This window comes from Camellia sinensis, chromosome 5 (genome assembly GCF_055761805.1).
Source record: "Camellia sinensis isolate YWXY chromosome 5, ASM5576180v1, whole genome shotgun sequence".
NCBI lineage: Eukaryota > Viridiplantae > Streptophyta > Magnoliopsida > Ericales > Theaceae > Camellia > Camellia sinensis.
In genome coordinates, this window is record NC_138965.1 from 206,105,635 (window position 1) to 206,177,723 (window position 72,089).

General features: G+C 33.5%; 3 protein-coding genes and 1 long non-coding RNA gene across 5 annotated transcripts in view; all 4 read left to right on the forward strand.

The window, feature by feature from the left end:
* The window catches only part of LOC114286677 (putative serine/threonine-protein kinase PBL3), a 7,441-nt gene extending 7,193 nt beyond the window's left edge, over positions 1–248 (forward strand). The window contains exon 6 of the mRNA XM_028229872.2: positions 1–248. This exon is cut by the window's left edge and continues 380 nt beyond it. Coding sequence (XP_028085673.2) covers positions 1–75 — 75 coding nt within the window. The 3' untranslated portion in view covers positions 76–248.
* Positions 249–25,428: 25,180 nt separating this feature from the next.
* Positions 25,429–26,437, forward strand: LOC114286740 (uncharacterized). The gene is made up of 2 exons (XM_028229967.2): positions 25,429–25,990; positions 26,133–26,437. Exons 1-2 carry the CDS (start codon positions 25,429–25,431, stop codon positions 26,435–26,437), a joined length of 867 nt encoding a protein of 288 aa, XP_028085768.2.
* A 639-nt stretch (positions 26,438–27,076) lies between these two features.
* LOC114286742 (uncharacterized) lies at positions 27,077–28,435 on the forward strand. The gene is made up of 2 exons (XM_028229968.2): positions 27,077–27,506; positions 27,666–28,435. The coding sequence occupies exons 1-2, from the start codon at positions 27,077–27,079 to the stop codon at positions 28,433–28,435; spliced, it is 1,200 nt and encodes a 399-aa protein (XP_028085769.2).
* A 1,453-nt stretch (positions 28,436–29,888) lies between these two features.
* LOC145791162 (uncharacterized) lies at positions 29,889–49,797 on the forward strand. 2 transcript variants are annotated; one of them, XR_014330931.1, is made up of 4 exons: positions 29,909–30,208; positions 48,943–49,038; positions 49,155–49,420; positions 49,534–49,790. It is a non-coding gene; the product is annotated as an uncharacterized LOC145791162 (long non-coding RNA). The 2 variants fall into 2 exon arrangements; XR_014330930.1 differs by lacking the exon at positions 48,943–49,038 and having other exon boundaries at positions 29,889–30,208; positions 49,534–49,797.
* The last annotated feature ends 22,292 nt before the right edge of the window (positions 49,798–72,089 follow it).

Below are 72,089 nucleotides of genomic sequence, written 5' to 3' on the forward strand. Positions count from 1 at the left end.
CACCGGTCGCCGATGAATCCGACACCATTAGCATCCCCATTGCCGCCCTATCGGCAGTCACCACCTGTACGTTGAGCATATGTGCATGCCGTGTTTCTGGGTATTTTAGTGTAAATCTTTTTTCTTCGGCTTATACATTTTGTTGTTTATATAAAATGTTGTAGCGGAATGTTTTGTGATGGAATATTGGATTATGTAAAACATTTATTTCACCACCTTGTTTTTAAATGTATCAATGTAGCTCTTATGTATTTTTTGGGTGGTGCAAAATGTTTTTGTTTTTCAGTTTCATCTGTGCCTGAAATTGTTTGCTTCTTCTCATTTTGTTTTTGTTTTTTGTTTTTTTTAATTTTAATTTTAATTTTTTTCATCAAAACGGAAACATTAGTAAAATTCTTATATTTTCATTGAGACACACCGTAACACATTGAAATATATGAAACAGTCAGTTGTTTTAACACCTATAAATTTAAATACAAAATTAAAAATGAAAAAGAAAATAAAGAAAAAATAATTTTATTTATATATCTCTCATTTTTTCTTTTAAAATCTCTATTTAAACATGATCAAAACTCAGCTGAATGGAATTTTTTATTTTTTTATTTCTTGGTTGCTTCGTTCATAAGAAGAGTCTCGTTCTTTTTTAGAATGAAACGTGTACCATGTGTATTTGGAGAAACAACAGATAGAATTCATCTCTTGCATTAGATGGAGTATGAAACTTAAAATGTGCTCTTAAAGCCTCTCCTTGTTAATATATAAAATTTTGGTTAAGATGGAAAATGTGTTTTAGAAATATATAGAAAGTTTAAAATTTTAACAAATTAGTAATAAGTATTTTAAAATATGTGCGAAGTGTTTAGAGACCTATTACTTATATAAGAAATTTCACCGACAATCACACCATCAACAATTGGGTCATATGTTTTGGGCTTTATCTCAAGTTTGATCCCTAACTCATGTCTATGATCTCATGACTTGTATGCATTTTCTAATCATGTCAATTTAACCATTTCAGTGAGTAATTCAAAATTATGTATTATTTAGATAAATAACAAAGTTTGTTCGAATTTAGTTGGTGAAGTGGTAGTTCGATTACTCAAATAAAGACATTTAATGTTGAACGCCTGACGTGATTTTAAAAAATTCAAAATGGTAGGCAAACAATAGAGATATTTGAGAAAAACTAAAATTGGTGGTAGATTGCAGTTGTTTTCTTGTTATTCATACATGGATCGTAATAGTTGTGTTGAGTTTGTGATGACTTCATGAAAGAAAGAATTAATTTAAATGATTACGGCAATAAAATAGGTATAAAATATATCATATTGATCGAAATATTGCTACTGTGTTGTACTATGTCAATCTAGCAAGTTCAAAGTTCAAGACTTCAACGGAATCTGGATGTTATTGTAAGCGATAAGAATAATTAAATAACATAATAAAGAATAAAAGAAAAAATTAACGAAAAAAATAAATCATTTCATCTAATGGAAAGAGTTAGTCTCAAAATCACAATTAGAACCCATATGTTAAAATGTCTATTATTAGATTGTTTATTATAAAATGTTTATTATGTTTTCTTGTGAAAAACACTTGTTAGATTGTTTATTACAAAATGTTAAAATACTTTTACTTTATTTTATTTCAAATTTATGTAAAAAATATCACAATTTTAATGGTTATATTTATGTTACTGAACCAACACTTCTCTTGGATTTGATTCATATTCTTATGGTTTATTTTCTAAATAGAATTAATTCTGTGATAAACAAATTAAATATTAGAAAAATTATTCGTAGATCCTGTTTGAAATATGTGTACACTATTTAATCCAATAACTTTTTGAGTGGACCCAAAAGTTCTACACGTTTTCCTCTCTTTGTCTCTCTCTCTGTGTTTTCTCTCATTCTTACGTTTCCTTCTCTCTTTTTTTCTGTATTTTCCTCTCATTCTTTTTGTCATGTCTGACGACCGGTGATCACACATTTCTTATTCTCTTTCTAATATATAGCCACCGGTAACCGACGACTACCATTGATTAGAGTTCACCGGCAATCACTAACCACTGACATCAACTCGTTACTTCATCCTCACAGACGGCGAAGAAGATGACAAATCTGATGTAGATCTACATGAGATCCGACTAGGTCTAAACAAAAAATAGTTGCTGGAGTACAATATTTTTTCTATATCTATTCTTTCTTTCAATTTCTTAATTTTTCTATCTTTTCTTTGTTACACACGTCTATTTTTCTATTTTAATGGAGAAAAATTTCAAGTTCTGAATAAGTTGTTTTTAAATTTTAGTTACAGGCGGTGAAAATTGTAAAATTTTACAATTTTAACTTTTTTGATGCTGAAATGAATCATGCTTTAAAACTACAGAATTTTACAGTTTCATAACATTCTTTAGAAATGTAAAATTTTGGAGTTTCATAACATGTTTTCCAGCTTAATAGAATAATGCTTTGAAATTGTAACATTTTATAGTTTCAAAACTTACTTTTCAGTTTGATCAATATTACATATTATTTGCTTAAACCCTACCAAAATTAAAAATAATATATACTTTTTCCCATTGTTGTTGGTTGTTGTTATGTTTTTTTAACTATAATTTCTCTATTTATTCTTTTTTTTTTTCCAACAATATTTTGAATATTTCAGTGAGTCTCCGATGATATTCTTAACATTTTCCAGGGACGTTCAGAACACTCCGGCGAACTTCCACCGATGCTCAAAACACTCCGGCGAACTTTTGGTAATGCTCTAGCGACTTCCCGGTGATGTTGAATATTCCGGTGAGTTTTCGGCGATTCTGACGGAAATCGTTGGATGTAGCAGCATTTTTAAAATTATAAAAATAATTAAAAAAAAAGAGTTTTTACAATTAAAAATATATAAGACTAATTGGTGCAAGTATTTTGTTTTGAAATTAAATAAATTTTAAATTTTATGTATGAGACTTATTGGTAAGTGTCCCTTAAATATTTATTACACAAAGAAAGTTTGGTATCGTGGCCCATTTATTATTCATGACAAAATGTGTTGTTGTGTCGGGCCTGATCCAATTTCTATTTGTGTCGTGTCGTGCTGGCCCAATTTAGCTACATCTAGGCACAACCCAACCCATGGGAACGACAATGTCCATGTCTCGTGTTGTGCTTTTTATTTAGTTTTAAAAATTGGGGACAAAAGTAAAACAGCAATTTTTAAGTGTGCAGGCGCATATCATATATTTATTATCTTATAAAATTATGTAGGATTTTACAAATATACGTAAATTAATTCATAAAAATTAAAAAAAAAATCACAACTTATGTATATTTGTAAGAACTTACATGATTTTATGAAATAATTTATATATATTTATGAGAACTTACACAAGTACTTATTACACAACCAAACTCTTTCCAAAACAAAAAAAATGATAGAAAGAAAACTATTACAAAACCATAATAAGTTTAAAAGACAACAATCATTTTGTCAATTAATAAAATTTAAAATACGGAGGAATGATATATAAATACATATTTTCACTAATAAACCCAATTTTTTCCTGATAAAAAATAATATTAATTTTTTAATTTTTTTTTTTCGTTTGTGGGGTTATCTAACCCTAGATCTGTGGGGAAAATAATAATAATAATAATAATAATAATAATAATAATAATAATCAAAAGGCAAACTAATTTAAATGTTCATGCTTTACATAAAAGTCCCAAAGATAAAACTTTACTAATCCAAAGCAGTAGTACTAATGAATCAAACATTAATATTCCTCACATGATTGAATGGAAAGATATTAATTTACCTGATCAATGGGTTACTATCAATGAAAATTACAAACAAAATCAACAACAATCCTCAATCCAAGATATTAAACATATCCAGCAAAATAATGATGGTTCAGTTAACATTAAATTTAATCGAAGTCAGTCTTCCAGACATAGTACATCTAGTGTCCCTTCTGAAATAGCAACTGAAGATGAAATATTTAATACTCCTTTATTTAGGAAAAATAGTCAAATCCATCTTGGTCCAATCAACCAAACTTCCCAAAATAAATTAAAAGGAATTGATAATTCTACAACTTCTCAAATAAGTAAACCTGTTTATACTACTACCTCACATTTCCCTGAAGAAGAAATAGCTTCAAATAACTCTCCAACTCAAACTGATTTCGAAGAATTAATACCACTTGTGAATCCCCAGTTAATGACAATTAAAAAAGATTTTCAACCTGATTTAGATAAACTACTTATTGACTTTAGATCCAAAGAAAACAGGACTAAAAGACATGCCTATCGTGCTAAATATAATTCGGCTCAACAATCCCGAATAACTAGAGAATGGTATGATTTTATGGTTCAATATGGTTTTGAATTATCTTTCTTTGATTATATGGATCAATATTATAAAAAGATTAATACAATCACAAAACATAAATGGAAAACTTCTCCCAATACTTCTGTTAGTTCTAATCATCCTCCATTAGAAAATATAATTATTGATCACCAAGGTTCTGAAGTTCCAGCCTCGCCTTTTAAACTACCTGGCACTGATCCTGAAATCAAAAAAGTTATTGAACAAAATAATTATACTAATCAATGTCTAAAAACAATTGGTAAACAATTAGATAAATTAGAAACTAATCTCGAAGAACAATCTACAAAACCTACTAAACCCTTAGATCAACCGTTACTTAATCTCCCTAATCATCGTTCGAAACGAACCAGCCTAGTTACTAATGACCAATCTACTGTCAAAGCTATTGAACAATTATTTACTAAATTAACTCCCAATGATACTTCTACATCTAAAGATAAAGGTCTTACTGTTTTGAATCAACAACCTATTACTAATACTGTATCTGATCAATCTGAAACTGACACTACTGATAATGAAATAAATCAATTAGCTCAACAATTTCAATCTTCTCATCTGAATAAAATCCACTATCCCAAAGTTAATCCTCACAATACTAAAAACTGGTATTCTAAACCAACTCCTGTCGACCTCCAATTTGAAGAGACAAATATTAGTAATCAATTTTCCGTTTCTGCCAAAAAATTATACGAATGGAATATTGATGGTCTTAGTGAAGATCAAATCCTTCAAAAATTAAATCATTTATCCATGGTCGCCAATAGTTATCTTAGTAATTATACTCAATATTCTCAACCTGAAATTGTTTCCTTACTCACCTCTGGTTTTACTGGTATGCTCAAATCTTGGTGGGAAAAATACCTTACTGAAGAACAACGTGATACAATCATCTATGCTAATCAAACTGATGAAAATGGTCTCCCTATTTTTGATGAATCTATAGGATGTTGTCACCCTGATGGTATTAATCAACTCATATACACAATAGTTCGACATTTTATTGGTACACCTACAAATATATATTCTCGCATACATGATCAACTTAGTAATCTTAACTGTCCAACCTTAAGTGATTTTCGATGGTATAAAGATGTATTTACCTCTAGAGTTATGTTAAGAGACGACTGTACTAAACCATTTTGGAAAGAAAAATTTATTAATGGATTACCTAGCTTATTTGCTCACAAAATTAGAGATGTTCTTAGCCAACCTACTGGTATTATTGAATATGATAATCTAACATATGGTGATATCATTAGCACTATTCAAAAAGAAGGTTTAAAAATGTGTATTGACCTCAAACTTACTCAAAAAGCTAATAAAGATAAACATAAAGCCAAGTACGAATTAGGAAATTTCTGCGAACAATATGGTTTACCTCCTATTGCACCCTCTCGTAGGAAATCACACAAATACTCCAAACATAAATCATCCTATAAACATCCCAATAAATATAAATATAAATATAAGAAGAACTATACACCTTCCAAATCCAATGATAAATTCTATACTAAACCCAAAAAGAAATATTATAAACCCAAAACCCATCCAAAATCTAAATCAAGTAAAGATGTTACTTGTTATAATTGTGGACAAAAAGGACATTATTCAAATAAGTGTAAAGACAAACAAAAATTAAAAGATAGAGTTAATCAACTCCAAATTGATGATACCTCCAAAAATCAATTATATGAAATCTTTCAATTAAATCACTCCCTTCGTAGTTCCTCTTCTGATCATCCAGATACTTCATCCAATTCTTCATCACCTAGTGATGATTCCGATAATGATATTAAAATAGGTTGTAATGATGTTTGTTGTAAACCGATTAAACAAATTACTGTTCTTACCAAAACTACTCAAGAAGAATCTGCTCTAATCGACCTAATTAGTAAATTAGACGATCCCAAGTTAAAACAAAAATATACTGATAAATTAAAATCCTTATTAATCCAATCAGATTCCAAACCTAAGTTTGATAAACCTATAATCAGTCATCCCTTACCAAAAAGGCAAAAAGGCGGATTACGAAATCAAAAGACGATAACTGGATTGCACATTATATAAATTAAAAGATTAAAATTAAAATTCAAACATTAAAATTAAAACATCAAAATTACGAAATCAAAAGACGATAACTGGATTGCACATTATATAAATTAAAAGATTAAAATTAAAATTCAAACATTAAAATTAAAACATCAAAACATTGAAACATTGATTAACTTACAATTGTAGTAGCAACTGCAAGGATCTTTAATTGGGTACAACGGGGAAGCTTGTAAGGCTCTCAAAACACTCTGGTTTTCTTACAACAAAGATGGAGCAGAAAATTGAAGAATGCCTGAATGCTTACAATTGATTACAATATAAAGGAATAAAAGTAAATCAGTGAGCATGTGACTGATGAAAGCGGCTGGCCGAGCATGTGAAAAGTAGATGCTGTCGGTTGCTTTCGGTGGAGTGATTGCACAACTGAGCAGCTTTTAACAAAAGTTGATTGGGTGAATAGTGACGGTGAACAGTAAAAGTGAACAGTAACTTTTACTATTCATCACTTTCGGTGAAACATGTGAATAATGGAATCAATATAAATACAAATTGACAGCTTTTCTCAAAAAAAGTATTGATTGAAGCTAATTTGTATCTATATGGAATCCAATGTTGATCAGACAAATGGATCTTGAGCATCTTGGAACTCTGGTCCGGAATACTGATTAGTGGATTCTTCAGAGGAATGGATCTGATCTGAACCATCTTCGGAGCTAGTGGATTGGGCTTTAGCTTGATTCAAAAGTTGATGGGCTAACTGGATCATGTCTTCTTTGGATGATTGGGTTTTACCTTTGGACTTGCTTTTGAGCTGAACAGGAGGTGGAATGGGCTTCGCCTTGACTTTGGACTTCGATTTGGGCTTTGATTGGGCTGGTTGAGCAGCAACAGCTTTGGACTTTGATTTGGGCTTAGAGCCACTAGATGAGGGGATTCCAAGATTGACTGGAGGAAGACTAGGCTGACTTCCTTGAGTAACTACAGCAGTTGGGTTCTGCTGGGCTTTAGCAAGAGCAGGAGTTGGAGCACATTGATCAGGTGGGAATTCTTCTTGAACAATTTCAAGAATTCTGGGAACATTGAACTTAACCCACCATTTAACTGTGTGTTGGCGGATGATGATATTATCATCAATCCCATAATGCCATTTGAATATCCATGGAATTTTGTATTTAGCAATAAATATGAGTAATAAGGGAAATTGCCGTTGGTGAACAGAAAATGGGTAAACAGAGGCAAAATAATGAATTATGTGACTGAGATCATCAGGGAGGATATCTGAAATGGCGCCATAGTGAGTCCACCATCGCAGAAACCAGGTTGGTAATTCAGATTTGAATTTCTGATCAAAGGAGATGAACCAAGAATGACTAAAAGTTTCATTTTGGTACAAGAAAATCTTGAACCAGGCATCAACGTAATCATGGTAATTATATTGAATAGAATGGCCAGGTAAATCACGAAGCTGATTAGGATTGCCCCATTCAGCCATGGAAACAATGTTGTGAATATAGAGTGAATGGTATAAGACCTTATAGGCATAGGTGCGGTCTTGAATTGGTTTGATCAAAATGGAATGGTGATTGATTAGAATATCCTTGTAGTAGGCTAGGGTTTTTTCTGGATGGGAAAGGGTGAAATGGCATCCAGAGCCAAAATGGAATCGAGCAATGTCATTAATGGTTTGATTTCGTGGGTGACTGGGTTCTTTATAGAACAGGTTAGTAACATGTGAATTGGTATATTCAGACCTAGATGATTTAACAGGGTTAACTGGGAATGGAGTAACTGAAACTGATTGGCTAGATACAAAAGGATCAGAGGCCAATGCAGATGAATAATCAGGACGATGAATAGTACCAAGGGTTTGGTGACGGTTAATGAGGTCGAGTGAATAAGAGGGAGTAACTGACTCCAAAGGAGGAGGGACAATAAGTTGATTTGGTTTATTGGAAGAGGAGGCCAAAGCCTTGGAAGGAGGCCTTGGACGAGACATCTGTGAAATAATAAACAGTGATTAGCAACCAGAAAGGAGATCAAGATAATCTTGGTGATGATGTAAACAATTGTAGTTGTGAGCAAGTAAATTGCGGCGAGCTTGAATCTGTTGGTAATTGATGTATTGGGCTCTTTTGGTAGTGGGTCTAGCTAATTTGAGGCGGTGAATACGATGGGTAAGCTGTTTAATTAAGGTTTTGAAATAGGTAATGCGGGATTTATGGTAAGCGATAAATGGTGCAGTCATCCCTTACCCCCCTGTAAAAATTCCCGGGTGAGAAAATCAGGAAGAGAATTTTGACAACCAGGTATGTAGGTAATATCAAAATCAAAAATACTTAAAATAGCTTGCCAACGAGCAAAAATTTGTTTACTAGCAAGATTTTGAACATCTTTTTCAAGAACATATTTAGCAGATTTGCAATCAACACGAAGTAGGAATTTTTTATTTAAAATATCATCTTGAAATTTTTGAATACATAAAACGGTAGATAAAATTTCTTTTTTAATAGTACTATAATTGAATTGTGCTTTATTCCAGATACCAGAATGATAACGAACAATTTGTTCAGATGATTGAGGAGTAAGTTGCTGAAGGAGAATGCCACCATAACCAATATCGGAGGCATCAGTTTGAATAATTTTGAATGAATTTTCAGTGGGAATACCAAGACAAGGAAGAGACTTGACATATTGTTTGACCTGTTTAACAATAGAAGTATGAACAGAAGACCAATGAGGAGGATTATCCTTTAATCTATCAAATAGAGGTTGACAAGTTTTCCTAAGGTCTTTATAAAATTCAGCAATATAATTGAGGGAACCTAAGAACCTTTGTAATTGAGTTTTATCAAGGATTTCATCAGGGAATTTAGAGGCGAACTCAATGGATCGACTAATGGGTAAAATAGTATTATGATGAATATCATATCCTAAGAACCTGACTTTTGTTTGAAATAATTTAATTTTAGGGGCAGAAATAACAAGACCATGACTTTTAATGGTATAAAAGAAGGCAGTTAAATGTTTCCAGTGTTCACTAAGGGATTTTGAAAAGATTAATATGTCATCAATGTAAACAATAGAAAAATGACTAAAAGGGTTGAATATATCATTCATGATATGTTGAAATTCACTAGGAGCATTTTTTAAACCAAATGGCATGACATTCCATTCATATTGACCAAAAGGTGTGTTGAATGCAGTTTTATATCTATCTTTAGGATGAATTTGTATTTGCCAAAAACCACTTTTTAAATCGAACTTACTAAAAATAACAGCTTGACTAAGTCGTTTAATTAAATCTTTTTTATTAGGAATAGGATACCTAATCCATTCCAAAACAGAATTTAATGGTTTGTAATTAATAACAAGCCGAGGGACACCTCGTTCTAATTCAGCATTTTTATTAACATAGAAAGCAGGACAGGACCAAGGTGATTTACTTGGGCTAATTATGCGATTTCTTAATAATTCATTAATTTCTTTTTTCCACATTTCAAGTAATTCATGGTTCATTTGAATAGGTCGAGATTTAGTAGGAATTTGTGATTCATTAAAATTCTTAATATAGGGTAAAGTAACGACATGTTTTTTCCTATGCCAAAATGCAGTAGGTAAAGTGGAGCAAACAGTTGATTCAAGTTTTAATTGAAAATCATTGATTTGAGAAACAAGAACTGGATTAGTTAATTGTTGGTCAATGCGTTTGTGATTTATTTCTTCTTTAAGAAATTTTAAATGCCGAGTTAGGCGGTTAATTTGTTGAGAAATAGAACAATCTTTTAATTGGTTTAAGTGTAAAAGTTCAGGAGGAGATAAAAATTTAAACGTAACAGGTTGTCCTAAAACATGTGTAGTTATGCCTGTACTAGATGTAGTAAAAGGGTATAATAAATAGATAAATGGGGAGCCTAAGATAATTTTATCAGTCATGTTGGTGACTAAAACAAAAGAGGTTTTGAAACATACATTATCTTGGCAAATATGTACTTTAGGTAATTTATATTTGATATGCATTTTAGTACCATTAGCAGAAGTTAATTTTTCTTGACATTTTTCATAATATGTAGTAGGAAGTAATCCTTCTTGTATGCAATTTAAATCAGCACCAGTATCGATTAAAGCAATTAATTCTAATTCAAAGTCATTTACAATTATTTTGATTTTAGAATACCATTTCTGAATATAAAGTTTATTAATTAAACTTAACCTTTTTTCTTCAGGATTATTGGATTGAGATCGGTTATCAAATATTAAGTTATCCGGATTAGGATCAGATTCATGTGGGGACTCATGTTCATTAGTTTGGAAATTATCTAAACTTTTATCAAGTTTTAGGGCAATAATTTCATCTTCGAGTGTTTTATCTTTATGCTGTAATTCTTTGAGTTAATAATAATAATAATAATAATAATAATAATAATAATAATAATCAATCAGCCTATTGATTGTATTCAATACCACTTCAATATGAGCCTACTTGATAACACATTGTACAGACCCCAATTTAAGCCTCCTGCAAGAGCCTACACACCAAGAAAATTGGTCACCAAAAAAAAAAAAAAAAAGTGAAGTTAGAATGTAACTGAAAAAAATGAAAAAAAACATAATCTAATTTAAAAAAAAAAAAAAAAAAACTTAAACAAGATATCAAAAATATAAGTTTGTAAGCCCTAAATACTTACATTGTCAAAATCGGTAAATAAATATTATAATTGATAGAAAAAACGGAGAGATTAATATGATCATCCCCACTATTTCACTATATTTTTACGATTAATATAACAATATCAAATGAACTCAGGAGTTCTCTCAAACACTTTAGTAGGAATTCATTCACCTCTTTTGAGGGAAAAAAGAGCCCCAATGAAGTGTTCAGGGGAGCTCTAGGGGACTTCTGATGTTCACTCGGTATCGCTCGCTTTGGCAGCTTGGTTATGAAATGCCTATATGCCCTACGATTTGTAGTGCGTAGATATGCAAGAGCCTACGCACCAAGAAAATTGGTCACCAAAAAAAAGAAAAAAAAAAAAAGAAGATAGAATGTAACTGAAAAAAACGAAAAAGCACATAATCTAATTTAAAAAAGAAAAGAAAAAACTTAATCAAGATATAAAAAATATAAGTTTGTAAGCCCTAAATACTTACGTTGTCAAAATCGGTAAACAAATATTATAATTAATAGAAAAAGCAGAAAGATTAATATGATCATTACAACTACCTCACCATATTTTTACGATTAATAACAGTATCAAATGAGACCAAGAGTTCCCCCAAACACTTCAGTAGGAATTCATTCACCTCTTTTGAGGAAAAAAAGAGCCCCAATGAAGTGTTGAGGGGAGCTCTAGGGGACATGTGATGTTCACTCTGTATCGCTTGCATTGGCAGCTTGGTTATGAAATGCCTACATGCCCTACTATTTGTAGTGAGTAGATCTCTTTGCATTTAGTCCTAAATGTGCACCAAGTCCATTAGAAAGACGTAGAATCCAAACATATAAAGCCGTGAATACTGAATCTAGTCGCAAATGTGAGTTGGATGAAAGGCTGTGAGTCATGGTCTGTTGAGGGGCCATCTACCCTCCTATCTTCATTTCTCTATCGTCTCTATTCCCTTTCATTTTCAGCTTCTTGACCTGATAGAAACGAAGATACTTTTGGCTAGAAAAAAAAAAAAAAAATCTAATCTTTTTAAATATATAATCAATCACAAATTTAAAAGAGGCTTCCTATGGTATGTAAAAGACTAAAAGTTATTATTGCAAATGCCATACGTAGAGATGTCTCACGAAAAATTTCAACGCTAAATGTCAAATTTCTTGTAGTGATTCATGAAGTAAATTGGCTAATATATCAACTTATTAAGCTGGGTTTTAGCTACATTAAAGTCTTCAGTTAAGCTAATACACACTCCATATGAAGATTCTGTGTTGTCATTGCAATTCATGAAAAAAGTTAAAAAGGATAGGTCTTGTAGAGATGAGAGAGACCACAGAATCTGACTTATGGCCACTCATCTCAATATTATTCTCTACCCTTCACTTGATACGCAATTCCGACCAGGTTCAGGCCTCAACATTTACTTCGCTAACATTCATCTCTTCATTGGAGTGAACAAAGTTGGAAACTTCACTATAAATTGCTGGTGAGATGTGCATTATGTTACCATGGAAGCAGAAGAAGGTGAAGGAAGGTCAGTTGTCCCCTAGAGTTCCCCGGAACACTTCATTGGGACTTTTTTAATATATCCTCAACTGAGGGTATGGTTGTTAACATCCGTTACATATCCGGATATTGTTATTTAAAATTATGCATGATCCTACTGAAGTGTTTGGGGAAACTCTGGTTGCCACCTGACACCATTTAGCAAGAGTAAGCTAGTGAGAATGAGATTTCAACTATAATAGAAGGGCTATTTTTTAACTGAAGGTAAGAAGTTAACTTTTTTTTTTATCATAATACTATAGCATGGATTAAAACTAGGTTTCCAGTTTCATTTGATGAGACATTGATTGAACGATTAAGTAAGGGTTGTAATTTTCTTAGATTGGTGCTTTCTTTTTGTGATTTTTTTTTTTTTGATTTCAATTTGACTATGATAGATAAAATTAGGTTTAAATATAGGATTTATGGTTTTAAATATTGGTTGATAATTACTGTATTGGCTGATACGTATTGAGTTTTTTTTTCTTTCTAACAATAACACAACCCGATATACCAATTGAAATTAACATTGTATTGGCTGATATGTATTGAATTTTTTTCCTTCTAACACTAACACAACCTAATAAACCGATTGAAATTAACATTACGTGTATATCGAATGGTTTATCACAATCGATACAGCTGGTTTAACTGTTGTAAAACTTTTTTTACAGCTAAAAATTTTACTACACCCTATTTCTATTTCTATTATGTATAGCATGATATTCTTGATACCATTATGTTGCGACTGATATCAATACGCCTCCTAATACCCTTATTTAAAACTTTAAATTTTTAATATATTTGATTTCACACTCCAAACAAGTCATTCGAAATCAGTTTATTCTCTACGGTTCGTGGCCCTAAGAGTTTTGGGAGTGAAAGGAGTCGAACTTGAAACCTTGAAGGGAGCAAATCCTCGAGCCCTAGGTCTCATCTAACAGGCCAAACCCTTATGATTTATTTTTTATAATCTGTAATCAATCTTATTTTCGATAGGGACATAAGATTCAATTCTCTTTTGCACTTTCAAAAAATAAAATTATTTTGAGTTATTCTGGTTAGAACACAAATTTTCCTTTTAATTTTCACTCTGTGACAACCCAAACTCAATTTTACGGTATGTACTACATTTAAATATGGACATTATAAGAAATAAAACTGTTTTCATTAGAAGAATTTATCATGTATACTCTTGAAAAAGGTATCTCATAAATTTTTTTTGGTCATTTTGTGATGATTAGTTATGCCATTATGTTATGAACCGTGTCATAAATATGTTAGAAATTATTTGTGGTGAGAAATGTTTATTTTTATTTTTATTTTTTTGTCAATCGATAGAAGATTAATTACAAATTTGAGAATAATTACATCAAAACTGTCCAACAAGACATATCTACAAGTCCAACCCAACAACCACTACAAATTATCCACCAAATCCACTAAGCCTAACAGTCACTCAATACAACCTTTAGAAGAGGGGGAAAAAAATGTATCAAACTCCTCTAGTTGAACCAACAACCTCATACCATAATATCTAAGCCAAAAGTCCTGATTTGTAGCAAGAAAAGTTACAAACCATTTTGATGTAAAAAATTACCGACATGTTATAGTGTTTATTAGACAGAACGTTGTGGTCGTATTAAACAACACTAAACGAAGTGAACGAAATCAAAAAGAATGAAATCTCCGTGGGATGCTAGGAAAGCTTGTATAGTTCGTATCATTTTTAAACAATGGTAGCAAACGACATAACTGTATTGAGAATATTGAGTGATACAGATTGTCATGAATTTTTTAAAATCATCAATTTTAAAATGAGAAATGTTAGAAATGCATAGTTTTAGATCTACAATGATATGATAAGAGAGTTGAGTCTTATATTATTGGATAGGTAACAAATCAAAAGTGGACACATATTATACTACATTATTGTAGATTAAATTATGAAAAAATTTTAGAGTCTCAAACATTTTCTCCTAACAAATTTCATGGTTTGTGTCATAATAAATTTAAGAATAAAATAAAGAAAAAAAAAATGTAAGGGCGTTTTGGTTATCTTAAATACATAAATTGTAGTATTTCAAAATTGTCTCATTTACACTATCTTTTTTTTTTGGTCTCATTTTCGAATTAGATAACTATAGCTGTTTGGTTGTAAAATTTTGAATTTTAAAAAAATTTATTTTATTTCATTTTTTACATTTTCCACCCTATATTGTAAGTATTTCCATTTTCAAAAGTATTATTTTGTGTCAAACATAAAATTCAAAAAATTCCATCATTTGTTTCCCATCTTATCATTCCTTATGGTTGCGTATTTGGTTCCTAAATTTGAAAAGAGAAGAAAAAATGTAGGTGAAATATGAATGAAAAATTGAATTCAGTTGGAAATCAAAAATAAATTGCAAATCAGTGATAAAACTTATCAACTTTAATAATTGAAGTGATAAGTTTTTTTTTCATGATTTTGCAATTTTTTTATGGTATTTCCACTGATTTGCAATTTCTCTAAATGTGAATGTAATATAATTATATTTCACTCACTTTTTTTTTTCTTTCTAAATTTATCCCTAAATCAATGAACAAAACACATGTTAAAGTTATTTTTAAATATAAATATGATTCCCAATGATAATACTCAAATAGAAATATATTCTAAATCTGTAATTTAAAAATGCTTTGTTTAAATTGTGTGCACGGCCAAACATTTTACAAAATGGGACAAAGGGATTACAAAATTTGGTTCCTCATAATTTATTATTATTATTACTTAGAAAACATAATTACTATCTTAATCCAAAATTAGATATTTGAAATTTATTCAATTTAATACTTGCACAAAATTTGAATGTCGCAACAAAAGCCCTAGAGTGAAACTTCAGCCAATGAACAAAGTGAGAGATCCAGAATTGAAGGCCTTTTTGATTGCATCAAGTGCAGTATTGAACAAGCCAAAGAACTTGTATTCAACCTGAGTCTATATCAAATTGCAGCCCCATTTCTGTGTATTTGTCCATAGTTTGGGAGTTGTGTATGTTTAATCGATGTTAACGAGTACAACAGTTGTAGTCTCTAAGCCCTTTTTATTCATCCACATAATTCAATTTAGTTGTAATTTGCCAGCAATGTTCCTATTAACATTTTTTTTGCCTTTTTTACTTTTATTTTTATTTTTATTAATCTAAACTAGAATGTACTAAAGATTTTAAAATGCGAGCTTAAATTTAAACTAATTTCACTAAAGAAAAAAAAAACCCAATTTGTTTGGACTATATTTTTGGGTATTTTTTTAGTAAACTTTTGAATTGTTGATATTTTTTTATTTTATTTTCTAGTCTACAATCTAGATGTATCTAAACAGTAAAAAAATTGACAAAATATTTATAAGACAAAAAACAAAAAACTGAAAATATACCAACTTTTAAGGTTCTTTAAAGTTGAAAAAAATTATATTGAATTTGCGGTATTTTTGTCAATTAATAAGAAATAATTTACAAATTCATCCCTAATCTGCCGATTAGAAGTATGCAGAGGCAAATACCAATTGGTGGTTGGATTTGTCAATTTGAAACCTCACAAAATAGGTAGACTGAAGTATGACAATTATCAAGTCTTGCAATCTAACTAAGGCCATTTTATTTTTTTTTCTATTCCTTTTTTTTTTTTTTAATCACACCTCAATTTCTTGTGTTGGACTTATTGTAAATTAATTTTCATACAAGATATCGGACTTTACAAAAAAATCATATTGCCTAATATAAAATGATGGATATGTAACCATTGATCATACATTTTTAGGCTTTTCCAACCCAAACTAATGATACCTCAAGTTTGATCTACGTCATGTCTATGGCCACTTGAATTGCATGTGTAGTTTACATTTTCTAACCGCCTCAACATCAACTTTTGTGTTTCCAACTTCATCATCTCTTTCTATTTAATCATTTCAAACTTGCGATTCAAAATTGAGTATCATTTAGATGAATGACAAAGACCTCCAATGGCCCCTCCATTAATTGTGTAGATTTTTTTTTGTATTTTTTATCAGTGAAAAAAAGAGATTTAATAGAAGAAACAGTAGTACAATGACTAAATGGATCAACAAAAGCAAATAGGATAAACAACCCAATTGCACTGAACATCAATCCCTTGCTCAATTCTGAAAAATTATTAAATATTCTTGAAATACCATCAAAACATTAGTTTCTAAATTCCATCAAAACATTCAAAACCATTAGTGCATAGTTGAGATATTTGAGGAAACCAAAAGTTGATTGAAGATTGCTATTGTTTTCTGTCGTCTCTAGAACAGATCTTCCACCATCTTTTTTTGAACAAGTATCTTTAAAAAAATTAAAAATGTATATTTAAAAATATTAATTAATATTTTATATTTTGTTGAAAATGGGATTTGAATCCACGCTCTTTCCAATCAACCCTGCTCTTTATATATTTGAAGGTGGAATGATATATGGACATGTAACGAGGGCGATTGTTAGTTGTCAAAAAAAAAAAAAAAAAAAAAAATAGATATTTGATAATTCCAATCATATTTGGAAATGTATTTTTTAATAAATTTTTTAATCAGACACTACAACAAAAACACATTTTAGTGACACCATACTAGTGGCATCTTTTTAGAAAATGTCACAAAAATAATAGTTGGTGACACGTTTTAGAAAAATGCCATAGAACCACAAACATATAAGGCTCTAGTGACATTTCAATAAAGAAATGTCACATCAATTTTATGACATTTTATAAAATAATGACACAAGAAATTGTTTTAGGGACATTTATCAACAGATGCCACTAAACTTTAGTGGCAATGACATTTTTCAAAAAATGTCACTAAACTAAGTATGTGCAAGTTACTTTTTATGGAATTTTGTGAAATGCCACTAAGTAAAAAACTTTCCAAGTTATCTAACACTATATTTGGGAACCTAGGAGAGAAAAGAAAAGAAAGGATTACTTAAGTTATAAGGCCCTGTTTGTTTTCAGAGGTAGAATGGAGGGGATTGATAGTGAGGGGATTAAGTAAAATTGTATTTGTTTTGATGATAGTTGTTAGTATAGAAATTGTTAAATTATTTTTATATAAAATAAATACAAAATAATAAAAAAAATACAAAAATACAAAAATATTAAACATTAATGTTTTAAAAAAAAATGCCCAACATGTAAAAATTTAAAAAAAAATAAAATAAAAAAAAATTTTCAAAAAAAAATAAAAATAAAATAATGATTTTTACTTAACAAAAAATACAAAAAATTAAACATTAATGTTCAAAAAAAAAATGCCCGACATGTAAAAAAATAAAATAAAAAAAAAAATTTCTAGTCCACCGGACTATTTTTTTAATACCAAGTTCTAGAGGCCCATCCGAATCCCATCTGCAAGGCCTATCTTAAGCCCCTCGGTTTATCAGTCCCTTCCTCAACTCTGTAAACAAACAGCACATTAAATGTGACCAACAGCTATCCTAATCCCAATCCCCCTCTCATAACCCAAAACAAACAGGGCCTAAGAGAAAAAAAAAGAAAAGAAATGATTGTGATTTCTCTCATTTTTGTTTGGATAAGGAACAAATAAAAGAAAAGAAATAATTGCGATTTCTCTTATTCTTGTTTGGTTAGATTTCATTAAGAGAAAAGAAAAGAAATTATTTTATGTTATATTACCAAAGTAACCTTTTTATATTTTCAATCATTTTATTTCTTTTATTTTTATAGGGACAAAATTGGTATTATAAAAATAGTGGTTTCTTTTCTCTCCCAATCTCTCCACTTTTGGGAAGATTGAAAATGAGACTTATAAGAGAAATAAGTTTCTCTTCATTTCTCTCAATTTTTTCCCATTTCTCTCCACTTAGGTTATCCAAACAAGAAAGAGAAATACATTTCTTTCCTTTTCTTTTTTTTTTTTCTCTCCAAATCACTCAATCCAAACATAGCGTAAAGGCATTTTTTTTGTTTTTAAAAAAAATGCCAATATACTTCCAAAATTTTTAAAATGCACAAAATAAATATAAACAAATAAATTGAACTCAATAAAACATGTTTTTCAATTGTACTTAGCCACATGTATAAAATTGATCAACGACTTTATATGAATTAACTAAATAAATAAAATTTCAAACAGCTCTTCTATATGATGATAAAGTTACTAATTTGAGACAAAATAAAAAACTTAGTGTCAAAATTGATTTAATTGAAATTATAGGAATTAAAATGACATAAAATAACACAATAGCCAAAAATAGAGGACTAATAGTGTAATTTTCGCCAATTGTTAGCATTTTTTTATGAAAAAATACATATGTCATTCTTTTAGAGGCAAAATTATAGATTTGCTCAATTCAGTAAGTTAATCTCAACCAATTCAGTAATCATTTTTCGTCAAAAACACTAACGGTATTGTCGATTAGACTAAATTGACACAAAATTTAAAATTTAAAGTCAAAATTAATCTAATTAAGAGTGTAAGTACCAAAATTGATATTTATTTATTTTGACACTAAAATGTGAACAAACTTATTTAAAAATAAATTAATTAATTAATTTTTGGTACACCAATTCAACACTTCATTACCAATTCTCCATATCTATACTATTATTAAAAGGGAACATGAACTTTGGTGTCTTGAAGCCATTCCTAAAAAGCTTTTCTCAATTTTCCCTAAAATGATCTTAACTTCTTACACTTACATCAATTTTAATTAGGGTTAAAATGATAAATTTAAACACTAATTCCACCTCCCACTTCCCACTCTCCACACATCTGAAGCAGTTACAACATGTTCCTTCAATTGGATTTTGCATCTTCCTTGGTATTCTTCACAATTTCAAATAGTAACCTGGCTTTTCCCAACTCTTTCTTGCAATCGACGATTCAAAAACTAGGGATGATAACCAATCTTGATTTGATTTGATTTTTGCGAACATGTTGATTCGTTATATTTTCGACTCAAAGGTATCTTCTATATCTATCTTTTATTAGTTTTCCTTTGAATCTTCTTTATTTATTCGAAGTTTGAGAGAGAAGGTAAGAATTAAGGCTTTTGCTCTTTTTTCCTTTTTCTTTCAAATTCATGGTTCAGAACAGTTTAAAGTGTTCAATTTTTAGTGTTTAGTAGATACATAGATATATATATATATATATGCATGATCATTCGGTGCTGGTAAAAAAAACAAAATTATTCGGTGGCTTATAATAAGTTAAAAGAATTTTGGGTTTTGGTCAGTTTATATGAATGATCAGTATAAAAATAAAAAATAAAAATCATTCGGTGGCATGTAATAAGTTAAGAATTTTGGGTTTTGGTCAGTTTATTTGTTTTAAATGATTTTGTTCTTATTTCAATTCTATGTTGAAGGAAAAGGTTATTATTGTTTGGCAGATTTAAATTTTCAATCTTGAAACAACATAGGGTCATTTTAGCTGGACTTAATGTTTGCAATTTCTTTGGGTTTAGTCAAATTGTTTGGATTTGTATAGATATCATCTTTTGTGCCATTTTCTTTATTTGTGACTATTCTTAAAAAAAACCTTTGTTTTTTCATATGGTTGTTTTCAACTGTACGAGAAAAGAAGCACCACCACCTCTTTTAAATTTTCTAATTTTAATTAATTATGTTTTTTGTGGTTTTATCTATGATTTTTTGATCTGTGAATAACTGTCAACTATATATCCTAAATAATGTATGTGAATTTGTGTTGTCCGGGTTGAGTTTATGTTGTGTTTCTTTGATTTTTGGTTCTCTTTTACAGTACGTCATGGTGCCAAATTATTCAAAGAAGCTTGCATAAATATGAATTAAGAACCTAAAAATTAATTTAATGAAAATACAAAAAACATTGCTTTCCCCCCCCCCCAAAAAAAAAATACTCACACACAAAATTAAGAACACTGAATTTATTTATTTATTTTTCAAAACACACACACAATGAAACTTTTTAATGAAGAAAAAAAATACATAATAGTGTTCTCACAAAAGTAAACAAACAAACAAATCAAATTATAAAAAAGCTGAATTTATACACAAAAAGAAACAATAGCTTAAAAAGTGAAAGAGGAAAAAAATCCAAAACTATTTAAGTCTCTAAAAAATTGCACATAGGTGTCAAACTGTTTAATTAAAAACCTAAAAATTAATTTAATGAAAATACAGAAAATACCAATTTTTTTTTTTTCAAAAATAGACACACACAAAATTATGAGCACTGATTTTTTTTTCTCCAAAAACACACACAATGAAAGTTTTTAATGAAGAAAAAAAATACATAATAGTGTTCTGAATCAATATATTTTTTTCTCCACAGAACCTAATTACATAATGAAACTTTTTATCGAAGAAAATAAAAATATAATTAACAATACTACACTTACATTGTAGGATAAGCAATAGATATATATTTCGGATAAAGAGAATCATAAGATTGCAATGTTCTTGAATAGTATTTCTCCTAACAAAAAAGAAATAAATCATTGAACAAATAAAAGGGAAGATTTTATAGTAAATAGAGATAGAGGTGAAGATGAAAGAATTTTGGTAACATGATACCGGAGATTTTATGCAAGTCGTTATCAATTTAGATTTATGACAATATGGAGCATATTCTCCGGTCTCATGTTACCAAGAGGGGTCAAATATGGTTTCAGAGAGGGGTCTCAATTTTGATATCAACATTTGTGTTTGTGTGTTTACAATTTATGTTTTCAAAAAATTAGGTTGTTTGATTGCTTAATTTTGTGTGTGTGTTTTTCTTAAAAACAATTCAATGTTGATAAAAATTGTTTTATTTCAAAAAAATTAAAAACAAATAAGTCTTTTTTTTGGGGGGGGTTTATTATTTATTTTTTACTGCAAGTGCTCCAAGAATATGGGTTCCTGTTTTGTTATTTTGTGTGTACCATTATTACTTACACTTTTTATTTTCTTCATTAAAAAGTAAAAGAAAAAAAAGTATGTTAATCGATTTGTTGGAGAGAAAAATTGACTATTATTTTCCTTCATTTATATTTTTGGCAGGTAGCTTTATAACTTTGTGTTGTTCAGAATAAACTTTTCGGATTATTCTCTATCGACACCTAATTGCTTTGACGGTAAGTGTTCTATTGCTTCAGTTTGTAATGCTTCAAATATATAACTTCTTTTTCTATGCTTGAAAAAATCAAATATGTAATTTTTCTTATTTTTATATATATGCTTGAAATTTTTTTTTTGGGGTTTATTATTTATTTTTTACTGCAAGTGTTCTAAGAATATGGGTTCCTTTTTTGTTATTTTGTGTGTACCATTATTACTTACACTTTTATTTTCTTCATTAAAAAGCAAAAGAAAAAAATTATGTTAATAGATTTCTTGGAGAAAAAAACTGACTATTATTTTCCTTCGTTTATATTTTTGGCAGGTTGCTTTATAACTTTGTGTTGTTCAGAATAAATTTTTCGAATTTTTCTCTATCGACACCTATTTGCTTTGACTGTAAGTATTCTATACGAATGTTGAGTTTGTAATGCTTGAAACTTGAATAATTCTAAAAAAATTCTATTGCATGAGTTTGTAATGCTTCAAATATATAATTTCTTTTTCTATGCTTCAAAAAATCAAATATGTAATTTTTTTATTCAGTCTTTATTTTTATTTTTATTTATATGTAATTTTTTTTATATTTATTTATATGAATTTTTGTTGTATAATTTTTTAGTTAAAATTCATGAAAGTTTGGCCAAATCTCACAAAATTTGGAAAAATCCATGGGTGGCCAAAATTCAAAGAAAGTTGTAGGTGTCTAATCTTTTTTATTGTAACTTTTCTAAAAAACCCTTTGTTTATATGTTTGTTTTGAAGTGTATTTTTTTGATAAGAAAGAATTCAGTGGTCCCAAAATTTAATATGATTTTTTTATATTTATTATGTAATGAGTTTGTGATTGTCAGAACAAATAACTTTTACAGTCGTGTTTTATTAATACTTATCTTCTACTTCTCTTTTGATTGTAAGTATTTTTAATTCTATTTTTAATTTTTTTTATATTTAATCGAATGTTTGAAAAATTTATATTCAGTTTGTTTTTAAATCATATCTCAAGTTGCACGTGCTTTGGCTCATCATTACTAGGTAATCTCTTTCACTTGCAATTTTATTTAATTCTCCACAAAATGAGATTAGTACTTAAAATAATATGCATTATAAAAATATAAAATCAAACATATGAAAACACTCACATAAAAATATAGACCTTATTATATTGTGAGTATACGAGTCGCATTGTGAATATACTATAACTGCCTCTTACATAATTTTATATAATGTAGGCACATTTTAAAGATAGCCAGATTTCATCTACGTAAGTGTTAGTTTGCTAACAATCTTAGGAAGAATGAATCACGATTACCCTGACACATCAAATTTGAGACATGTACAACAACAAAATCATGAACGACGTCGTTTATACCTACAACAGAGGAGGCAACGCTCAGCTTCGGAACCAAATGCTCAAACTGAACAACCACAAAGAGAATTCGAATAGCTACGCCTTCAAAACTTAAGCACTAAACAACCCTCAGCAAGATTGGAGCAACGTCGTCTTGCTCAGCACAGGCGAAGATTGTTTATTCGCGAAGAAAGTGCGACCTCTAATGTGCAACAAAGAGAAATTCAAAGGGAAAGTTGGCGTAATTATGCTAGACAAAGGAGGGCTGCTTTGACTATTGAACAACGCGAACAACAACTTGCAAGGCGACGAACAAATTATTGACAAAGAAGGCAAATATCTGAAAATCTCAAACAAACTTCTCATCCAAATCAAGTACATAATATGACGAATGCACAAACAAGTAGTAAGTTTTCAAATGTTATAAACAATATTTTTTTTGGTAAGCTTTTACACTTTTGACATTAATATTCATTTAATTTATTATTTATAATTTTAACTGCTAGGATGCATGTTAAACTTTTTCGATGCAATCCCAAGAAGAAATAGAACAGGATGGCGTAGGCCGCGAGCAACAGTTTTGCCAACCATTCACGAAGAAGGTAATTTGGTTGCGACTAATGTTTTTAGATGGGAAAGTAGAATGACTGCACTCGCACGTATCGACTTACCCCGATTTGCACCTATTCATTCGACATATGAGCATGGAAGCACAAGTGGCAACAGACAAGATCTTCGCGAAGTTCAAATGGAAGGTACAAATAATTTATTTAGTTTAAGTACTTTTACAAAATAAACAACCTTTACAATAAATGTAAAAAAATGATCATGCAAATATGATATGCAGTACAATTACATTTAATATTGAACATGAAACTCAAACACTTTCAAATAAATACTATTGTGTTAATAATAAACCCATACATCATACATGTATTGTTATAGGAAATATCCCTCATGTCGACCACAATCAGGATGCTTTGAGTGATGAAGATATTCGAGATAATCGATCATTTATCCATAGGAGATATCATAATTGTGCAAGAAATTTTCATGAAAGTGAAAGGTTCCAAAGAATGCAGTTCCCTGCTCTAACTACATGTAGACATTGCAACGCAAGATTGTTCCACTGTGAAACATCTACCATGTGTTGTAATAATAGAACAATTATTTTGCCACCAGTAACAGCTCCAAATGAGATGATTGATATTTTCTCTGACCAAATAGTGGAAGGTCATCATTTCAGACAAAATATTTGAGCCTACAATCATGTTTTCTCATTCACTTCAATGGGTGTTCATGTTGATGAAAACTTAGCAACAAGAACTCGAGGTGTGTACACGTTTCGTGCGCAAGGAGCCATATATCATAAGATTGGGAGTCTCTTACCAAATTCTAGCGACAGACCGAGATATTTGCAACTGTATGTTTATGACATTGACCACGAGAATGAGAATCGAATGTTTGAAAATGAAGAATTGCACTTGGATTTGCTTGACAAGATAAAGAATATTTTAAATACTCATAATCCATTTGTACACACATTTCGCCAATTGGCTCAGCGTCCAGACATACATGAATGCAGACTTCAAATCAAAGAGCAACCACGTAATAGGCCCTAATACAAACTTCCTACTGCTCCTGAAGTTGCTGCAGTTTTAGTAGGTGGCGAAGAAGCTGGAAATTTAAAACCAAGAGATATCATTGTCCAATCAACCAGTGGTCACCTCCTAAATATTTCTGATATTGTTGGATACTATGATCCATTACATTATCCTCTGTTGTTACCCTACGGTTCATATGGATTTGATGCAAATACCAGAAGTAATAATGGCAGAAAAGTAACATGTTGTGATTTCTATTCTTATATGCTACAGGTAACGATGTATAAATAATATTAAAAAATTACTTCGTCAAAGTTATTCAATCTATAATTATTTCGTATAAAATCTTTACTTTCAATTATTTATAAGTATTGAAATACTATAAATTCAGATTCGCCCTGGTGATCTGTCTCTTTTTCTTCGAGGAGGTCGTCTCTTACAACAATATGTTGTAGATAATTACGTGAAGATTGAGTCCAACAAATTAAGATGGATACGTACTCATCAGAATCACATTCGAGCAGATTTTTATCAAGGTCTTCTAGATGCAGTACATGTTGGTGAAAATTATGGAGGTACAAATTGTCACGTACGATATTACAATTACATGTACGCATGTTTGTTTACATTCATACATACAATTTCTTTTTTCCTTTTGTTAAATATTTGTTTAGGTAATGTTGGTCGTAGAACAATATTGCCATCGTCATTTGTTGGTAGCCCATGAGACATGTATCAGCGATATCAAGATGCAATGGCTTTGGTCCAAAAGTATGGAAAACCTGATCTTTTCCTTACGATGACCTGCAATCCAAATTGGCCTGAAATTAAAGCTGAGTTGCTACCTGGACAGTCACCACATGATCGTCCTGATTTGCTAACAAGAATATTTCATTCAAAATTTGATGAGATGAAGACCGACATTCTTACAAAACATGTACTCGGGAAGGTTCTGGCATACCCATATGTTATTGAGTACCAAAAAAGAGGCTTACCACATGCCCACATTGTCATTATTTTGGATGAAAATGATAAGTTACGCACTCTTGATTATTATGATAACATTCTCAGAGTTGAAATTCCAGACAAGAGATTAGAGCCTAGATTATACAATGGAGTTCTGAAACACATGATACATGGCCCATGTGGAATGTACAATGAACGGTCCCCGTGTATGACAAATGGTCGGTGCAAAAGACGTTTCCCAAAGCCATTTTCTTCAATTACTACACTTGGAAACGATTCATATCCTGTTTATCGAAGAAGAAAAGGGGAGTCAGTTCCTTCAGAGAGTAATCCAAGCGTCTTGGTGGATAATAGTTGGGTCATTCCATACAACCCATTGTTGCTTTTGAAATATGATTGTCATATCAATCTTGAAATTTGTAGTAGTGTTTACAAGTGTGATGTATTTATACAAATATGTTTATAAAGGGTCTGACCGTGTTGCACTAGAAGTTCGTCAAGGTCCTAATTATGACGAAGTACAACAGTTCATAGATGGACGATGGGTTTGTGCTCCAAAAGCATTGTGGAAAATATTCAAATTCCCAATGACCAAAATGACTCCTAGCGTAGAACGCCTCCAAATACAGTTACCAAATAAGCAGCAAGTGAGGTTTTATACGTTCCAAGACATCACAAATGTTTTAGGCGATGAGTATTATTCCAGAACAATGCTTACCCAATTCTTTCAATTAAATGTTGATGATGAAACTGCAAATCGATACTTATATTGAGAGATACCGCAACACTATAGATAGTGCAATAGCGCAAAGATTTGGCAGTCGAGATTGAACCATCAAAGAGTAATTGGTAGAATTTACACAGTTTTGCCATCAGAAGGGGAGAGATTTTACTTGAGAATTTTACTCAATCATATTCGAGGACCAAAATCATTTGATCATTCGTTAATGGTAAATGGAATTGCGTACCCGACTTTTAAACAGGCAACTGAACATCACGGTTTGTTAGAGCATGATGATAGCATACAACAATGCTTGTTAGAAGCTGTAACCATGCACATGCCATCAGCTTTAAGGAGATTGTTCGTTACAATTTTGGTTTATTGTATGCCAACAGGGGTGCGAAGTTTGTGGGGTGAAATTTATCCTTACTTGATTGAAGATTACATATCTTCAAACAGTATGAATAATATGTATATCCTTAACAAAACTTTGCAAGATATAAACCGTCTCCTGCTATAGCATAATAAGAACATATCAGAATACGATTTACCTGAGATGACAATGAATTTGGATGATAATTCAACAGTTTCAAAGATCATACAAGATGAGTTTTCCATTGTAACTCCTCGAGAAGACTGGAATTCTATTGCCACATTAAATAGTGATCAACACTGAGCATTCAATTCAATCATGAAGGCTGTGGAATGCAATACTGGTGCAATCTTCTTTGTGGATGGCCCAAGAGGAACTGGAAAGACATATTTATATCGTGCACTATTGGCCTCAGTGAGAAGTCAAGGGAGAATTGCCATTGCAACAGCAACTTCTGGAATTGCAGCTGCACTTTTACCTGGTGAAAGGACAACCCATTCAAGATTCAAGATCCCCTTAAACCTAGAGGTTTCGTTCGTGTGTTCCATTACTAAACAATCAGATTTGGCAGAACTGATTAGACGTGCAGTAGTCATCATTTGGGATGAAGCTACAATGACAAATCGTTATGCTTTTGAAGCCTTGAATCGAACACTCATAGACATCATTGGTGTTGATTATCCATTTGGTGGCAAAATTATGGTGTTTGGTGGTGATTTTCGACAAGTACTTCCAATTGTTCCTAAAGGTACAAAAGCTGAAACTATTGCTTCATCGATAGTCAAATCACCTCTTTGGAGTCACATTCAAATACTTTGTTTAAAGCAAAACATGCGCTCTATAAATGACCAACAGTTTGGTGAATTTATTTTATTTATTGGAAATGGTGTATAACCTACCATTATAGATGAAATGATCAAAGTACCAACATCGATGGCAATACCATGGAATGGTGAAGAATCAATAGTTCAACTATTAGAAGAAATTTATCCTGATATCATAAACCATTCTTTTGACGCCGAGTATATGGTTAGTACGGACATAATAACTCCTCGCAATGAAGATGTCGACAAGCTCAATGAGAAAATCATTCAGAGATTTCCAGGAGAATCAAGAGTGTACCACTCATTTGATAAAGTTGAAAATGATACCCAAAATTTGTATCAACAAGAGTTTTTAAATTCTATTTCACCAGGAGGAATGCCCCCACATGCATTGCATTTGAAAGTTGGAGCCCCAATTATGCTTTTGAGGAATCTTAACCCTTCTTCTGGTTTGTGCAATGGCACAAGGCTACTGTGTCGAGCTTTGAACGATAATTTCATAGATTCAGAGATTTTAACAAGACATTTCAAAGGCATGAGAGTTTTCCTACATCGCATTCCATTAAAGGCTCCGGAAAACTTAAAACTTCCATTTGAAATGGCTCGCACACAATTTCCAGTTCGCCTTAGTTTTGCTTTGACAATAAATAAATCACAAGGTCAAACAATTGCACATGTGGGAATTTACCTTCCGGATCAGGTATTTAGTCATGGACAACTATATGTTGCTTTATCTCGAGGGATGTCAGATCAAACAACGAAAGTCATGGTTAAAAAGGGTTCAGTTAATAATGAAGAAGGAGTGTACACCCGCAATGTAGTCTACAAAGACGTTTTGTTACCAAATTATTGATACATGAGGTATATACTAAATATGTTCTTATTCAACTTATATTATGTCATTTCTTAAAATCTACAATTAATATACTTATAATATATCTTCATATAATTATTGATTATAGGAATACTTGAAAAAATAAAGCTACTTCAGCTTTGGGAGAATTATCAAGAGGAAGCAAATATGGTTGCATATAAGAAAGTTAAAAATTAGGCATTGGCTTCACTTATGTTCAAAAAATAACGTTTCTAAAATTTTTGCTATTTAATCTGACAATATTCGCATATATTTTGAGTTTGACAATAGTTTTTAAATTAATGTAGGTCAAACAGTTCTCCATATACAGTCTTGGATGAAAGGTCTTTATTAAAGTTGATAAAAAACAATTGGGAAAATTAATTGTGCGAGAGCTTTTGAGGCAACGACAACATCGGTATGATAATGTGTTTGTGGCATTTTATATGAATAATTTCAATATGTTACATTTGCTAATAGTTATTGTAATCTTTTTATAGAAATCCTATCATATCTGATAGAGCAAGTATATGCAGCAAAGACAATATGGACATGTATGTGGTAAAGATCAAGTCTTATGAACTTTACTACTACGCTCCATATATTCATATTTGTGAATTTACAAATTAATTTTAGATTTTATAAATTTGTCAAACAATCAACTTACAAGGAAGTGAGATATTTTTCCTCAATTTTATAGGCAACGAATGATACAAAAATTGAAAGCTTACAAATAAATGTGCAACATTGTTACAAGGTAATCTACTTATAGGTTTGTATGTATAACTAAAGTTACGTACTTCATTTTCGGTCAATTCCATCTTATTTTTTGTAGTTTAATGTTGTCATAGATCTATGGCAAAAATTGCATCAAAACAATTTGAAGAGATCATTGAACGTGACATTTGATATGAACGATGTCAATCTATGTCGATATGTAAGTTTTTAATTTTTAGATTTTGTTTACAAAAAATTAACACAATAATTACCTTTTGTGCCTTTATACATAATAAGCCAATTATAAAACCAAACTTATGTATAATTATGCCTCATAACGTAAAATATAATTTTAATTAATGTATACTATTAGCAATCTTATGATAAATATATCTTATATATATATATATATATATTTGCAGGATTTGCAGGATCTCCGGTCTTATGTTATCAAATTTAGATTTTATATGAATTTTTATTGTATAGTTTTTTTAGTTAAGATTAATAAATATTTCAATTTTTAAAACACGTGTACATATTGTAATGTGCATATGTTTTATTTATCAAATACGTTAATATCAAATGTTACATTGCACATAATTATTCATATGGTTTATATGTATATTATTAGAAAAAATAATATCAAAATCATATTATAATTTTAAACGAGTTTGCACACGCATCGCGTGTGCCCGGCCGCTAGTATATATATATGTATATATATTTGATAAAAATAGGGGAACTAAGACTTACAGGAAAGCAAAGGAAAAAAATCACTAAACTACACCAAATGAATTAGAGTAGCTGTGGGACAAAATTGATTTTGGTGAAGCAATCCAATACACGAATCCAACAAATTTGAGTTCGATAACCCAATCCACAAGTCGAACAAATCTGAAATTGGTGAAGCAAAATCAGTTTTGGCGGGATAAAGAGGTGGGAGCAAAATAATGAAGCAAGGGTTTTTCATTATGCATCTTTCACGTCACTCTTATCTAACATCTACATCACAAATTTGTAGTTTTTTCATCTTCTACAATCTACTGAGTTTATTAGGTATTCTTTCTCTCTTTCTCATTCTCACACACAGAATACCTCTATTTTTCTCTCTCATTTATGATCTTCGTATAAAACTTGATACAATATGAAAATCTAATCTTTTAACCCATGAATGTATTAATTTTCATCTTTTAATATCAAGGGTTAATTGTGATTTACTTTATTGTATTTATGTTGTGATTTTGTATAATGACATGCTAGTGTTTGTTTAAATGTCTCAGTGAGATCTTGCAATTATTTTTCTCTCTATTTTTTTTTTCTATTGTAAGGATGATGAATAAGAAAAAAAAATTAAAAAAAATTCCTTTTATTAGATTTTGTTTTGATTTTATATTAGATATTTGTTCAATGTTCATGTGGCTGTGGATTTTCTATTAGATATTTGATTTTATACTAGATGCACATTGTATCAAGAAGTATGCATTTGGAACCAAACTAAGAAAAAAAAGAATAAGCCAAACATACATGTCTATTTCAGATTACAGAGTAAATTGCCCATGGCACTAGGATGGAGTTTCTCAAGAATACAATTTATTAACATTCTAGCTAGGAAGCATATTCTGGTTTCTTTTTTTCCTTTAGAAAGAAACAAAGAATAGCACAGAGGTGAGAATGTGACATCTACAATCTAGGAAGCATAGATATGGATACGACACGATACGGATACGGCGATACGACAAAACCTAAAATAATAGGATATCGGTACGGTTAGGATACGTTTGTGAAAAATATATTTTTTAAAATTATTAATAGTGAGTTACACATAAGCTAAAGAACGTTGAGAAATCACAATGTAATTTTATAATGCAAAATACTAACTTTTAAGAATTTTGTATTAATTTAAGTTAGTAGCTTGTTTACTTTTTAAATTTTTAATGGGGGATTTGGTGATAGCCCCCTCACTATCTAATTTGTCTTTCAAAAGGACAAGAATTATATAAGTACTTTCAAAACCTCCTAATATTTTAAAACTTGTTTCTTTTACTATATTACCCTCATATCTGTCAGTTCTCCTATTAAGCCATCTTCACTGTGTATTTTAGAGTAAAATTTTACTCTGTATAAAAGTAAAATTTTACTCTGAATAAGAGTAAAATGTTACACTCTGAAACTAAAAGTAAAATTTTACTTTGTATAAAAGTAAAATTTCACTCTGAAAAACTAGTAAAATGTTAGACTCTACACAAAAGTAAAATTTTACTCTAAAACGAGAAAACTGTGAGACTCTGAAGCTAAAAGTAAAATTTTACTCTATATAAAAGTAAAATTTTACTCTGAAAAACTAGTAAAATGTTAGACTCTACACAAAAGTAAAATTTTACTCTTTATAAAAGCAAAATTTTATTCTGAAAAACGAGTAAACTGTGAGACTCTGAAGCTAAAAGTAAAATTTTACTCTATATAAAAGTAAAATTTTACTCTGAAAAACTAGTAAACTGTTAGACTCTATACAAAAGTAAAATTTTACTCTGTATAAAAGTAAAATTTTACTCTGTATAAAAGTAAAATTTTACTCGGGTTCTGTCAAATGAAAAAAACAGAGCAATAGAACTAGAGTAAAATTTTACTTTGGTTCTGTCAAATGAAAAAAACAGAGCAATAGAGCCAAAGTAAAATTTTACTCTGGTTTTGTCAAATGAAATTAGATCAAAAACAACAAAAAAAAAAACAAACAAAAATAAAAACAAAACAAATTAATAAACAAATCAACATATCTAATTGAGAAGAAAAACTTCTAAAACTCGATCAACAATCACAAATCTTAATGAAAAGAATACATGTGTTCAACAACACTCATACACACAAATATATATATATATATATTCAAAACTCAAATCTGTGTTTAAAAAAATATGTATAACCAAACAACTCCACCAAACATGCCTTTGTCGCCTCCTAGAAGGGAGAGAGGCAGGAACTGGAGCTTTCAAATCTGTGTTTCAGCGATCAATTCATTGCTCTTCGGAGTAACAACGATCAATTCAGAGACGATCTGTTTCTTCTTGTAGACGATCTCCTTCGATTCCGGTACCGGAGGACAATTTTTCGGCCCGTAGTTGATTTTGTTCCCGATGTTCTTGATGAGTTCATCGTAGAGATCGGTTTCGGCATTGTTGATCGCTGGAGTTTCGCCTGATAACTGACCGGACTTGGCTAGGAGAGTGATGACGATGACGTTGCTGATTATGAAGATGAAGAGAGGACTAAGCCACTGCCGACGACGGCTTGTCGACGATCTTTTGCTGGAGCTTGGAAGACGCGACTATGGTGATTATGATACAGTTGATGATGAAGCTGATTATATATGCAGACTTTATAATAGTTGAATTAGTTGAGGGTATAATAGTCATATAAAATATTTAAATAATAAATTTTGTCCTTTATGCAAGACTTTATAATTATAAAGGGGTTTAGAAAGTATAATTTTTTTCTTAGTCCTTTTAACAATGAAAGGAAGGTAAAGGGGGTTTATAGCTAAATTTTCCATTTTTAATAGGTCTTGCAAATATTTCATTTCAATATCAAGTTTAATATATTTATATTATAATAATAGAACAATTCATAATTTGTCCCTACACTTTTTCTTTTGACACTAGTTGAAAATATTGTATTTAAGTTTACTTGCTTATTTATTTATTGATATTTAATTTTACCATTGTTATATTCTTTTGTTAATTCTTACTTTCTATGTAGTTGTAGGGGATATACATGAGATAATTAGGATACATCAATTTGATAAATTCTATTATTTAACTCACTATGCTCTTCTTATCGAAGAACTTAATGAAGTATTAGAAAAATATTCTTATATTTATACTTGCAATTATATTATATTATATTACTATGCAAGAAATGCTACAATTCTAATTTCATAAAACAAGTAAACATGACTTGGAGCATCTGATACTTCAAAATTAAGTATCCGATACTCCAAAATTGATAAAAAAATAATTAAGAAGTATCCGATACTTTTAATAAGTATCTGATACGTATCCGCGAGTATCCAAGGAGTATCGGTATTCGATACGGATACGATACATATACGTCACTCTATTTGAAGTATCCGTGCTTCATAGTCTACAATCATTTATCATTACCTTTCAAGCCCTGTACCAAACAGAATTCATTCATGTATTTCACTATTTTCCCATTGCTGACTCCATATAAATAGGATTAGGATTAGGATTAGGCCTAGTTCTTGTTGCCAATTGATCAATGTTTTATTAGTATTATTCACTTTACAGCTTAACACAAGATTGCTTGTCTGCACTATAATGCAAAGCCTAACATAGACACTTTCTAAATGAATAAAATTGCAGAATGGGAAAAGACTTCAAATAATCAAAATATATGTTTTAGGAGCTCAAAAAGTGTACATGGAACACACTTAAGAAATTGCATACATTATCAATCATAGGAGAGGCCTTTTTAAGACATGTAGCACTAAGAAGGCGTAGATCGAAAGGAAAGACTTTTCTAGCACCATCCAGCCATTTGCCTTAAAGACACAACTGTTTTGTTTAATTTTTGAACTGTTATATATTTATGCACTGGTCTGTTGTAGTCTCACAGAAGTAGATAAAACAGCCTCAAAACATCTGCATTATTTGGATCCACAAGTGATTGCATATTTAATGTCACGACCCGCTCCCTGTACCCAAGGGTTAAACATCGTGATGGCCAGTAACCGAGATTACCTCCGGCCAATTCTTAAACAAATTAATAAACGCAAGCGGAAGAAAAAATTAAACAAGGGTACCAAAATAATCACTGGAGCTTCTATTTTTATTACAAAATTTATTGACCAAAAAGGTCGATATTTACATAGAAAAATATCAACAAAAGTGTTGTGTGTGTCTATTCCGCAGTCCCGCGTCTAAGACTTTCCAAAAACTATTTTTGAATTGCATTATCTCCTGAAAATTGGTAAACAACTATAAGCACATGACAAAGTGAGAAATATTATACTAAGAGTATAAGGGACACGAAATAACCATGGATAGTTAGTTAGGCCAAAACATTTGAGATAGCTTAGTCGGAACAAATAATCCTTTAAGTACCAAAATTGAGATTATGTAAACAAATCATTTAAGTGGCAGAAACTGAAATACATATTTTATGTAAATATATCACCATAACCATGGTACAGAACAGAGGTACGGATTCAAGAGGTGGCTCGTACGGATTCTAGAGGTGGCTCCCACAATAGTGTAGCACTTAGCTCCGCATAGCACTTTGGTCCGCACAGAACAGAGGTACGGATTCAAGAGGTGGCTCGTACAGATTCTAGAGGTTGCTCCCACAATAGCGTAGCACTTAGCTCCGCACAGAACAGAGGTCAATGGATCAGAGGGCCACAAAGTAACCAAACAGAGACCAATGGTTATTTAAGTCCCCCATGGCATGGGACTCCCGTGATGGTACTTACAAAACATAATTGTATATAAGGTCATAGTCAAATATTCTTTAAAATATAAACAAACATATCCATGGGTTTCCTTTTAAGCAAATAGGGTTCAGAAGATAAACAACGTAACTGAAACCTTTATAAAACATAACTTTTATTAAAAACATAACTTGTATAAAATAGATTTTGGTAAGTTAAAACATACGTAAAATACATTTTGGTGACTCAAAGTATAATATAACTCACTTTAACTTTAATATCTTAACTTTAATACCTTACTTTTCCTTTCCACTATCAAAGACCCTTTTAATTTCCACAATTCCTTATTTTCTTTCCTCTTTCTTTCTTTCTTTCCAGGCACCTCCTCCTTATATAGGGAGGTGAAACCATCTCCTGGCCAACACGTGGCCAGGCCGAATCCCTCTCCAGATTCAATCACAGATACGATAATTAATTATATAGATTCGTTTTTATCCTTAATAGATATTTAAGATAATTACCATTTGATCTAATATTTTAATACAATTATATAAATAATTTAATTTCTAATTAAATTATACTTTATCGTATACCAACAGAAAATTAATTATTTATTTTAATACCACACCTATTATTATTATTATTATTATTATTATTATTATTATTATTATTATTATTATTATTATTATTATTATTATTATGACTCCTGAACTTTTAAATAATTATATTATTTTACAAAATTACGCATAATAATATATAATAAATTATATATTTTTCGAGCTGAGATTAAATAATATTAGTATAAATTCTACAGAATAATTAAAAATCTGGGTTGTTACAATTAATATAGGAGTAAACATCACTCGCCTACTAAGAATGAGCCCAAAATTAATATGGAAGGAAACCTATGCTTTTAAGGTTTATATGTGACAACAAAAAGGTAGGGTTTTAGGGTTGATTAAATAAGGAAAAAGAAAAAAATTTGGGGCTGATCAGTTTCAGTTAAGGAATTCGGTAGGATAGGTTTAGGCTTAGAGAATTGAATGCAAACAAATCTGATTGGACTATTAAAGTGTAGAAAATTCAACAAAGGAATGACATGGAGAAGATAGTTTTAGGAGTCACTCGTAGAGTCCATAGGCATCACATCTAGGTTTGACTGCATCACACATTCTCAAAAGAAGCGTATTTGCTGGAAATAATTCTACCAAAACTATTCTATATAATATTCAATTAAATGCACTACATGAGTTTATACAAATTCATTTACCAATTAGAAATTTCTAAATAATAATAAATAAATAAAACTACTAAACTTTTGGCTTCTAAAACCTACATGAAACTAAATAAGACCCACAAATAAAATTGAATTACATAACTTGACCCATATGACAACCTTTGCGTGACCCCAGCAATTAACCAAAATTCCTTTAAATTATAAAATTAAACAAATCATATACAAAAATTGAACACATAAGACTACTAAGGTTAGAGGCATGATTATACTTGGTTTCTGAGAGGGTGATTTTGAGTGAAAATTGGGCTGAGCTATGAGACGGACTTTATGGCCCAAAGTGTGACGGACTGAGTAAAAAGGGTCGAAAAGTTACTCAGGCCCAAGGGAGATAAAGTTACCCCGGCCAAAAGAGATGAAGTTACTTCGGCTCGTGAATTGTTAAGCTACTTCGGTCCAGGAGCAACTTGAAGTTAGATCGGTCTTGAAGGTACATCATTCTTGAATTTATACCGGCTTTAGAGGTATACCGGTTTTGGAGTTATACCGGTCGAAGTCGTTGGTTCGGTCCAAGCACACCATGAGTTGAACAAACCGAGATAAGGAAATATAAGCGGAAGGGCCGAACTAAGGATAGTTCGGCTTACTTTGTGGCTCAGCATAGCCAGGTTTATCTCGGTCGGATGGTAGTTCGACCATGGTGAAAACCATCCCACTTGGTTTAAGCAGTGGGGGGGTGTAAAAGGATAAGCATTATGCTTTAGGAATATGAATCCTAGGAGGACTCTGCATGGAGGAATAAAAGTCCTACTAGGATTGGGCCACTCAAAACCTATAAAAGCTCACAAGCATCACCTTAGAGGAGGTAACATAACACAACATACAATTTTGCTTCCTGAATACATTGAGCTTTGTCTATTTGTCAAGTTTTCTGACTTAGGCATCGGAGAGGTTTTCGGCACACACCCGCCGGCTAGCTCACGTTGTGTTTTCAGGTGACAAAGCGACGTCGTACGGAGAAGCGTGGACTTAGTCAACAGGATTATACGAGGAGAATTATTTCTTCCCCGTACAATTGGCGCCGTCTGTGGGAAAGACAGACAGAACGAAACCTCTTGACTAAGCTTCTCCTTTTCTCATTCAATGGCACACATTGAAGAATTGCCGCAGTCCGCCGTCGACGGACTAACTCCAGAAGGGGGCGCAAGGCGTGAAGGATTACCTTCTGTCCCTCCCATGGCGGACTTGGAGCCCCAACGACATACCTCCAGGAGGGATGCTAGGGGAAGGCGGAATAACAGCCCCCATCGCTCTCATTCACAAAGTCCAGACAGGCAAAGACGGAGGATTGACCCTCAAGCTCTGGAAGACCGCGTGAAAGAACAAGACGAATTGATAAGAAAGATGGCGGCGGACATGGAGGCCTTGAAACGCCAGATGTAGAAAAAGAAGTGGCGACAGGAGAGGGGCGCAAAAACAAGATGCCCCCTCGCCACTCAGAAAATCGTAGTAGGAATACTACACCCTCACAAGGAGAAAACAGAAGCCTCAGGACAGGCGACACTCAATCCTGGTCTTCCAGAACTCGTCACTCCAGGTCTGAGAGGACGAGATCTGAAAGGTCATACGCTGAAGGAAGCACATATTGGCCCTCACATTCGCACCAAACCAGATCTAAACAGACGGAATTACCCAGATCATCCGACTTACGAACCGTGCTCGAAGAGAAAGCACGATGCAAGGAGGATGCCAGGGCAAGGGATCCACATAGAATTTCAGCCTTGCAGCGGTTGGCTCCTCGGACGCATGGAAGCGTCGAGGTTGGAATGCCAATACCGCGCCCTGCCTATGAACCGACGGACAAGACATTAGCAAGACTGCAGACTTCACCGTTTGTTCCAGCAATCGAAAACGCGCCCCTACCATCAGGCTTCCTTCAGCCGAAATTCACCACATATGAAGGGAAGACGGACCTGTACTCACACTTGAGCCACTTCCGCCAAGTCATGGCTGTATACAGACGAAACGAGGCCTTAATGTGCATACTCTTCCCATCAAGTCTTGGCGACCTAGGCTTGACTTGGTTTGAGAAGCTCCCAGAAGGCAGCATAGCCTCTTGGGCACAATTAGCAGAAGCCTTTGTGACAAGGTTCCGAAAAAACACTAAAACCCCGGTGGAGATCGATCAGCTACTCTCCATCGACATGGGTGATAAAGAGACCCTAAGATCCTACAACAGTCGCTACTGGGAGACATTCAATCAGATTGGGGACTGCCCCCACCAATCTCGCCATTGCACAGTATAAAAGAGGCTTTCCAGTTGGGAACAGACTGAGGGACTCGATCACCATGACGCCACCCCTCACTATGGAAGCCCTGGTGGAAAGAGTGCATCAGCACATCAGGGTAGAAGAGGATGGCGCACGAGCCAAAGAAAAATCTAGTGCGACCGCAGTACCAGAAAAGAAGACCTCAGCAAAGGTCAATACAGTAGATCGACAGAGCAAAAACGGACGTGGCAGACGAGATAACGGAGAAGACCCTGATAAAAGATGGTTGAGAATCCGTACTGCCATAACCACGGTGTTCAAGAAACTGATATATCGGATTCTGAGCGAAATAAGAGATGAGCCTTTCATCAAGTGGCCAGCCAAGCTGGGAGAAGCTCAGAAAGACTATGACGACAGATCACGGTGCACCTTCCACAAAGAAAAGGGGCACCGAACTGAGAATTGCACGCCACTGAGACAGCACTTGGAAGAACTGGTGGCAGCAGGCCACTTGGACAAATACATTGAAGGAGGGACACAGCCAGCCCCCCAGGATCATAATAACCCCAATGGGATGCCGATCGACGCCCCACCACAAGGCATCATCAATGTAATACATGGAATCTTTGAACCTGAGCGTGTATGCGAGCTCAAGGGATCAATCAAAAAGGCAGAGCACTTTAGAGAAGTACAAAGTGCCCAACCTGCCATTAAGAAGGGAAAGACAGAGACAAAAAACGTCATGTCCTTTTCGGACAAAGACTTAGATCGAATATATTGCCCCCACAATGATGCCTTGGTCGTCACTCTCCGAGTCAAGGATTTTGACGTCAAGCGCATTCTGATTGACCAGGGTAGTTCATGTGAGATCATGTACTACGAAACATTCAAACAACTGAAGCTACAAGACAAAGACTTGGCGCCAGCCGTGTCTCCCCTGATTGGATTCAACTCCATGCCAGAATGGCCTGTCAGCAAGATAATTCTTCCAGTCAGAGCAGGAAGCGTGACAAAACAAGTGGAATTCTGGGTGTTGAAGGTCTCCTCCACTTATAACATCATCTTGGGCAGAACATGGCTGCACGCCATGTGTTCGGTGGCGTCATCATACCATCAGGTAATGCGGTTCCCCAACGACACCGGTATAATTGAAGAAGTCTATGGAGATCAGATCATGTCAAAATAATGTTTCGCTACGGTAAATGGCAGCCGCGCTGCCAAAGGATACGTTCATTCGGTGGAAGAACCAGAAAGTAATGAACTATTCACGGACGTCGGTAAAGAGGCTGATCAGAAAGCGGTGGAGGACTTGGTGGAAGTAAAAATAGATGAGAAGAACCCGGATAAGTTCTTCTTGCTTGGCTCATCGTTGTCCAGTGCTAAGAGATTAGAGGTCTTGGAATTCTTGACCTCTAACATCGAAGTGTTTGCCTGGACGCCCTACAACATGCCAGGCATTGATCCAAACTTCATCAGTCACCAACTTAATGTCCACCCATCCGCCAGACCAGTCATTCAACGCACACGCAGATCGGCACTCCACCACGCCGAAATAGTGGCAGAAGAAGTAGGCAACCTGCTGGAGGCAGGAGCAATTAGAGAAGTGCACTACCCAAGATGGATCTCCAACACAGTTGTAGTGCCAAAGAAAAATGGCAAATGGCGAGTCTGCGTCGACTACAAAACAGTCAACAAGGCCTGCCCAAAAGATAGCTTTCCTCTACCAAGGATAGATCAACTGGTGGACCTAACGGCAGGGCACAACCGACTTAGCTTTCTAGATGCATACAGAGGCTATCACCAAATCGCCATGCATGAGCCAGACCAGGAGGTCACATCTTTTACAACTCCAAGAGGATTATAGTGTTACAAGGTCATGCCCTTTGGCCTGAAGAACGCAGGGGTAACATTCCAACGGATGGTCACCAAGATGTTTGAACCATTGTTAGGCAGAACAATGGAAGCTTACATCGACGACATGGTGGTCAAAAGCAAGGATGAGAATGACCATCTTAAGGACCTAGGCGAGATGTTCCAGATCCTGAAGAAACACAAGTTGCGCCTCAATGCGTCCAAGTGTGCATTCGGAGTAGGATCTGGCAAATTCTTGGGCTTCCTTGTGACCAACCGAGGTATAGAAGCAGACCCCTCCCAGATCAAAGCAATCCAGGAGTTGGAGAGACCAAACTCAGTAAAAGAAGTACAGCATCTTACCGGCATGGCAGCTGCGCTCAATCGGTTCATAAGCAGGTCATCAGACAGATTACGACCATTCTTTCAAGCTTTAAAAGCCAAGTTTGAGTGGGATGAAGAATGCGACCGAGCTCTGGAAAGCTTGAAGGAGTATATGTCTTCCCCACCACTACTCGTTACTCCAGTACCTGGTGAAGAACTCTTCTTGTACCTGGCAGTCTCTCAGCACGCAGTTAGCGCAGTATTGGTTCGTGCAGAAGGAATTCAACACTTGCCCATCTATTATGTCAGCAAGACATTGCTGGGAGCCGAAACAAGGTATTTGCCACTGGAAAAACTGGCACTAGCCTTGATGATGGCCTCCAGAAAATTGACACACTACTTTCACGCCCACACCATAGTCGTCCTCACAGCTTTCCCACTAAAAGCTTTGTTTGATAGGGCAAACTTTTCTGGGCGAATTTTGAAGTGGGCAGTAGAGTTGGGACAATTCGACATCAAGTTCCAACCCAGGACCGCAATAAAAGCCCAATCTTTGGCAAACTTCATCGCAGAGTTTACTCCTGGAAGTCATCATGTCTGCCCAGTCGACCTAACTGACGCAGCCGAACTAGGGACGGAAGTTGACGTCGGAATAGCGCAACCCCTAGTAGAAGGTACTCAATCAAACTCCAAGGCAGACCAGACTAAGAACAACAAGGAAGAAACAAACAAAGGCTCACCAACAGTACAATCAAATGACGAAGGGCAGACAGCAAGCATGGACCTTGAAGAAAACACCATTCTTGACCCCACGACATCATCTGACCCCTCCACGTGCTGGAAGTTATTCGTTGGAGAGATGTGGAAGCTCTTTGTGGATGGAGCATCCAACCGGCATGGTGCAGGGCTTGGTATAGTCCTTATCTCCCCAGACGGCCTGGTTGTAGAGCAAGCAATCAACCTTGGCTTCCCAGCATCAAACAACGAAGCGGAGTATGAAGCGCTTCTCGTAGGACTCAAATCAGCATGCTACATGAAGGCCACCGAACTAATGGTTTACAGCGACTCACAGCTGGTAGTAAATCAAATTTCTGGCGACTATGAAGCGAAGGATGATAGGATGGCCAAGTACCAAGAGTTGGTCAGAACAGAGATCAAGAAATTTGAAGTAGTAAGGATAGAGCAAATCGGCAGGGAGGAAAACAGCAGAGCAGACGAACTAGCAGGCTTCACCTCAATGGCAGATTCCTCCATACCTCATCCACTACTAATCGACTGCCTACCTAGACCAAGCATAGAAGACCCCGAAGCAGAAGAAGTATGTTGCACAGAACTAGGCCCCTCTTGGATGGATCCCATCATCCTGTTCCTAAAAGATGACATCCTACCAGAAGAGAAAAAAAGAAGCCAACAGAATACGAGCGAAGTCGCAGCGATTTTGGCTATCTCCATCTTTGGCATTATACAAGAAGTCATTCTCAGGGCCTTACCTAAAGTGCGTCCATCCCAGCAAAGTGGAAGCATTCTTGTTCGAGATACATGAAGGGGTGTGCGGAAGCCATCAAGGTGGAAGATCGCTAGCTTACAAGGCCATTTCACAAGGTTACTGGTGGCCATACATGCAGGCAGACTCAGAGAAATATGTGAAGAAGTGTGAAAAATGCCAGAAATTCGCACATCAAATACATCAACCAGCTAGAGAACTCCTACCATTGACTAGCCCATGGCCTTTCGCAATGTGGGGCTTGGACATACTAGGACCGCTTCCAATAGCATCCGGCAACAGGAAGTTCTTTATCGCTGCAACAGACTACTTCACAAAGTGGGTGGAAGCAGAAGCACTGGCATCAATCAAAGAAAAGAATGTGACGAAGTTCGTTTGACAGAATATCATCACTCAGTTTGGCATACCAAAAGCCCTAATCTCAGACAATGGCACTCAGTTCGACGGCAGAATCTTCAGAAGCTTTTGTGAAGAATACAAGATAGAGTTCTACAATTCTACCCCGGCATATCCTCAAGCGAATGGCCAAGCAGAAGCATCAAATAAAGTCGTCTTGGATGGACTAAAGAAAAGACTAGAAAAGGCAAAAGGCAAGTGAACGGATGAACTTCCTCATGTTTTATGGGCTTACCGCACCACACCTTGACGATCAACAGGAGAAACACCATTCTCCTTAGCCTATGGAATAGAAGAAGTAATCCCACTAGAAGTTGGCCTCTCCACAATTCGAAGCGAAAATTTTGATCCAGATTTAAATGGAGAAGCTATAACATTAGAACTTGACCTTGCGGAAGAAAGAAGAGAAAAAGCACTGGTTCACATTGCTTCATACCAACGAGAGTTAATCAGAAAATACAACAAAAAGGTACATCCAAGACAATTCAAGATCGGCGATTGGGTACTGCGCAAGGTAATGGGAAACACCTTGGTACCAGGAGATGGCAAGTTAGGGCCAAACTGGGAAGGTCCTTACAAAGTGGTTGGGTTAGCAGGCAAAGGGGCATACCACCTAGAAGACAAGGACGGCAAAGCAATCCCTAGGCCATGGAACACGGCCAATCTCAAGTTATTTTACTTTTAGCTTTTCCTTTTCAAAAATATGTAATTTTTTCTTCCTTCAATAAAACAAGCGACTCTTTTTCAGCATGAATTGTTCTTTGTAAAAGTTAGCTTTAGTAAAGATAGGAACAATGTAAACACTGTTCTTTAGAGGTTGGCTGGATTAAACCAACGCTTTATACTTTTCAGCTGAAGTATGGGTATGGCTGAAGAGTGGTTGGCTGGAATAAACCAACAACCTTCTTAAGCCCAGGATAAGGATCCAGGCTGCAGGACGTTTGGTCGAAATAACCAAACATCGTTCTAAGTTAGCTGGAAAAAACTAACTTAGAGGTTGGCTGGAATAAACCAACTCTCTTTACTCTTCAGCCGAAGTATGGGTATGGCTGAAGAGTGGTTGGCTGGATTAAACCAACTCTTTGTACTCTTCAGCCGAAGTATGGGTATGGCTGAAGAGTGGTTGGCTGGATTAAACCAACTCTTTACTCTTCAGCCGAAGTATGGGTATGGCTGAAGAATAGTTGGCTGGAATAAACCAACTCTTTGTACTCTTCAGCCGAAGTATGGGTATGGCTGAAGAGTGGTTGGCTGGATTAAACCAACTCTTTGTACTCTTCAGCCGAAGTATGGGTATGGCTGAAGAGTGGTTGGCTGGATTAAACCAACTCTTTGTACTCTTCAGCCGAAGTATGGGTATGGCTGAAGAGTGGTTGGCTGGATTAAACCAACTCTTTACTCTTCAGCCGAAGTATGGGTATGGCTGAAGAATGGTTGGCTGGAATAAACTAACTATTTGTACTCTTCAGCCGAAATATGGGTATAGCTGAAGAGTAGTTGGCTGGATTACACCAACTCTTTGTACTCTTCAGCCGAAGTATGGGTATGGCTGAAGAGTGGTTGGCTGGATTAAACCAACTATTTGTACTCTTCAGCCGAAATATGGGTATGGCTGAAGAGTAGTTGGCTGAATTACACCAACTCTTTGTACTCTTCAGCCGAAGTATGGGTATGGCTGAAGAGTGGTTGGCTGGATTAAACCAACTATTTACTCTTCAGCCGAAGTATGGGTATGGCTGAAGAATGGTTGACTGGATTAAATCTACTCTTTGTACTCCTCAGCCGAAGTAATTACATCGGCTAAGAAGTGGTTGGCTGGTAAGCATGGTTAGGTTAAACCATTTAAAACCGGAATAGCAGTTGGAATATTAAGACATTACAAGTGCAAGCACACATCAAAACCGGAATAAAAGTTCAAGCAAATTTTTCATTCATTGAAAAATCATTACAGAAGGGCATAGCCCGGTTACAAAGACAAGATAACAACAAAGAGAAAAAATCAAGAAAAAAGATCTTCAATTTCGGCGTCAAAGGCAGCATCAGCATCAACTTGAAGACCGGTTTCAGGCGGAAGGACGTTTTCAATCACAAGAGTGGTTTCGGTCGGAACCACGGTTTCACTTGGTTGATCGATAGTTAGATCTTCCACCGTGGGCTCCGACCGAACTACCTGATCTACATTCGCAACCGGAGTATCCTCAGGGGCAGAGTCTTCATCAGAGTCTGAGCCCTCAAGAAACTGCTGTTGCATGGCATTGGCGTATTCCATCAGGGAGTTCGGTATGAAGTAGGCTGGAGGGTTGAAAACCTCGGTCTGAGGATCATGACCGAGCTTCTCAACGGCTCCCCTCCAGCCGCACTTAAAGAACAGCTCCTTGGCAGCCTCACATTGTTGGGCGTATACATCTTCCGCCTTCTTGAAGCCTCTTTTTTCGGCATCTTTTGCACTCTCCTTTGCCTCTGATATTTCGGCATTTTTCCTCCTTTCCAGCTTCACCAGCTCGCGTAGATACTTGTCTTTCAGGGTAATGGCAGCCTTCTGCTTTTCAGCTTCGGCCGAACTAACCATTCCGGTCAGTCTGCCGACCTCACCCCGTAGTTCGGCCATTTCCTTTCTGGCCTCCTCCAGCTCGGCCGCTTTTGCCTCAGCCTCTGCCGCTGCTTGCCTAGTTACTTTCCTGAGCTCCAGTACTTTCCTATGAGTGATTTGGTTTTTCTGAAGGGCCTGACAAAGCAAAGATTTCCCTTTAAACCGAAGTAGAAGTTGAAAAAAGAAAGTAGACAGCAAAACGACCGAAGTTGCTTACCAGAATCATGGATTTTGTCGTTGACCGGATGGCCTTTAGTTCGGTATTCAGTTGTTTTTGGTGGTGCTCCATGTCTTTGGGGAGGCACACACCCTTGGCCAGATTGAGGGCCAACAAGTGGTCTTTTTCAGCAACAACCGAATCTGTATCTCGGGTGTCTCGGTCGTTGAAAGTAAGTTTTGGGGCCCAGCTGCCGGTAGTTCGGTCAGAAGGTTCCGGTTGGGGGCTCGGTGGCAAGCTCGGTGGAAGTGCGGGTTCTGCTTCATCAACCAAAATTTGTTCGGTTTCAGCAGTCCGGGCGCGCTTGGTTCGGTGAGAAGACGACGGCTGTTGAGAAGGGAGGGCCACAACAGCAGGTTGCGATTGGCTGGGTGGCGATACTTCGGGCCTTGTTGTCTCGGTTAAAAGTGCCCTGACTCTGTTCTTTTTCGCCATCTCTTCTTCGGCTGTCAGTGGGATCAGTCTGATCTCAGGCAAGGTGGGGTCCGGTTCTGGGGCGTCTTCAAGAAGAAAGTTGGTCACTCTGGCTTTCCGGCGACCACTATATCGGTAGGTCGGCTCGAATTGCAGCAATTTGGCCCAGCTATGTTCAGGATATCTTAGTGCGGCTCGCAAAGTTGCAAGGTTTGGATAACTGTATAGAGAGTAAAGGTGGGCAAAATCTGCGAGAAAAGACAACTGTTAGTCCGGCTGAAACATTAAAACACCGAAGTAAAAAATGCAAGGAAGAAGACCGAAGTTAAATTACCAGGCTCTCCTTTTTTCCAATTTATAGGTCGGCCAGGAATTTGGGCTTGAAAATCCTCAAAGTTCCCAGAGACCCAGAAAAAATCGTCGTCATTAAGGTCTTTGTCCGGTGTATATTTAACTATCTTCTCTCGGCGGCGGCGAATCCTAAGGTAATAGACCCACCCATCCTCTTTTGAGCCGATGGAGTATTGATGGAAAATTTCGGCCAGGCCAAGATTTAGTCTGGCTCTTCGGTTTAGTTCGGCTATTCCCACGATGATGCGGTAGGAGTTGGTGGAGAGTTGGGTAGGGCATAGTCTGGTCTGCCTAAGAAATTCACAAATCAACGGTTGAACCGGAAACCGTAGTCCGGTTTCTATGATGGATAAAAAGGTGAAGGGGACGAAGCCCTCATTATCCCAGGGAATGACGTCTTTTTCGGCCAAAACCAGTTGGACGTCATCAGGGATTTGGTAGTCTTTCCTGAATTCGGCTAGGCCGCCCGGAGTATCTACTAGGTATCTATACTTCCCCATCTATCGTATAAATTAAGAATAAGTTATTTCAGTGCAAATATTGTGCCCAGTAGCTCGGTCGAGCGCACGCAGGAGTGCCTGGGCAACCTAAGTCTGCAAAGTAGAAAACAAAAGGGTTAAGCACAGATCACTGGACACACAAATTAAAAGCATGGTAAAAGAGCCCTACTTCGGTTTTAAAGACAGGTTCTACCTCGGTTCAGCAAAAATGTTTGGGAGCTCGGTTTGAGCAAAGTGCTTATTGACCAAATCTTGGAAGACATCTCGGCATACTGGCTTTGGAAACAATTTTTAGACCGGTTCATCGTCTAGGGGCAGCTTTCTGAGTTCGGCCTAAAAAACTAAGAAAGCTGGTTCAGCCCCAAAGGCCTAAGTCGGTTGAACTAGGAGTTTTGTTATTTCGGTTGAACCTCTAGGGGCAGCTTTCTGAGTTTGGTTTAGAAACTAGGAAAGCTGGCTTAGCCCCAAAGGCTTAGCTCGATTGAGACCAAGGTTCCTAAACAAAGGAGTTCAAACTTCGTTCGGTGGATTTATCTCGGCTAGAGTGACTTAAGAGTTGATAACCTACTGAAACTGCTGCTATTTCTACAAGATTGTAGCTCGGTTATAATCTAAAGTGATCTACCTATATAGGACAAACAGTGTCCTAGTTCGGTTGCTACTTGATTTTGGATTCAAGACCAGTTTTCTACAGAATAGTTCATACACGCATGAGTTTTTACTAATTTTTTCATAAGAATACAAGAAGCAAAGCAGAAAAGAAAGAACATGTTTTGTGGAAACACAGTAAACAAAGTGCATACACCAAATACGAAAGCAAAAACAGGGGAGGGTAAAGGATTTGCTTACCAGATTGAAGAAAAGAGGACTGGAGACGTGAACAGTGACAGCAAATGAAGAGCACGAACTCAGGATTGAAGAAGTAGAGGCACAGAGAGAGAAGACGAAGAATAGAAGAGAAAGTGATTCGACAATGAATGATTCAGGAATGGAAAGGTTGTTTTGTGAAAAGAGAGAGAGGCAAAAAAGGGCGGGACTGTTCAAAAATTTCGCAGTACGAGGGCGGCGTGACAGCTGCCCCTAGCCCATCAGAGCCCGCCACGTGTCATTGGAAAAGGGAAGCGTTACAGTCGTGATTGAAGAGACGTTTTTGACCGAACAAAACGCAGCCCGGAGTAAAATTAGCTCGGCTGGATAGGCTAAAACGATGTTTTAGTTCGGCTGGAAAGGCTTGAAAACGTTTAGCTCGGCTGGACACTTGGTAATCCCAATCATGCTGTGCAGATGGAATTAAGGGGCAATTGAGAGGGTGATTTTGAGTGAAAATTGGGCCGAGCTATGAGACGGACTTTATGGCCCAAAGTGTGACGGACTGAGTAAAAAGGGCCGAAAAGTTACTCAGGCCCAAGGGAGATAAAGTTACTCCGGCCAAAAGAGATGAAGTTACTTCGGCTCGTGAATTGTTAAGCTACTTCGGTCCAGGAGAAACTTGAAGTTAGATCGGTCTTGAAGGTACATCGTTCTTGAATTTATACCAGCCTTAGAGGTATACCGGTTTTGGAGTTATACCGGTCGAAGTCGTTGGTTCGGTCCAAGCACACCATGAGTTGAACAAACCGAGATAAGGAAATATAAGCGGAAGGGCCGAACTAAGGATAGTTCGGCTTACTTTGTGGCTTAGCCAGGTTTATCTCGGTCGGATGGTAGTTCGGCCATGGTGAAAACCATCCCACTTGGTTTAAGCAGTGGGGGGGGTGTAAAAGGATAAGCATTATCCTTTAGGAATATGAATCCTAGGAGGACTCTGCATGGAGGAATAAAAGTCCTACTAGGATTGGGCCACTCGAAACCTATAAAAGCTCACAAGCATCACCTTGGAGGAGGTAACATAACACAACATACAATTTTGCTTCCTGAATACATTGAGCTTTGTCTATTTGTCAAGTTTTCTGACTTAGGCATCGGAGAGGTTTCCGGCACACACCCGCCGGCTAGCTCACGTTGTGTTTTCAGGTGACAAAGCGACGTCGTACGGAGAAGCGTGGACTTAGTTAACAAGATTATACGAGGAGAATTATTTCTTCCCCGTACAGTTTCAATGATCTTAATTGAATGTGGCTTGAAATTAATGAATTACCAAACTCAATTGAGTGTGACTTATTGTAGCGGTTTAGTGTAAACGTAACTAAAAATTGATTTTCTTGTAGTGTGACTCTACAACAAAACAAGTTTACCCATTTCAAACTACACCACAATGATTCAAACTAGGAATTGGGTTATGAAGTGCTCTGGTAAGAAGTTAAAAGACTGGATTATTATAAAAACCTCTTGAGTTTTGACCAACAAAAGCATTATAAAGATAGTAGAGTATATGCTGATCAGTGGGAACACCTTATTAAGTATTGGGCCATCGAAGAAGTAAAGATATACTTGATTTGATCATTATATGTTCTTTTACTTGCTATAGTTTGGGCACCATTAATTTATGCATTTGTAATTTTAGGCACAAAGTGATAAAAACAAAGCAAGTCGTGCACAGCGAAAGTATAATCATACTACTGGAACAAAAAGTTTTCCACGTGTTCGAAAGGAGCAGGTTAATTAATCTTTTCATGTTGTATATTTAATATGATAATGTACGCATGATGTGACAGAATGATATAATTTATATTTTGGAATATATTATTTTGTAGAAGAATAAGTTGGGACACTCTCCAACACGTGCTCACATATTTAAAGTATGTTATACAAAGGAGACTAGAACCCCTGAGACAATGAAAGCAATGATAGTATGTACCAAATAATTATCTGTCCATTTGAACTTGTAGATTAGTTAAAGTTCCCAAATTATAGTGTTGACTAATTGAACTGTATATATTAATTTATGTTTATTGCAACCTTATAGGATGAAATGAATGAGAGGACAACTTTAAAGACAAATTTATCAAATGAGGGCCCAAATGATACATTTGGACAAGGGATGGGTAAAGAAAAACATGTTCGCATGTATGGATTAGGTGTCTCCACGTCTAATTTATGGAAAGATACATCTGGTCATAAAGCAAACCAAGACACAACAATGGATGCTATGGAAGCTGAAATTCGGAGCTAAGGTCCAAAGTTTCCTATGTTCAGCATGCTCTGAATAACTTGACAAACACATCTAACCAGGTAATTTTTTTAATAGAATTTATAAGTTATTAATGTTTTTCTTCACATATATATATACATACATATATCTATGTGTGTGTATTTGTAAAATTAAATAGTTCAAATTTGATTAGGTCACAACAACATCTAGTCCTCTTGACATGGCAGCTTGACATCAAGCATGATCCTTGTCATTGATACAAGATACCTCTCTTACTCAGGTACCTACTAAGAGCTAATCATATATATTATTTCCAGTTTTATTTTAGAATAGCATGCAAACCTTGTCTTACAATTAACCAATGAATGAATATTGCGGACCTAAATTTCATTGTTTAAATCTAGACAAAATGTGTTACATAGTCAAAATCCTGACATGACAAAGCTTGTGTTATTTTAAAAATTTTTATTTTTATTTTTATTTTTATTTTTATTTTCTTGTGAAGCTTCAACAAGACATCTCTCCATCATTTATTATCGCATGGGCTCTTTTTGATTCTCTCAAAATATTGCTTGAAAGTAATTAGTTGATTGCCATTTTTCACAATTACATTTGATTTACATCGTTCAGGTTAGGGGATCCTGATATTGATAATGGGCATGGTTTTGATTGTTGTTGATTGGTGCATTTGGTTGTTATTGATTTTTTAAGCTATTATTTGATATGGTCTAAAGACTTACGGTTGTTACTTTTATATAATTTGTTGTAGTGTGGTGAACCAATTAAGTGATTAAATCATTTAGCTTGCTTATCTACTATAGAAATGCATATCACTTTCAGTTGTGATCATTTTCACTCTAGCACTTTGTACGAGTTTATTTTTTAAATATTATTTATTAATTTTAAATATATAATTACTTAAGTAGTTAAATCTTGATTTATAGGTAGGAGATATAGTTGTTCTAAAAAGTATCATTAGGCCAACAGAAATAGTTGCAATCGGAGTACTTAAAAGCATAGACGCATCTAAAGAAGAAGAAGGGGAAGAACTAGGACCTACCTATTAGGAGGTACATGTTCAAGTGCCAGTCAAACCTAATGAGAGTTGTCAAAACAGTTGGACAGTTGGACCTAACTATTGGAGCTCATGTTGTAACAACCCAAATTTTTAATTATTCTGTAGAATTTATACTAATATTATTTAATCTTAGTTCGAAAAATATATAATTTATTATATATTATTATGCGTAATTTTGTAAAATAATATAATTTTAGAGGTCAAAATATAAATAATAATAATATAGAAAATATAAATAATAATAATAATGTGTGTGGTAGTAAAAAAAATAATTTATTTTCTGTTAGTATATGATAAAGTGTAATTCAATTAGGAATTAATTTATTTATATAATTATATTAAAATATTGAATCAAAAGGTAATTATCTTAAATTTTTATTAAGGATAAGAACGAATCTGTGAAATCATTATCGAATCTGTCACGTAGCGCCTTATTCCCCTATAAATAGGGAGGCGTGTCACACTTGGAGAGAAACGAAGAGAAGAAAAAGAAAGAGAGAAAAGAAAGGAAAGAGAGGAAAAGAAAAGAAGAAAGAAAGGAAAGAAAGAAAAGAGAGGAAGAAGGAAAAAATAATGGAAGGTGAAAGGGTCTTTAGTGATGGAAAAAAAGAGTGGGGTATTAAAGTTAAGGTGAGTTATATTATACCTTGAGTTACCAAAATATATTTTACTTATGTTTTGTCTTACCAAAATCTGTTTTACACAAGTTATGTTTTATAAATTATTATAAACTATATTAATATTTCAGTAACGTGGTTTTATTTCTGAACCCTATTTATTAAAAGGAAACCCATGGATATATTTGTTTTACTTTTAAAGAATATTTGACTATGACCTTATAAACAATTATGTTTTGTAAGTATCACCACGGGAGTCCCACGTCTTGGGGGACTTAAATAACTATTGGCCTCTGTTTGGTTACTTTGTGGCTCTTTGAACCATTGACCTCTGTTCTGTGCGGACCAAAGTGCTGTGCAGAGCTAAGTGCTACACTATTGTGGGAGCCACCTCTAGAATCCGTACGAACCACCTCTTAAATCCGTACCTCTGTTCCGACTGTCACTTCTGTGACCTCTGCTCTGTTCTGTTCTGTACCGTGGTTATAGTCATTTACTTACATAATTTATGTATTTCAGTTTCTGCCACTTAAATGAAAATAATCTCAGTTTTGCTACGTAAAGGATTGTTTGTTTTGATTAAGCTATCTCAAATGTTTTCGCTACTTACCAAACTGAGTTATGTAAATGTTTTGGCTACATAACTATCCATGGTTATTTCGTGTCCCTTATACTCTTGGTATAATATTTCTCACTCTGCCATGTACTTATAGTTGTTTACCAATTTTTAGGAATCAATGCACTTCAAAAATAGCTTTTTGGAAAGTCGGGTTGCGGAATAAACACACACAGCACTTTTCTGATATTATTTATATGTAAATATCAGTCTTTTTGGTCAATATATTTTGTAATAAAAATAGAAGCTCCAATGATTATTTTGATACCCTTACTCAAATATTTTTTCCGCTTGCGTTTATTAATTTGTTTAAGAATTGGCCGGAGGTAACCTCGGTTACTGGCCATCACGATGCTTAACCCTTGGGTACGGGGAGCGGGTCGTGACACATGTTGCTTGGCTTGTTCCATTTGTGGTATATTTCTTTCGTAAATACTAATTTCATTAACAAATTTATATTAATTTAATATAGTTTCAATTACCTTTATATGTTTATCTTTTGGATGCAGATTTCGCAAGTTATAGATGCTAGTCGAGAATATTTATACAAGTGAGGTTGAGAATTTGGGAACTGATTTTATTTTAATAATTTGTCTCTGTGGAAGATGGATATCGTTATGGCTTTTCAGAACTTATGGTTGGAATAATTTTCTTTAAAATTTTTTTTGCTTTAACTTTGTTAGTGTGGTAGAATATTTTATAATTTTGGCAAGGGATTTTTATTGTAATATAAATAAATTTATATTTGAATAATAAATAATTGATTGTGGTTTGAATTTTTTATTTTTATTTTTGATGTGATGATCCTATGATGGTAATATTTGTTTATTATTATGAAAATATTACAAGATGAATAGATGTCAAATTAATATAGGATGTGGCAATCAATATTCAATTGTTTATAAAATCGATTCAATTTTTACAAGCATTTACGCATGCTTAATTGTAGTTTTTAAATGTGTCAATGAAAAGAACATATAAGTGGCATTTTGTAGGAGTGATAGTAGCTGTACAAAGTGTCACTAAAATAAGTTCCAATGGCACTTATATCCATTTAATGGCACAAATGAATTGGATTTAGTGGCATTTATGAAGTTGTTGTAAATATCAATTGTGGCATAACAAACGTCATTAAAAATCCATACCGTGGCATTTTTTAAATTGCAAGTCTTCTTTAATGGCACTTGATAGCATCACGAATAATGTCTACAATGACATTAAAGTGTCACTGAAAGCTTTTAGCCCTGATGGTGTAATGGCACTTACAAGTGTCACTGAAGTGCCATTAACTCTTTTTTTAATTGCACTTAATATGTCACAAATAATATCTATCATGACATCAAAATGTCATTAAAAGTTTTTAGCCATGATGGTGTAGTAGCACTTGCAAGTATTTACTGTGGCACTAATATCTACTGTGGCAAGGATATAAATGGCACTTATTCAAAACGCCACAAGGCTAAAAAATGTCACTAGAGAAATAGTCTTGTGACACTTTCGAGTGTCACTAAACTAAGAAAACGTTGTAGTGAGGCTGGGAACATGTAGTATTGGGAAAATTCTATTTTCACACATCTACTTATCTCAATACACATCATTTCTCAGTGCACACACTTAGTAATTTAATTATTAATTATTATTCTTATTCCACACACCAAATATTTCAATCATACCCTTAACTCATATCTTATACACACCACCTCAATCCACTTTCTACACACTCTCACATCATGTAACAACCCAGATTTTTAATTATTCTGTAGAATTTATACGAATATTATTTAATCACAGTTAGGGAAAATATATCATTTTTTATATATTATTATGGGTAATTTTGTAAAATAATATAATTATTAAAAATTTAGAGGTCAAAATATAAATAAATAATTAAGTTTAGATAAGCCTCAATTAATTTAGATAAGTTCGAATTAATGGAGATTAATAAGAAAGTGACACGTGTCAGTTGGCTTGGGCTCACGAATTGAATTTGTATAAGTAGGGAGAAGTTGACTCCGTAAGGGAGAAAGAAAGAAAGGAAAAGTAAGAGAGAAACTAGAGAAAAGAGAGGAAAAAAAAATAATGGAAGCTGAAAAGGTCTTTGGTGGTGAAATGAAAGAGTGAGGTATTACAGTTAAGGTGAGTTATATTATACCTTGAGTTACCAAAATGTATTTTACGTATGTTTTAACTTACCAAAATCTATTTTACACAAGTTATGTTTTATTAGTATATTAATAAAAGTTATGTTTTATAAAGGTTTCAGTTACGTGAATTTATTTCTGAACCTTATTTGCTTAAAAGGAAACTCATGGATATATTTGTTTTACTTTTAAAGAATATTTGGCTATAACCTTATATACAATTATGTTTTGTAAGTACCACCACGGGAGTCCCACGCCTTGGAGGACTTAAATAACCATTGGCCCCTGATTGACCACTTTGTGGTCCCGTGTTTGTCATAAATCCATTAACCCCTGTAGTGATTGTCAGTTAGTGACCCCTATTCTGTTCCATTATGTACCGTGGTTATAGTTGTTTACTTAATTTATATAGTATATGCCAAATGATTTCCGTATTATATCTTAAATGATCTCCGTATTATATATGATGTATTTTAATATCAAACTCTTTTTAGTCAATAATTATCCAAGGTGAATTTTATGCCCTTATACTCTTAGTATAATATTTCTCACTCTGCCATGTGCTTATAGTTGTTTACCAATTTTCAGGAAACATGCAATTAAGAAATAGCTTTTGGAAAGTCTTAGACACGGGGCTGCAGAATAGACGCACATAGAACTTTTATGATATTTTTTATATGTAAATATCGGCCTTTTGGTCAATATAATTTTGTAATAAAATAGAAGGTCCAATGATTATTTTAGTACCCTTATTTAAATATTTTTCCGCTCGCGTTTATTTATTTGTTAAAGATTTGGCCTGAAGTAACCTCAGTTACTGGCCATCACGATGCTTAACTCTTGGGTACAGGGAGCGGGTTGTGACACATCAATCTAGCCCCTTTCATGGAGTCGATGAACAATTCGTCCAAGGCCAAATCGATGGGGTAGATTTATAATCCAGAGTAAATTCTGATCAAGAGGAAATTAAAGTTCTAACAAAGAGCAACTTTAAACCCAAAAAAATTCTATCTCCAGTATCTTCATTAACCTCTATCATCAAACCCATTTTTCTATTTTCCAAACAAGACCTAGTATTTCTATTTACAAGTTGATTAATTGAATGAAATCTCATTTGGGCATTTGCTATTAAGATGTTCGATTTGAATTTTTGCTTCATCATGGTAACGATTTGATGTTTCATATATAATGAAAATATTAGATTTAGCCAATTAAAAATGTTGGAGCCTTTTATTTTCCTCTAAAAAAGGTATCTTGGAAATTACAATACGAATTTGGAATCACCCTTGTGAACTACCAAATCATTACCCTATGAACGACCAAATAATTTCAAAACCATAGCCTTTTCTTTTCCTCTGACTGCCTTTTCTTCTCGGTTAAGGTTTGGTTTTTAGGGTTTAGTTCATAAGAATTTATTGTAGAATGTTAGATTTAGCCAATAAAAAAAAAGATTTTTTTTTCAAAAAAAAAAGAGTTTAATATGTAATGAAAATTCCTCCACACAACCAATAATTTTTAATTATTTTATAATGCTTTTATTTTTAGTTGGATATATGAATATGTGATCTTAATCTGTTTGGTTGACTAGAAAACTAATGTTAAGAAGAAAGAAAAAAATATCATAAAAATCTCCTAATCTACTTTGTTTCCTATTGTTTTTGTCTAAAATGAAGGAATTAGGATTTAGTTTTTTTTTTTTTTTAATTAAAAGATGTGCACTGAGATTTTTTTGTTTTTAAAATATGTGTATAGGGAATATTTTCATATAATATTATGGGTGTGTTTTGATGTCTATTATAGTCATTTTACTTTATAGAATATAATTGTCATTAAAATAATAATTCATTAAGTGTATACACTGAGATAAATAGACGTGTAGAAATAGAATTTGTCATTGTATTACTTAAAAAAAAACAAAGTAGAGACACAAAAATAATAGACAACAACCACCAATTCCACCTAACAGAAAGACTGTGAAATCTAACCACAATAAAATTTTATGATTATTTTTTACATAAATAGTGAGATTGTGCGATATTCTATCCCCTCCTTTTTTTCCTCGATCTCGTGGTGAATTATATATAAATTTCAAAATCACTAATCTTTTCGAATTAATTTTATGCCAAAACGTAAGCTTGACAAACCTCATAGATTTAAGTTTAGAGAAAGGATATCTAGAAGCTTCTCTAAAGATTTTCTCAACTTTGGTGACACTGTTTGTTGTTTTCAAGTTCAATTAGCTTCGGCTCATACATTTCTAAGAACAACTAAATTGTATGATTTTTTTTTTTTTGGTGTGATATTCATGGTGGTTTTTTTAAAAATGTTAAAAGGGATATTGACCCACCTTTGAAAGTTATGTAGCAATATATTTTGTGATGTAATTATTTGTTTGGCGTCAGTCAATTTACAGAAACTAAAATATATGATAAATGGGACATTGTTATTGTAGAGGTAACAATAACAAGTTATTGCTTATTTCCTAAACAGAATTACTTTTGTGATGAACAAATATTTATCAAACAAAAGATTTTAATTTTAAATCATATTAGAGGTGTAATGGGTTATGCCATGCTAACCCAATCTATTTATGTTTTGGGACCGTTATGCTTTATGTCATGTCTGGCCTGACCCATTTTTTATAATGTTGTGTTATGTATGTTGCCACTACAAATAAGAGTTTTAAGGATTAAATTTGTTCTAAAAGTAAAAATTTTGTTATAAAAAAATTTAGAGATTAATTCCTGTTGTCACAATGATAAGCGTTAAAAGGTCATCATGAATAGTCAAAAAAGAAACTTTATCAACAAAGTTTTTGAAAATATCACTAATAAATATATTTTTAGAGATAAAATAATTTGGTCCTAAAAAAAGTTATTTTTTTAGACACAAATTTTGGATAGTATTTCATCACTAAATATCTAATTTTGTCATTAAAAATACAATAATGACACTTTTGATTAAATAATTATGTTCATAAATTTTTATCTTTAAAATCTAAATTTTTGTTGTATGCTACACTTAGGCCCAACCCGATCCATAGTCGCAACAGGTGCATGCCCTATGCTGTCCCTATGGTTCATGACGGGCCATTCTATTTGAACCAAAAATTACCTCAGTACGTCTAATTTAAAATTTAAAATTTAAAATTTTGATTCTTATTATATTCTAATGTGAATTTGTTAATAAGGACAGCACATATTAAATTTTAAAATAAAATATTATTTTTTTCCATGATACACACTAATTGATTATGCGTATTCTTTCTATTCAAATATCTTTATCTTCTTCTCCAAGTTTTTATTATTTTCTTTTCTTCTTTTTCTTTCTCACTCCAATCCACCCCATCAAAATTCACCATTATCATCAACAACATTATTTTTTATTACATTGTTACTTGCAAATAGAAAAAAAGTTTAAACAAAATCAAACAATAGATAAAAGTAATAATCAAAACAGTTTTTTGAAACAATCCATCAAAGATGAGGTAAATATCCACATAAATATCAAAATACAATCATTAATGATGTCTATGGTTTTTTTTTTTTTTTAATACATGAAAGTGAATATTCAGCTTGTTTTTCGTCATTATTGTTCGGATTTCTAAAACCGAACAAATTCACTTAGTTTGGTTCTGTAAGTCCGGACATGAAGTTCACCCTTTCTTTCTCTTTCGCTATTCTCCTTCGCCGATGCCGCTTTTGTTGGTGTTGAGTTCTTTGATCGTGTTTACTGTATACACATAAACAAAAGAAAGATTTTTTTAAAAAAAAAAATTCAATAATAATTTGAAATTTTTAATTTGTTTTATTTGGGTATACCCTCAAAAGGGTAATTTGAAAAAATAATAAAAATAAAACGTATTAAGAATAAATTATAACCCTAAATAATTTAATAGAATATACTTAAAAAATTAAGCTTGCTTAACTATTTTTAGAGTGTAAAGAGCCTCTACATGCAAGGCCGGACATAATTGGCCAACCCGTTATTATAGTACGAATAATTTGATTTCTTTTCAACTTATATAAAATTGGTGTTTAAATTTATTTAACATCCCATTCTAAAAATTAAAAAATTATTTAACATCAAGTAAGCAAAAAATTGAGGGTCTTCCTAATTGGCCAATTTGGAGCATACATGAATTCAATTTTCATCCATGAAAAAAAAAAAAAAGTTAATTACCTAAAAGTCTTATTTACAAATGTTATGGTAGTTCAGGTCATATTTAAGATTTTTTGAACCAATAAGTCCTATTTAGTAAAATTGATAATATTATTAGTTTTTCTCAATTTTTAAAATTAAGAACATTATCAATTTTGCATAATAATGTTCTAGATAATTGTTTCACTACCTGATGAAAAAAAACAGAGCATGAGATTAAACGTTTTTGCGCTTCTACTTATTGGTTTGATTCAACTATTCAATAAAATTGAGAATATTAATAGTTTTTCTAATTTTAAAACTAAGAACATTATCAATTTTTTTTATTTTAATTTTTTTTCAGTTTTGCACATTAATGTTCCATCATCATACTCCTTTATAGACACAAAATTTTTATTTTTGCACAAAAAAATAATTCACGTTTTTCAAAATTTTCAAAAAAAAAATATTAATTAATTTTTTTTTGCACATAATTTTTTTTTTTTCATAGTTTTTTTCAATTTGAAAGTTGATGTGTTAAAGTTTTGAAAATCAAAATAAATGTCAAATCATCATATTTATTTATAGATAATCATAAATGATAAACAATTATTACTTGAAAGGCAATTCCGACTATTAAAAAGTTAATAAGACTTGAAGGTCAAACAAATTCTTAGTTAGACCTTAATGGAATATAAATTACCCACCAAACAAGGTTCTAAATCGCGGTATCGGGTAACGTAACGGTATCGATCGCGGAGTATCGGTATCAGTAGTATCGATCGGTACGTATCGGGAATCGGGTGTCGCGGTGGTGAAATTTTAAAAATCATTTCAAAGGTATTTCAACTTTTTCTTTCCCGTACCGGTCCGAACCGGTGAGTATCGGCCCATCGCGGCTTGTGTAACGCTTACAGGCCGATACGTACCGGGACTCGGCCGATACTCCTGTGATTTTCAATCTCAGTGGTATATCGACCTGTATCCGTCGCGGTATCCCATTTTTCCGATACGTATCGGCCGATACGTAGCGTATCGGCCGATATTTAGAACTATGCCACCAAAAAAAAAAAATGAAATATAAATTCATAAATTAGGACTTTTGTATAAACGCCTCCAAAAAAAATATTTTGCCCTTGTGGGGTTATCTAAACCTAGATCTATGACACCACTCCTGTTACGACCCAAACTCGCCCCTATGGGTTTAGCACCGTAACCGGCCAGTAATCCGAGATTACTGAAGGCCTGCTTAACAGTAAGACAGTAAAACAGAGTACAGGGGCCTGACGGAAGCCAATACAATAAATAAACAATGTCCAATGAACTGTGACAGTCTGTATGCCAAAAAGACTTTTCATATATATATATATATATATACACAGTGAGAACAGTATGTACAACATTTATAAACATCCAGACCAGGGACCTAATCCCTATTAAACAGTACAGTACAGTACAGTAACAGTCTATACAGTCTACAAAACAGTTATAGAGACAGACGGGGGAAAATTAAAACACCCCTAAGCCATAGCTTGACAGGCTCGGAACCTCGCAGTGAGGCACAATGGTTGGCTTGACAAAACTGGAGCTTACCCCGACCCTTCTAGCCACGGTTTGGTGCCTGTACACCTACATATATATATGAGCAGTAAGTTAAAGTCCAGTGAATAACATAATGCGTAAAGAGGTTTAAAATGAATGTCCTTACAGTAGTGAAAACAGTTCATTAAATCAGTATTTCAGTCGTTCAGTCAGTACAGTCATATGTGGTACATCCATTAGCATAACAGTACAGTAAACAGTAGGTCATGAAAGACCGAACAGTCAATGATGGCCATCAATCAGTAAACAGTAGTGGTTCCAACAAGGGAACCAACAGAGATCTCTGTAACAGTAACAGTTAGTAACAGTAGTTGCTAAGGATGCCACAATACAGTTCAGAATAGATGACATACATTCATTCTATTACCAGTATCAATTCAGAAACAGTACAGTTCAATTGTTCAGAAGATAATCATTTTTGAGCATATCTTTACACAGTTGTTACTCACAAAGTTCTGGGCTGCAGTAAAGCTAAAGCGCGTCCCCAGTCGCCAACCCTACACAGTATACAGGTTGAACACGCACACTAAGCTGCATAGTTGGGAAAAAAAATAATAACTTAATCCCTAATTTGCCTCGGTGTGGTTCTACATCTATATCCTCATTAAGATGCCTTAAACTAGGCCTAAGAATGCCTAGGATGAAATGAGGATGCAAAAATGTACTTTAAAAGCATTTTCAAAATTTTCAGAAAATAGGGGTCCCGCTCGAGTGTCGATTACTCCGCTCTAGCGGACATGCAGACAAAGGTTTCCGCTCGAGCGCAGACTTAACCGCTCGAGCGTACTTCAAAACAGTCAAAAGTGTTGGATAGGTGAAATTCACGCTCGATTGGCGCGCTCAACACCCGCTTGAGCGTAAAACACAAGGTCCCGCTCGAGCGTAAATTACCCCGCTCGAGCTGACTCAAAAACAGAACAAAATGCTGGGAGCACGATTTCCACGCTCGAGCGCCAGTCACCCCGCTCGAGCGTGAGTTCAAAATCTGGAATTTCCAGATTCGAACCTCAAGCTCAAAATCAAGTTCAAATGTATCAAATTCGATTCCTTTGGACCCATTTCTTGGAAAACACTTCAAAACTCACAGTTAAACAGGATTCAAGGCTCAGTTTGTAAAATCAAAGCCCAAAGGAAGATCAATTAAATTCATTTTCAAACCAAATTTCAAGAACATAATCAAAGGATGACATGCATGAGTTAAAACCACTTCAAAGCTTCAATGCTAGCTCCAATGAGCGAATTCTTCCAAAAATAAGATGAAAACATGGACTTAACATAACTATGAGCATGCATGTGACAATTTTCCATGGAATCAACTCGAATTCAATAATATAGGCATGCATGCATGAATTAAGCTATAATTCAACAATTAAGAGCCATAACTTGGCTTTAGACTTCAACTTGCTCTAAAACCATGCAAGAATCAATTGAATTCATAAACAAGAGGGTAGTTACGCTACCTTAGGTCTTGTAGTTCAAGAATGGAAGCACAATTTTGAAATCAACCTTCAATTTCTTTAGGTTCTCAAAGCAATCACAAGAAGGAACTCAATTTCTCTCCCTCACTCTCTTAGTCGGCAAGAACAAGGAGTTTGGCTGATGAAAAGTTGTGTTTAAAAGTGTAATAAGGCTCACATATGTTCAATGTAGTGGGCTACTAAGTGGCACCAATGTAATTAAGTCTAATTCATGTAATTTAGCTTTATTTCAACTAATTTAATCATACCAAAACACATTTCAGATAAATATGCCATAAAATCACATAAATTCTACTGATCATGAAACACTAATCAATTTCCGGTTCGGCCGCCGATAAGGCCTTCAATTTGCAGTTTAAACATAAAAACATAAATAGATAATCAAACAGTCAAATAGATAGATAATGCATTTAAACAGATATAGTCAATCAATCAGTTTCAGATTTCAGCCAGTCAGTTCAATATTTCAATCAGTTCAATTACTTTTCATAATCAGTCTCAGTTTAGCAGTAATCGGTAGTTTATCGGTAGACAGCGGTGAGGGTTGTTACACCCCCCAAAAAAAAAATCAAAAATTTTAGAGATTAAATTTTTTTATACCCAAAAGTTAATTTTATTGCAAAAAATATTTCAAGACTGATTCTTGTCGTCGCCAAAAAGTCATCCCAAAAAGTCAAAAAAAAAATTGAAAATGTCACTAATAATGTGTTTTTAGAAACAAAATAATTTGGTGTCAAAACAAAAAAAATTTAAACAAATTTTGGTCCAAAAGAATTATAATTATCATTAAATATCTAATTTCGTCCCTTAAAATATAACAACGACATTTTAGCAGCTAAATTATTTTATCACTAAAAAGTGATTTTGTCTTTAAATTTTTGTTTTTAAAATCTTAATTTGTTGTAGTGTCAAGTGAGAATATTAATTGATCAAACTTGTCAATGTTTCTCCAACTAGATTTTAAACATATGAAAATGTGAAACAAAAGAAAGAAAATGAAATACCCCAGCCGAATAATTAAAAATAAATATTCATTGTGTTCAGTATCACTTTAATTTGAGCCTACTTGACGGCAAAATGTATAACCCCATGAGAACAATTATTGAGCTTATGACTATGCTTCGTATTAATTTTGGTTGTCAAGAGAGATGGAGCAAGTCTAAAGACAAAAAAAAAAAAGAAAAAAAAAAAAAGAAAAAAAGAAAAAAGAGATAAGGGACTTATTTAGTTCTTTCCAAACAGCAACTAAGCCTCATGTAAGAGCCTCCAAGATAATTGGTCACAAAAGAGTTGTGAAGTTAGAATTTTACTGATAAAAATGACAAAACACATATAATCTAATTAAGAGCTTTAATCAAGATATCAAAAACATAAGTTTGTAAACCCTAATACTTACATTGCCAAGATTAGTAAACAAAGATTGTGATTTATAGTAAAATAGAAAAATCAATATAACCATCGCCTCTATCTCATTATTTTTTTTTTTCCACAATTAATAATAGTATCAAACGAGCTCAGGAGTTCCTCCAAACACTTCAGTAAGGATTCAAGAGTCCCAATGAAGTGTTCAGAGGAACTCTAGAGAACACTTGATGTTCACTCAATCTTGCTTGTTTGCTATATCAAAAAATACCTACATGCCCTACTCTTTGTAGTGAATTATTCTCTTTTTTCACCACCTCATCATTTTTTTCCCTCAATTAATAGTAGTATCACATGAGCCTAAGAGTTCCCCCAAACACTTCAGTAGAGATGCAAGAACCCCAATGAAGTGTTCAAGGGAACTCTCGGGAACATCTAATGTTTAGTCTTTCTTGCTTGGGTTGCTTGGCCATGCAATGCTTGCAAGCTCTACTACTTGTAGTGAGTAGCTCTGTTTGCATTTAGCCCTAAATGTGCACCAAGTCCATTAGAAGATGAAAAATTCAATCCGATAAAATCTTGGGCATTGAATATAGTCGCGAATATGGGTTAGATGAAAGATTGTGAAACATAATGTGTTGTGTAGCCATCCGCTCCGCCCCCCTATCTTCCTTTATTTATTCTCTGTATTTCATTTCATTTTCAACTTCGCAACATGATAGAAGCAGAGATATTACTGACTAGAAAAAAGTTGATTTTTTCGTGATCCAATAGAAACAAAGATACTTCTGACCAGAAACAAATAAACAAAAACCTAATTTTTTAATATATAATAATCAATCGCAAATTCAAAAGAGGCTTCCTATGGAATGCAGAAGACTAAAAAGCCAATAGCAACTTTATTCCAAGTTAATTGCAAATTCTATAGTAATAAAACCCAATTCCATCCATGAATGTAACAGCTTATAAGTAAATATTGGCTAAAATCATCTTCTTAACCCGAGTTCTAGCTGTCCTCACTTTAGCTAATACAAAGTACATGAGTTTGGGATGTCAATTTCATTTCTTCTGAATTCATATGAAAAGTTGAGAAGGATAGCTCTTGTAGAGATGAGAGACGCCACAGAATCTAAGGACTCATCACCACTCACCTCAATATATTCTCTACCCTTCACTTGATACACAATTCTGACTAGGTTCAAGCCTCAACATTCACCTAGCTAAAATTTCTCTCCTCAGCTACTTCTTGTGAAGCCCATCATGGATCATTCTAGACTGAACGAAGCCAGAAACTTCACTATAAAATGCTGGTGAGCTCTGCACTTTCTTACCATCCAAGCAGAATGAAAAGAAAAGTTAGTTGTCCCCTAGAGTTTCCCGGAACACTTCACTAGGACTCATTTAAGATCCTCAAGGGTACTTGCCCTAGTCCTACTGAAGTGTTTGGGGGAACTCTGGTTGTCATCTGACACTATTTAGCACGAGAATAGAGTTAGATGATTTTTAAAGTATCACAATTGTTCATCTTAAGGTTTTATTTTTATTTTTTTAGCTATTTTCTGTTCTTGGTTTCGACTAAAATGACCTTGCTGTGTGTACCTGAAAAAAATTTGTTGTAATACCTGGAAAATAAAAAAATAAAAAAAAATAACTAAAGAACTAATTAATGAATGAGTATGGACAAACGAACATAATTTTTATACAGTTCAATGGTTTCTTGTTGCACCAATCATTATTCTTTAAACTTAAAAACTATCACTGACGCATCATGTTAGATGTATTTTTTGTATTGTTACATATACTAATTAGTGTACTAACTAGTGTATCAACACTAGTTATGACATTATTATTGACCCGACTCATTAATCACATTACAAATCTCAAAACCATTTTAAATTATGTCACATCATCAATTAATATACTAATTAGTGCATATAATATTATTCTTTTTGTATAAACTTTGTGGTTGGAAATCGTTTTGTTCCTTAATGAATTAGTGGCAAACGAAGAGTTTCTTGTAGTTGTGATGCTGTTTAATTTTATTTTTAGAAAAAGGTTTTTAAATTTTTTTAGAAAAAATATAAATTATTTTGATAAAAATAAACACTAAATTTTTTTTTTTAAAATTATTTTCAAATGCAACTGATGAATCTTTTTCATTTATTATTTTTTCACTAATTAGTTTATAACTTTTTCAAAAAATCAAAAACTGATTTTGAAAATCAAACTAAACAAAGCAACTAAGTTATTTTTGTTTGTGACATTTAGAATAGTGCTCTGTTTTTGTTTTAGTTAAAAAATATTTTTGTGTTTGGTTACAATTTTGAAAATGATGTATAAGTGATTTGTGGTTGTAGTGATGGTGGTGTGATCGGTTGTGTGACTGTGGCGATGGATGCGTACAGTGTTATTGTTATGGGTAATGATACATCCCACTAAAAGTGGTGCTCTAAAGCACCACTAATGAGTTGGCAAGCATTTAAAAAAAAAAAAAAAAACAAGACACAAGCAATGGGTCCTGTCCATTGCCACATCACTAGTGGTGCTTTTAGAGCACCACTTTTAGTGGTCTCAAGCATTATTGTATTGTTATAGTCAAAAAAATATTTTATACATTTAAAAGATAGAAAATATATATCATCAGAAAATACAACCAAAACAATGATGTTGTTTACTCTATAGTTTTCTCTTATTGATGTTCTTGTGTACTACTCATACTCTTTTTACCTCAATAAAATTTTATTTGTCAATAAAAAAATAATAAAAAAACAAAACAAAACTACCAGGATGTAAGTTTGGAAAAGCAAAAAAACGCATGAAGTGGTATGTTCCATGAATGAGAGTTTAGAATTAGGATGATTGCTTACGGTTTTTTATTAGGGTAAATAACATTTTGTTGTCTTTAAGTTGGGTCATTTTTCCATTTTTATCAGGATTTAAATTTTTTTTTTTTTTCATTTTGGTATTCAAGTTTTTTTCATTTTGACATTTCATGTTTCAAATTTTTCTTTGTTTACTTCTGAAGCTAATTTCTATTTAAAATTAGATAAAAAATGTTATATTAGTTATCACATAACATAAAAAACATATATCATATTGAGATTTGAGTTTGTATCATAGATATGAATTATTTATAATAAAATATATTTTATATTATGGGGTCGTCAATGTGTCATTTTTTGTTTAATTTTAAATATAAATTAATTTTTAGAGTAAATTAAAATTTAAAAAAAAAAAACATGAAATGTAAAAGGCCAAAGTGCAAAAAAAATAAAAAATAAAATTAAGAGTCAAACAGGAAAATGGTTAAGGGACAAAGTGTGACAAACTCTTTTTTATTATTTGTTTTGTTTTTTCTTTTTTTTTAATTTTTTTGGTGTTCAATGACATGTGAGAGAGTGTTAGACGTGTGGAGTAAAAATTTTAAAATTCATCCAACAGGCTCTTTAAAGGAAGATATTCCTAAATTTATGACGCGAAAGAGAGTCACCGTTCATCACGTAAAACTATAAAATTAATTTCTCCCTCCACTTCCTAGTCTTGAAATCACAAATACATTTTCAGTGAGATCCTAAAAACGATTGCATTAAAATTATGAACCCATCTGTACCCATCCGTTTTCCACACTGGAAATTTCTTTAATTACTATGAAATCACATTCATTAAATAGAAGCCAGATGCTCTCTATCTTTGTTGTGGCTTTTGTGAGAAATTATTTAGCCTCCGTTTTAATATTTCTGAAGGTAGTCAATCTGTAAATGGAATAGGGTAATTCTCTTGAAGCATTGAATAATTTCTCGTCATTTGTGGATTGATCTTGAATTTATTTTTACAATTTAAACTATTTCACATCAAGGATCGTAGTCAAGGCTTAGGATAAGAAGTAACCAAACAATTTTTTTGGAGTCTACTAAATGGAACTGGACGGTTTATTTTATAGGGCTTATATATTCAATTAGCTTTTCAAATTTTATTTTATGGGGTCAATTATATCATTTTGTTATAAAAATTAATTTATGATGTGTATCTTCGATTACTAAACTAAAAGAAAAGTTTTATAGAATGGTTATTAGATCAGTGATGTTATTTGAGGCAGAATGTTGGACAACTAAGAAATAACATGTAGATAAGATGAATGTTGCTGAGATGAAGATACTTAGATAGATGTGTAGCAAGATGTGACAACCCTCGCCTCTGATTAATGCTAAACTGTAACTGAAAATGATAAGTAACTGATTTGACTAAAATTCTGAATTGATTGCAAGAATATATTGATTTACTTGCATTTCTATCTGTTTGTCATTTGATCGATCTGTTCATGTTTTAAGTTTCGAACTGTAAATTGAAGGTCTTATCGGCGGCCGAATCTGAAATTGATTGGTATTTTATGCTAATTAGAATTTATGTGATTTTATAGTATATTTAATTGAAATGCGATTTGGTATGATTAAATTAGATTATATAAAGCTAAATTATATTAGTTCAAGTTTATTTCAATATTGCCATTAAGTGGGCACTTTAGGCCATTAATTGATTTTTCCTATATCACTTTGTTGCACCATCTCACCCATTTCCTCTAGAGACCAATTCAAGAGACAAAGAGGTAGAGTAGGAGAAAATTTAGTTCATCAAGAATTTGGCGTGGAGACTTAGAAGATTTGGAGGATAATTGCGAATTGAGCTTTCATACCTTGATATTCAAGACCTAAGGTAGGAAATCATCTTCTTGATTGTGAATTCTAGTTGTATCTTGCATGGTTCATGAGTCATCAGTGATCTAAGTCAAGAATTGGTTTAAAGAGTTGATTTGAGTAGCTAATTCATGCATGCATGTACATGTTCTTGGGATTTGAGGTTGTTTTCATAAAAAGCCCCACATGCATGTCCATTTTCTAGTTGTAGTTCATGAATTCATCATGATTTTGGAGGGATTGACTCATTTGATCATGTGTTAGAAGTTTTAAACTCAATTGAATACATGCATGTTAAATGTACATCTTGTTCTTGAAGTTTATTTGAAATTTGTGTTTAATTGACTTACCTTTGAGCTTTGATTTTTCAAATTGATCTTCAAAACATGTTATATTATGGGTTTTAAAGTGTTTTCCAGAAAATTGGCCCAAAAGGGTCAAATTTTGAGGCTTTTAAGTTGAGTTTTGTGCTTGGGGATGAATCTGAAAATTCCAGATTTTGGACCCACGCTCAAGCGTAGGACTTCACGCTCGAGCGTACACTATGAGTCATGCACCTCCGCTCGAGCGTGGAAAGTCACGCTCGAGCGTGAAATGCATATGCCTAGAAGTTCATGTATTTTACAGTCCACTCGAGCGAGAAAGTTCACGCTCGAGCGAGGACCTGAGTCTCACACTCGAGCGGGGGTCGAGCATCCATCGAGCATGAATTGCATGCATCCAGTACTTTTCATGAAGTTTACAGTCCGCTTGAGCGTCGGAAGTCACGTTCGAGCAGAGCTCCTTTGTCTGCATGTCCGCTCGAGCGTAGAAAGCCACGCTCGAGCGTGGACCCATGTTTCAGCAAATTTTGAAAAGTGTTTTAAAGTGCATCCTTGCATCCTCTTTCCATCCTAGACATTCCTAGGCCATGTTAAGGCATCTTAATGAGGATATTGATGTAGAACCACACTGAGTCAAGATAGGGACTAAGTTATTGATTCCTGAGTGTGTAACTTAGTGTGTAACTTAGTGTGTGTTCGTTCTGTAACTGTGTAGGGTTGGCACCCGAGGATGCCCACTAGCTGCTTATAGCCCAGTGCTCTGTGAGTAACAATATTGTAAAGATGTATTCAATTATGATTGTTTTCTAAATGATCAACTGTTCTGCTTACTGAAACGTTATTGTTTAATGAATGAATGTTTGTTCTATTTGTAAACTGTATTCGTGGCATCCATGGTAATTTACTGTTACTGTACTGTTACTGTTACTGTTATTGACACAGAAATCTCTGTCGGTTCCCATGTTTGGAACCACTACTGTTACTGTTGTGATGGTCATCGACTAACTGTTCGGTCTGTTAAGACCTACTATACTGTTTTGCTATGGGATGCATCACATATGACTGCTATGGTTTCTAAGTGATTGATATGACTGTTTAATTACTGAAAGGACATTCATTCTTAACCTCTTTACATAACTGTTATTCACTGGGTTTTAACTCACTGTTTATATATATATATATATATGTAGGTGTCCAGGCACCGGACCGGAGCTAGGAGCGTCGGGTTAGCTCTTGTTTTGTTAAAGCCAACCATTGTGCCTCATCTCGAGGTTCCAAGTGCATTCAAGCCACGACTATTTTGGGGTGTCCAAATTCACCATTTTGTTTCTGTCTTGTAATGAATGTTTAAGACTTGACTGTACAGTTATAGTTAGGGATTTGATCCCTGACATGGGTGTTTGTGTATATGTTGCATACATATATGTCTTGGTTGTCAATGTGGCATGTTTATAAAAAAATCTTTTTGCATTCAGACTGTCACAGCTCATTGGACATCTTTTATCTACTGTTTTGGCTTCCGCCAGCCCCTTTACTCTGTATTACTGTCATTACTGTTAAGCAGGCCTTCGGTAATCACAGATTACTGGCCGGTTACGATGCTAAACCCATAGGGGTGGGTTTGGGTCGTGACACAAGACTAGAAAAGACAGAGTTAGAAATGTGTATATTTGAGAATGGATAGGAGTAGTACCGATAGAAGATAAGTTGTAGGAGAATAGATTGAGATGGTTTAGTCATATACAACGAAGACCAACAGAAACAGTAGTGAAGCAATGCCATATAGTAACGATAAATAGAAGTGTTAGAGGAAGGGACAGACCTAAATTCATGTGGACTAATGTAATAAATAGAGATATGAATCTTCTTAATTTAACTTACGATATGACCTTGGATAAAGTCGAATGGAAAATAAGGATTCATGGAGCTAACTTCATTTAATAAGACTTAAAACAGTTTGATTTGGTTTTATCTTCAATTACTATGAACGTTGTATTTATACAAATTTCTTTGCGGTGGGTAAAAAATGTTACAATAAACCTTCCAATTATGTTATATATATCAGCCTTGTTTGGGAATCCATATTTTAGCCTAAAATAGTCTCCAAAAAAAAAAAAACCCCTTTTACCTTCAAATAGTACACGAGCCATTAATTTTTTTATATTAAAAAAAAAAAAAGCAATGGCTGTCATTGCACGGACAGCTTACACTGTGACCAACACAGTGTAGGTTAAGGCTACCACTACCATCTCACAAGCAGTTAAATGACCATTTTGTCCCTGTAGATCAATTTTGGAAAAAATAAGATTAAGGGCAAATTTGTTATTTCAATCTCAAACATCATTTCAAATACATTTTTCAATACAACAATCCACCCAAAAATTTAACCCAACTTCCCAAACACAAAAACTAGGTTTGACATCCCCAAAAACATTTAAAAAACTAAAAAATTACTATCCTATTTAAGTCACATCATCTTATTTAAGTCACATCACATCTCTATCACATCACTTCAAACTTAACTTATATTTCATAAAAAAGTCAAAAATGTATTTATTTAGATTATCCTAAACAACCTTTAAAATAATTTATTAAAATAGTCAAAAAAATCAAAAAATATAAAAAAAAATAACCACTTTCCAAACACTTACATATATGCTTACATGGCTAACAAACTTTGAATTTTGTAATTATCATCATCAAACCAAATCTAGGATGACAGCCACACAGCACAAATATATACAAATGGCCGTGTCCATTTAAAATTAAAATCACAGCTGTCATTATAGCAGATTATCATTATTATTATTTTGAATTTAGAACAAGAAAAATGTCTCGTAACTCAAATTTTGTGGCTCAAAAGTGGTTCAAATGGTCAAAACGACGTCGTTTTGACCATTTTTATGTTGTTCTGTACTCAAAACGACGTCGTTTTGGCCATTTGAGTCACTTTTGAACCATAAAATTTGAGCTACGTAGCATTGTTGTTAGAACAATTTGTTGAGGATGTGAAGCAAAAAGATTGTCCTAAAGAGAAGAGGCCAAGAGGAAACAAATAAACTTTAAATTATAGGATAAGAACAGGTTAGGTAGCACTAACACGTCATTAAAGTAAATATACATTTTGTTGACAAGGTTGCCTCTACTTTTCACACCCGATTGTGATATATGTCCACCGACAGACATCTCACATTTCCCACTAACTTAGAGGGCAAGTTTGTAATTTCAATTTCTCTCAATTAGTATTATTTGAGGTTTTATTATTTGGAAAAATGTTAAGACATTAACAATTTTACTAAAACATTCACCAAACGATAGTGGACCAATTAAGTATTCTTAATATGTTCGTTGTTATTATTTGTATCAACAAAGTTCACTCTTTAGAACATCTGATGCTAACCAATATAACAATAAAAATATAGATTAGACACAATATTATATGCATCTCATTAGGAATGGTTCAACTATTAGAAAAATTAGTTAACTGCCCATTGTCCTAGAAATTGAGAAGGTTCTCAAGTTTTTAGAAGCCTTAATAATGGCATTGTTTGGGAAATGAAGTGAGAGGCTATTTTAACCCATTCAAGAAAAAAGTCAAATAGCCTCAACAGTACTTAAATCAATTATTTATATTTAAAAAAAAAAGCAGTCGGCAATGGGCAGCCTACATTGTCACGTTGACAATATAGGCTCAGTGGGCAGACAGCCTAGTCCCATAGATAGGAAATGACAATTTTACATCTTCAGACCAATTTTGAAAAAATTGAGGTTAGAGACAAATTTGTCATTTTAGTCTTACATCATTTCAAATATATTTTTCAATACAACAATTCAAATAAAAATACATCCTATCTTCTCAAACATAAAAATTAAAATAACCTACTAAAATAGTCAAAAAATTAAAAAGCCTAAATAATAGCCATTTTCTAAACACCCACATTATATCTCGTTCTATTAGGTAAAAATCTTTAATAATAACCTCATCATAACAAATTTTCACGTCAGCAATCACAGCGCTACAAGAAACGATTATTATACAAGTTTGAGTAGATTATGTTTTACCTTCCTAGGGTTGTTTGATTTTTGTTTTGAGTTCAAAAATTATAAAAAGATAAAAAAAATCAAAAAATTACAAAAAGTCAAAAAATACAAAAATTTCAACGTTAAAAAGTCAAAAAAGTCAATCAAGAATACTAAACGAATAAAAAAGTCTCAAGCTAAAAAAGTTTAAAAAGTTAAAAAAACAACTAAAAAAACAAATGTTAAGTCTAAATATTTTCTTACTTAGGCTGTTAAATTTTTTTTTCACACTTTGACCCTTAACATTTTTATTTTTCTCAATTTATTACTACAACCATCCTCCATTTAAATTGGAACAAAAATGCCGTGTTGGCAGCCTCAATATAATAAGTCATGATTTATTGCCTCCATCGCCACTCACTTGCACCCGCTTTCTCCATTGATTTCACCAGCAAAATATAGGGGTGAGCATGGTTCGGATTGAACTAAATTAAGGTAAAATTAGAATCAATCTGTTATCTACGGTTCCTGAAAAATTAGAACCAATCCAATCCGTTTAAATCATGGAACCAATTCGAACCAATCCATTTAAATACGGATTTGTTGGCTACATATTTTGGAAAAGCCAGTTACAGTTCAACACGTGGCATAGTAAGGGTAATAAAGGAAGGTTATTCAAGC

Excerpts from the sequence above, each read along its gene's own strand:
- LOC114286740 (XM_028229967.2), top strand. The coding sequence starts at position 25,429 with ATGTATCAGCGATATCAAGATGCAATGGCTTTGGTCCAAAAGTATGGA. Across the intron at positions 25,991-26,132 it reads GGAGTCAGTTCCTTCAGAGA|GGTCTGACCGTGTTGCACTA; the intron begins GTAATCCAAGCG and ends ATGTTTATAAAG.
- LOC114286742 (XM_028229968.2), top strand. The coding sequence starts at position 27,077 with ATGAAGGCTGTGGAATGCAATACTGGTGCAATCTTCTTTGTGGATGGC. Across the intron at positions 27,507-27,665 it reads ACTTCCAATTGTTCCTAAAG|ATGAAATGATCAAAGTACCA; the intron begins GTACAAAAGCTG and ends CTACCATTATAG.